The 72,089-nt window shown below is 46.5% G+C and overlaps 1 long non-coding RNA gene across 1 annotated transcript; it reads right to left on the bottom strand.

Annotated features, from left to right (window-relative positions):
- Positions 1–15,723: 15,723 nt before the first annotated feature.
- On the bottom strand, positions 15,724–57,783 carry LOC140216739 (uncharacterized). The gene is made up of 3 exons (XR_011893408.1): positions 57,586–57,783; positions 34,530–34,569; positions 15,724–15,936 (listed from the first exon to the last, which is right to left on the bottom strand). It is a non-coding gene; the product is annotated as an uncharacterized lncRNA (long non-coding RNA).
- Between the last annotated feature and the right edge of the window lie 14,306 nt (positions 57,784–72,089).

Raw genomic sequence — 72,089 nt, 5'->3', positions numbered from 1 at the left:
CTTTCCGACATTTTAGACATTTATATTCATGAGAAAGCATACCTTACTAAGGATCTAGTTAATCTTCATTAGTGATGGAAAAGTTAACACAAGTGTCCCGAAACTTTCATAAAAACATTGTCCTCAGACAGTAGATCTCCAATGTCCAGAGAGGATAATTTCTCTGATCAGAGTACGTGCATTTATTTTCCCAACGAAGTACCCTACTGTTTAAATGTTTAGCGTGCGAAAGATATTGTAACGAACAGTGTTCCGTACAAAAATATATGGAATTTTTCTATCGCTCATATTAGTGCCAAGCACTAACGTTCCACGGCTGAGTACCGTGTCTCACGTGGGAGAAGTAGCTGACTAGCATAGGAAACTGGGTGAAGCATGCCATCGTATTGTTGCAGCAAAACTGCGCCTAAAGTTGTGTTGCATGCGTCCGTCCGGAGTAAGAATGCTTTGCCGAGATCTGCTGCCCATAACGTGGGTAGTCACGACAAAGCGACCTTAATTCTGGACAATGCGGCCTTGCGTGCAGGTGTCCAAACCACTTTGTTTGCCTCCGCTTTCCGCGTCATTTCCATGAGAGACTGTGCTGTCTCGGTGTAACGTGGAATCAGGTCACGATAGTATCCCGCCAAGCCTAGAAACGACCGTACTTGCTTCTTTATCTGCGGCTTCAGTGCATTGAGTATCTTAGTGATTCTAGTGTCTACAAGTTGGACTTGTCCACCTCCCAATCGATGGCCTAAAAACCTGATTGACGACTCACCGATATCACACTTTTGTGGTTTTAGCGTAAGACCGGCCGTTCATATTCGATGAAAGAGCTGCTGCAGAGTTTCGAGATGTTCTGGCCATGTCGAGGTTGCCACCAGTACATCGTCAATATAACGACGACGTTTTTCACGCCCTGAAGTAGGGTCCTCATTAAGCGAGTGAAAATAGCGGATGGCCTTTTGATCCCAAATGGCATGAACAGAAAACGATAGTGACCGGACTGAGTGGAGAAACCTGTTTGGGCCCTAGAATACACCGCTAGTCGCACCTGCCAATAGGCTTTCATTAGGTCAAACTTTGAAAAATATGTCTTAGTACCAACTTATGCAAACATTACATCAGTTCTCGGGTTGGGCTCTGCATTGGCGGCGAGTACATTGTTGATACGGCGAAAGTGAATGCATGCACGGTAGCTTCGGCCAGGTTTTCGTACGATGTGCATTTTACCGGTGCTAAAATATGGGACAGAGACTTGGAAACTGACAAAAGAGCTCGAGAACAAGTTAAGGACCACGCAAAGAGCGATGGAACGAAGAATGCTAGGCATAACGTTAAGAGACAGAAAGAGAGTGGTTTGGATCAGAGATCAAACGGGTATAGCCGATATTCTAATTGACATTAACAGAAAACATGGAGCTGGGCAAGTCATGTAATGCGCAGGTTAGATAACCGTTGGACCATTAGGGTTACAGAATGGGTACCAAGAGAAGGACGGCTGAAGACTAGGTGTGGCGATGAAATTAGGAAATTCGCGGGCGCTAGTTGGAATCAGTTGGCGCAGGACAGGGGTAATTTGAGATCGCAGGGAGAGACCTTCGTCCTGCAATGGACATTAAATGGACTGATGATGATGATGATGATGATGTTTCTCGCTGCAAAAGCGCACCAAATTGTCTTTGAAGTTTGAAATATGGCAGCCTGTGGAAACGATCGGAAAGTGGAAGTGGTATTGAGGGGAGAAAAGTAATTTTCGAAGATGCTAGGTCGGGTAGACTATTTCATAGGCCTTGCAAATTTCAGGCATTTCGCTTCAAGCGCATCGTACAAAATCACCAACAAAGAATCACATTAGCGTTTATTTCTGTACAAGATAGAGGCAGCTATAAAGGTATTTGGAAAGGTCTGCGAATATTCCTTCGTCACCATAATAGACATCAAGCAGTTGCGGTGACACAGTATGCAGTGATGTCGCATTTGCATTTACATACATAAATACTTCCGTTCGCTAACAGAATACATGTTTATATTGAAAATTTGGTCTGTAGAAGTTTACCGGGTGCCTTTCGTTGTTCCACCTCGATGTGTCGTAATCAAGTTCAAGGCTTCACTCATCACTATATCTACGGGAGGCGAACTCGCCGCTTACTGCGCTGCTGTGGTATACGTTGTAGAATAACGAACTTGAATATATACAGTATTCTGTGCCTCAAAGGCAACCCTTCAGAGCGTGGGAACTATTGCGACGCGAAAATTGTAATTAGTTGGTGTCCCAAACTAGTGAAATATGCCATTGCGCGGTTGATAAAGGACATGATATAATCTTTCAGTGGCTTCCGGCACACTATATATGGCATCTCTGGCGACTACCTCGCCGGTGACGCTGACTGGCGTACCCACAATATTACCCACAAGTGCTTCGCCAACTTGTGCGTAATATCGCTTTGGATCACTGCGGTACTCCGCAGAAACCCAACTGTCGCATATTTCTATCCCGTTTTTTTGGGTACCAATTGATCTATATAGTTTGGAAACTTGCTATCAGGAATACCACTAACAAAAGGTTCGGGGTAATAAGGCCTATGTACTCCAGAACCAGCGTATTTACAGAACTTGTGATACAGCGCCCACTGGCACAACGCTGATGCGGTTGAGCGCTGGTCCCATACTAGAAAGACTTTGGCTGCTGCATTGATCAGATGTTCACTCAATATTCGCTCTAACTCTCGGCCATCAGATTGGGTTGCACTTTTCCCAAACGCCAGCATTGGGCAAGGGCAGGTACCAATTTCTTCCATAACGGGGTAACGTGTTTGGTCAAGTGCTAGTGAGCATCGAGTTTTTTGGGTAGTTTCAACATGGCCATATTCAAGATCACTGGGAATATCACCGCTCTTAGGGGCGTCTGCGTGCTTCTTTTTTTGCGTTCTGCGTTGTTCTAAGGCCCCCATTTCCGTCTGGTCCTTAAGAAACAAGTCACGTAGTCGTGAATACGTTTGTCACGGTGTCTTCTGGCGAGGTTATTTAATATGCCATCGTGATACACGTTATCATGGGCCCTTTTGACGTCTAAAGCCAATATTGTGCGGGCTCTGCTGGGTGGGACGTCGCCAGGAGGTCTTTGAGCTGTAAGAGGACGTGTTTTGCTGACAGATGCGCCCAGAGAACGCACAGCTGTCCAGCGTCGACTCGCAAAGCCAGCCCGACGTGGTCTGGAGAGCGCACTGGGCGAACGTGGCTCCTGGGTTCCTGGACTGAGCCATCTACTTCCACTCAGAGCCCCTGCGTCTGTGTACAACTTATACGCAATAAGCGTTTTATATCTCTCTTTGACTCTCCCAACCCCTTCCTACATGTAGGGAAGCAAACTGAACAAAATCTAGTTAACCTCAAAGCCTTTCCTTTTTCCCTCCCTCTCTGTCGCTCCATATCAGCAGCTGGGCATTCAGGGCTGATAACATCACAAGCCTGCACTACGATAACGAAGTGTTGCAGGTGGGGCTTCCCAGGCAATACTATGTTTCAGTTCACCTGCGTCTACAGTAGCCACATTACATTTCCTTCGCTTGTACCTGGCTTAGGAGCGATTGTAAAGTAAATGGGTTCACTTTGTTTCAAGTAATAAAAAAAAAACTATATGTAGGTATACATAAATAAAAAAATTTGCCTCCTTGAAGGGATTGAGATTTCACAAATTTTTTTTTCACCACGACAACCTTAATAGATTCTGTAATTTTGTACAGATTTGAGGCACAGCTTCAAGTTTCAGCGTACCTCATTTCATAAACAAATGACTGGATAAGCCTTCAGATTGGTAGTAGAGTATTACTTTCAAACGGACCGTGAGAAAAGCAGGCCTCTACTGTCTGCATGCAAAAAATAAAAAATATTGCACCCCCTTCTCGTGTCCTATAACAGGTAAACTTCTCGATTTTGATGTTTTAAGGCCATGAAACATAAAGAAATCCCGCAAAATTTGTTGCTGGACGAGTTGGCTGAAGACTGCAGGATGCATATTATCGTCCATAATTATCTACTTATTTCGATTCTCGTCTCGAAACAGCGCCCGTCCTGTCTACTTCCTGCTCTCTTCTCAAATAAGTATTTCGTTCTCGTAGGCTTCTTCTGTGATGCTTCCCGTAACATATATATATATATATATATATATATATATATTAGATAATCTCTAATCTGCGCACCCGCACCCGTACCCGTACAGCGCACCTCCACCACTTTATAATACCGAGACCGATCAAGTTGTCCAGCGCTGTTTATTCCAAAAAAGGCAACGCCCGCAGCTCACGCGCGAAGAAGTCGAAGAAGAGGGAAGATGATGATGGCTATGTACAAATGAAAACGACGAAGTACGTTAATAGTGCTTACAATATATATATATATATATATATATATATATATATATATATATATATAGTTACACATGACGAAAACGAAGACCAGTGAACGTGCTTGCGGTCCCGAGTGGAAGAAGGAAGAAGAGAACGACGCTCAGTTGATAAACCAGCTGACCGCTCTTGCGCTCACCTTCGCGACTTAAAGTAAACGGTCCCCTTCATCCGTAAGGGTTACAAACGGTCTCCTTCGCGCGCAACAAAGTGGTGGAGGTGCGGGGTACCGCTCACAACAACGGAACCATCACTGCCGCAGCTTCGTCGAAGCCGTCGACTTGCCGGCCTCCCGCCATCAGCCGTGACCATCTTCGACATGCCAGAAGAAGGAGCCACTCCGAGGGCAGCGCCTAGCAGTCCACTGCCATACTACCGAGTTCCACCCACCTTCGGAGGCAAAGCGGGGGAAGATGCCGACGAGTGGCTCGTCCACTACAAACGAGTGAGGAAATCCAACGGGTGGGATGCAACCGCTCAGCTCACCAATGTGGTGTTCTCCCTGACCGATACCGCCCTCGTATGGTATGAGAACCACGAGGACGCGCTTATGACGTGGGAACATTTTGTTGACGAGTTAAAGGCGTGTTTTGGGGACTCAGTCGCCAAAAAGAAGCGTGCGGAGCAGACACTGTCGCAACGGGCGCAGCTACCAGGGGAGACATGCACAACATACATCGAAGAAGTGTTAAAGCTGTGCAAGGTGGTCAATGCTCGCATGTCGGAAGAAGATAAAGTTGGACATTTGCTGAAAGGAGTGGCTGAGGATGTCTACAATTTTCTAATTGGAAAGGAGAGCCTCAGTTCTGTGTCCGACGTCATTCGGCACTGCTGAACTTTTGAAACGCTCAAGATGCGTCGGATTGCGCCAAAGTTTGGTCGGTTGGCAAACGTTACGACGGTTGCTAGTGTGGACACGAGTCCTTGCCTCGACCTTCCTTCGACCATCCGACAGATTGTCCGCGAGGAACTTTCCCGCCGCGAAGGGTTGTTGCATTCAACTGTTGACCACCATGGCGTGTACACGTCACGAGAGGCTATGACTGCGCCACATTCGGCCCCTTGGCAACCGATGGTCACCGCAGCGGCCGTGGAGTACAGCGCAGCCCCACAGTCGAGGATGACAACACGCCCGCCGACTCCGCGCTATGACCAACGCAATCAGCGCCCGCCTTCTCGACGCCCGATGTATCGTCGTGACACACGCCACGAACCAACCCACTACACGCGGGAAAATGATAATATCCGCTTCATCGACGAACGACCAAGGTTTCGACCTCTCCCGGTGTGTTATTCCTGTGGTGTCCCGGGTCATGTATCGCGGTTTTGCAACCAGCGTATGACCACGTGGTATGGCCAGCCGTCAGAGTTTTCTCGGCCCTCCGAACGGCCACACGTGCCCCGTGGCCAGCACACGTATCGTCTGGCGACGAGTATTGGCCGAGCAGCTCCCGGAATCGCTCCCCAGCATCTGACAGAAGTTTGACACCCCCACCGCAACGTCGTGCTCCCCGTTCTCCCTCACCGCTGCGTCGCACCGCGTCCCCTTCGTCACCGGAAAACTAGCTAGCGCGGCCGATGGAGGTGAGGTCGCTGGAGACGTGCTACTGACAGAAATACCTCCTGTGTTGATGCTGAAAAACAAAGTGCGCGTGCTTGTAGATAATGTCCCTGTGATGGCTCTGGTGGACACAGGCGCAACAATTTCGGTTATGAGTGTCTCTTTTAAACACGTGTTAGGGCGAAAGGTTTTGTTTAAATGGGACGAAGATTCAAAGTTCTGTGGAGTGAGTGGTGAGCCGTTGCGACCTATTGGTGTGTGTAGTGCTGACGTATTTTTGGGAGGCCATGTTATTACGACAGAGTTTGTAATTATTCCTCGGTCGACCCATGATGTTATTCTCGGCATGGACTTCTTGCGGGAGTGTGGTGCTACTGTCGACTGCCGCACAGGAAAAGTATTCTTAAGTGGTAGGATTCCATCAGGACTCCTGGAGAACCCTGTAGATCGCGAAACTACACTGTGTGTTTGTGGTGATACGGTCATACCTGCATCATCTACCGTTTGCGTTCCCGTTGTCTGTTGCGGCGCCGATTCCGACTGCTTCGAAGCTACCGTAGAACCGATGCACTTTAACTGTATGAAGAAGAATGTGTTGGTGCCACATTGTGTGGTGTCGATCAAAGGCGGACGCACTGGCTTATGGACCGTAAACTGTTCTAAGGAGCCCGTTATACTATCAGATGGCATGAAATTAGCATTCGCCAGGGAACACGCGTCCTTATCAGTGGCTGAACTTACAGATGTGCCGGAAGAACCTGATGGCCACAGTTCGGAAACGGCCCTTTTGTCGATGGTAAATAAATCGCTCAGCACGAGTGAACGCCGAACGTTAGTGGGTGTGCTTTCGAAGCACGTTTCGGTATTCGACTTTGCGCAGAAGGACAATATACCTGCAATCCCTGCGTCTCGAACGCGCCATACCATCAACACGGGTTCGGCAAATCCGATTAGACAAAAGCCATATCGTGTTTCACCATCGGAGCGCCAGATTATCAACGAACAAGTGCACGAAATGATGAAAAAGGGAGTCGTACAAGAGTCGGCAAGCCCGTGGGCAGCTCCAGTGATTCTTGTTAAAAAAAAAGATGGATCTTGGAGATTTTGCGTCGACTATCGCCGTTTGAATGCTGTAACAAAAAGGACGTGTACCCACTCCCACGTATTGATGACGCAATATACTGCCTTCATTCCGCCTCTTACTTTTCCTCAGTAGATTTACGATCCGGCTATTGGCAAATTCCGATGCATCCTGACGACAAGGAGAAGACTGCCTTTGTAACCCCTGACGGGCTCTTCGAATTTAATGTGATGCCATTTGGATTGTGCAACGCTCCGGCAACTTTCGAGAGATTTATGGACACTGTATTGCGTGGCTTGAAGTGGAACATCTGCATGTGCTACCTCGACGACGTCGTCATCTTTGGCCGCACCTTCAGCGAACACAACTCGCGTCTGGATATTGTCCTGAACTCCATCAGAAACGCTGGTCTAGTTTTAAACTCTAAGAAATGCCACTTCGGAGACCGCCAAACCCTTGTGCTTGGGCACCTCGTCGACAAGGATGGCATCCGCCCTAATCCCCAGAAAACAGCAGCCGTTGAAGCGTTCAGTGCACCGCGCTGTGTCAAGGAGCTCCGTAGTTTTCTGGGGCTTTGTTCCTATTTCCGCCGATTTATTCCTAAATTCGCCGACGTTGCGCATCCGCTGACATGCCTGCTACGAAAGGACACCCCCTTTGAGTGGACTCCGGAGTGCGACTCTTCTTTTCGTCAGTTGAAGTTCCTGCTGACGTCACGACCGGTTCTTCAACACTTCAGTCCTTCAGCTCCGACAGAACTCCATACGGATGCCAGTGGCATTGGTATTGGTGCCGTCCTAGTTCAACGCTACGGTGACCGCGAACACGTGATCGCATATGCAAGCCGCTCATTAAGTAGGCGCGAGCAGAATTACACTGTGACGGAACAAGAATGCCTCGCGGTAATATTTGCGGTTCAGCGGTTTCGTTCTTACCTGTATGGACGCCCCTTTACAGTGTTCACCGACCACCACTCATTGTGTTGGCTTGTGAATCTTCGTGACCCTTGTGGCCGCCTTGCGCGCTGGGCGCTCCGACTGCAAGAATACAGCTTCACCGTCTCTTATAAGAGTGGTCGACGACACGCTGATGCGGACTGTCTCTCGCGTATGCCACTTAGTACTACGGACTGCGACGCCGACGACTTCGATCACCTCGTGGCTTCTGTGTCGCCGCGTTTTCCATACGTCGACTGCTTCAAAACCGAACAGCGAAAAGACGATAAATTAACACCGCTCTTCACCGCTACGACCGCCTCGACGACAGCAAACCATTTCTGTGTACGTGATGGACTCCTCTATAAGAAGAACTTTTCCAGCACTGGCGCACGTTTTCTCCTAGTGGTGCCGGAGAGCCTTCGCACAGCGATTCTGAGTGCTATGCACGACGACGCTACGTCTGGCCATCTAGGTTCGGTGAGGACGCTCTACCGGATTCAGGAACGCTTTTATTGGCCTGGAATGCGACAATCTGTTGAGACGTATGTGGCCAGCTGCATGCAGTGTCAGCGCCACAAACGGCCATCTACTGCTCCAGCAGGTCTTCTGCAGCCGATCCCGCCTCCAAGCACGCCTTTCCAACAAGTGGGCATTGACTTCGTAGGCCCATTTCCAAAATCAGCCAAGGGAAACCGTTGGATAGTTGTTTGCGTCGACTACCTCACACGCTACTGCGAGACGGCGGCCGTGCCCTCCGCAACTGCCACTCACGTTTCAACATTCCTGCTGCAATATGTAATCCTGCGACATGGTCCGCCTCGCGTGATCATCAGCGACCGTGGACGACAATTCACAGCAGACGTCGTAGAGGAGCGGCTTCGTTTGTGTGATTTCCACTTGCGTCACTCGACACCATACCATCCACAAACTAATGGGCTTACGGAGCGCACCAACCGAACAATTGTAAACATGCTATCTATGTACGTTTCATCCGACCACAAGAACTGGGATGACGTACTGCCTTTTATCACGTACGCGTTCAACACCGCCAAGCACGAGACCACCGGCTATAGCCCTTTCTTGCTGCTGTACGCACGGCCACCCCGGTACACAATCGACACTGTTTTCCCCTTCTGCAGTCACGAAAATCCCACTGTCGCCGAGACTCTCTGCCTCGCCGAAGAAGCTCGTGGTATTGCTCGTTTGCGCACTTTGGCATCGCAGGACAGATCAAAAGCACGCTACGACATTCGCCACCGACCGGTAACCTATCGCCCTGGTGATTTAGTTTGGCTGTGGACTCCAGTACGGAAACGCGGGTTATGCCAAAAGCTTTTGGCCACCTACGATGGACCGTTTGTGATTATTAACAGACACACGGAAGTCACGTATAACATAGCTCGCCTCACGGCGAGTGGTAGAAGAGCTGCCAAGACACAAGTGGTCCATGTCGCCCGCTTGAAATTGTTCACGTCAAGACACATGGATTGACTCGCCCGGCGGGCTTCGTCTGCGACGAGAGGAATGTTACACATGAAGAAAACGAAGAGCAGTGAACGTGCTTGCGGTCCCGAGTGGAAGAAGGAAGAAGAGAACGACTCTCAGTTGATAAACCAGCTGACCGCTCTTGCGCTCACCTTCGCGACTTAAAGTAAACGGTCCCCTTCATCCGTAAGGGTTACAAACGGTCTCCTTCGCGCGCAACAATATATATATATATATATATATATATATATACATTAGATTCGAACAAATGACTATATATGGACTATAAACAGCAAAGCTTGATTATAATCTGGTCAGTAATTTTTGAGTAATGACATAAATGAGAAGTGCAGAATTCCGAGATAAAATGAAACAGTAGAGGAGTCAAGCCCGTAGCAGCGCTATGAACATGCGGTCCATTTTTCCTCTCGAATGTCCCCACACTTCTTCTTTTCGCTCTCCAAACTATCTTCGTAGAACAGTACACCTACTGCTTCACCCTTCCCAGTTTCTTTTTCAATCCTTCCTGCTGTAATGCTAAAAACCTTTCCTATTGAAGCCCTTTCGAGATAACAGCGTTTGCTGACGTATCGCAGTCGTCAATATTCCTCCGGTTGTAGCTTACGGTGGCGTTAGGGCAAGGAATCCACCAAGCACATCGACGAATACGTCAGGTAGTAGAAAGGACAAAGGGTGTATTGGCTTAGTTACACTGCTCTAGTTACGGAAGCCCACTTTATGCAGGAGCAAGTTAAACGTCCGAGTTCTCACGAGGACCCTCTGTCTACTGCACGAAAAGTATCCACTTTTAATACCGTCGTCTTACCTAAGCGAGTAGAGTAGGGATTCTGAAGAATATCTAGCAGCAAATCTCAATCGTCGAATCCGCTGCGATACCACGCCTATACTATCGCAACTCATCCGTAACCCTGCCTCCGAAACCAGATGGTATAGAATATGCCGCAGGATAGTAACCCGCGAATCCAAGGTCGCCGTCATTGTTTTGCAGCATTTGATGTTGGCCCCCTCGTCATTAGTTCACGCTGCCAGGTAGCGGAGGGGTATGGAGTTTTGTGGACCCGTCAAGAGTCGGCATTCACACTGCGTTGACGTCTGGATAGGCACTGATGGATGGTTTGCCCCGTGGCAACCATCTAATAACGCCTTCGTGGTGCTGAGACGTAGCACTCCCTTGGAGACGCTGCAGTCGATTGGCTACTAGCGTCCGACATGGACGACCTCCAAAGCGGGCGGATGCGTTGGACAAAGACAATTTTCAAATAGAACGCCATCACAAGAGACGACGTAAGAGCAATCCTCCGTCTACGGTCAGCGGCAATAGCATCCTGTAGAGTCAATGTCGTCACTCAGTCCTTTTGTTGTAATAGCGTCCACCAGAAAAAAAAAAACTTAGCTGTCGACATTCGATCCGACTCGTTTGAATGATGAAATAAAAGCGTTGTCACCTTACAGCATCTCCGATGTTCGGTGCAACGTCAGGAAAAATATTGTTGTCATGGAAACAAACCCCCCCCCATCACAAGAGCACTTCCGCGTCAGACGATTATTTGTGACGAAACCACCAATTTATATGAACATTTTGGGCCGACGCCAAGCGTCGGCATTTTCCACGACCTCGACCGCTCCGTACAGGAGTTCCTGATTCGAGGTGTCACCCGCTGTCCTGTACCAGTAATCAGCATTTGTGACATCGGTAGGTATTCAGCGCTGAAGTGTGCATACGATGTCTACTAAAAGGGATACTGTTCAATTAGGTCAGTTACCACTTGAAGAACTGTAAACATCAGTGCAGGCTACAACTGCTTATCCAAGTCTGTTGTCTTTAAAAACAGCAACAGACCCCTCGTCGCCTTCCACTGCTTTGGCTTGTGATGTCGTTATTCAAGATGGTTCCCTCTGTTAAATGTCTTTGGTCAAAGCGCGATATCAAAGCTGCGAGCAATAATCTCTGTAAATTGTCCGGAGTGCCGCAGATCCTTGCGTCCGGAGCGCCGCAGGGATCTATACTGGGACCAATTTTATTCCTGCTATACGTCAACGAGATCGCCAATAATATTAAATCTACAATAAGACTATTTGCATATGATTGCGTAATTTGTAGACGAATAATTAACTCTTTCGACACTGACATTTTGCAATCTGACCTCGCGGAAATTACCGACTGGTGCAAACAGTGGCAAATGGAAATAAATGTTTCAAAAACTAAGGCTATAGCTTTCACTAGATCTAGTAATCCTAGGATTTCCCGTTACGTGACGAACGGCACTAGTATTGCACATGCGCAATCAATGAGATACTTGGGAATTCATTTGTCTTCAAACCTTTCATAGAATCATCACATCGATGCGATTACTAGCAGCGCGTGTAAAACCCTTGGCTACATTAGGCGTAACCTTTACTCGGCAAACAAGTCCACTAAATTATTAGCCTATACGACACTGCTTCGTTCGAAAATGGAGTACGCGTCTTTTATTTGGAATCCGTATCAGTCCTACCTCATAAACAAGCTCGAGTCAGTCCAAAACAAACTTCTAGCATAACTAACATAAAAATATCTCTAAATCTCCCCTCGCTAGAAAATCAAAGGCTGATAGGACTTCTTTCCCATTTTCACAAGCTATATCACTGCGGGTCGTCTTTCAGCGCATGCCACATCAAGCCCGCCCATCGTATCTTCCCGCGCCTTGATCAGTCCTTTAAAGTGCAGCCCGTTCTTGCGCGCACTAACTTCTTGAGCCACTCGCCCCTCTTTCTCGCGATATATCATTGGAATATGTTACCAAGTGAAATAGTGTCAGTTCTAAGTCATGATGATTTCCTATCGAAATTAAAGCACTATTTTAACGTACTAACATAGTACTCTCGTGCTCATTTGTTATAGGCATCACTGTGTTGTCGCGTGCCTTTTTTTTCTCTTTTTTCTTATTTAGCTCTTATTTTACTTTTTTTCCTCACCACATTTTGATGTTCCTTGCGCAAATGGTTTTGTTCTAGGTTAGCACAGAGTCACTTGTGCTGCGTAAAGTTTTTTATGCTATTGCTTTTCATTGTTTGATGCAGTATCTGCTAGTATGTGTACGTTTTCAGCAAGCATTTTTCCTTGTATGAAGTGACCAAGTTAGGTCGATATTGTGTAACACCCATTTTAAATCTATATGTATCTTCAGCGTTTAGGACGTGTCGTTGTATTGCTCTTACCAGTTTATTCTTGCTTGTTCTCCTGTTTTTCCGCTTGTGTTCTTTTTATTGTAGCATGCATTATCTGTTTAAATGCGTATACTGTGTCTATCACTAATTCATTGTAACACCCCTATGTAATCCCCGCATAGGCCTTTAGGGTACTTGAATAATGAAAGAAAGACAGTCACAGAGAAGGTGTTGAAGAGGCTTCTTACTACTCCAGTCAATACACGAGGCGTCGTCAGCCCATGCGATTTGATTTAGAAAAAAAACATTGTAAAGGCCAATCCTAGCGATATTCGACAAAGCAGGATAGCTTCGCGTCGGCAAAGTCCAGCTAGGATGTGATGGGGAGAGAAGAGCCTAGGCGGTGCAGTCGGTTGCTTTGAAAACTTCGTGTGTTCCACACGGAGAACGTGACATCCCGGCTGAGCATTCGAAGTTTTCTAGCGGCATCTGTCCTTGATAACAGTATCGACTGCTTTTTGGGGCATTGAAGAGCCGACCGAGCAGCCTTATAACCGTGCTCGTTACATATGGAGCCACAGTGACTTGTAAGCCACTGAAATGTCACGTGGTGTCCTTTCTCAACGAAGGCGTGGGTTAGTTCTCTAATCTCGAATAACAGTTGCTCCTGTGGTCCGTGCTGCAATTTCGGTGTTGCAACCTCACTTCTCCGTTTCACGATTATTTCGCGGTGTTTCTCGCAGTTATATCACACACAGCAACATGCGACGACGAAACAGCAGGGGATCTAAATAATGCCATCATTTATGCAGCTCCCACAGAAGATATTGCGTGTAATTTTTTTATTTTGTACACTCGTTTTACACAATAATCACGTCGCGCCACCTCCTCCTCATTGGCTGGGCCGTCACGCTTTATTGCTTTAGAGTATTGATGGTAATGGTAATTTTTGGAGCACACCGCCGCTGGTCGCATTGCCATTACTTTTCCTTTTGCCGCTCCTCGTATCCATCCTGCTCCTCTGGAGTCCTAACTATGCGGTGCCTACCCATAGCAGTGCTGCAATAACAATAAAACCAGATGCTAGGCTGGCTTGTTTATATGTAAAAGACTACTGACGTCACTCTTCACCAACTTGCCCAACAGTAATCTTTACCGGGAAACGTATGCGGGAAACGCTACATGCTTCGCTTTGTTATCAGGAGCGCCATATCCCCAATGGTGGTTTGGATGCTTCTTTTGTGCTTGTTCTTCATTGAAACGAATGCTATGCTGCATGTTGTATGCGCTATACCAAAGAATATATAAACTTTCGCTTGAATCACTGCTCGCTTTATTTTTACCGCGAAGGCTGTATATGAGTAACCTTCCGTAGTTTTTTTGGCGGCCGGCATATTGTGATTTCGGGGTGGAGGACAAAAGACGGGCTCTTTTCGCAGACGAAGAAGAAACGAAAAACTTTATACAATATTTACAGATAGTGTATGATAACGTACACGTAGCTGCAAGAGCGCATCAGACCGACTGGGCAGCGACTCTCTCTCCTCACAATCGGCTGGTTCTCCCTTTAGTCCCTTTCGCGGCCCCTCGTCCCCAGGAGCCTGTTTGGCAGGTGCCGACCTCATTCGAGTCGAATTCTTGATTCGTTGAGGAGATGGCTGCGTGCTTCTTGAAGTCCCCTTTGTCGAATTCTTGATTCGCCGCGGAGAAGTGGGAGCTCCCGTCACCTCGATGATAAGCACGGAGTATGGAACAACAGGCAACAGAAACGGACTTAGGGATATTGAACAAACCCATACACAGTGGGTTTCATTGTTTGCTTTGTGTGTGATCACGTGCGGGTGCAGATGTCAAAATGTGGAACAGATTCAAATGCTCACCGGGAAAAATAGCATGACGTCAAGGTCGTCGCAGTATATAAGCATGAGAGGTATCGGCGCTAAAAGCTGCTGCGTTATTGTTGGGGCGGATGCGTACAGTTCGCCCACCCGAAGACTACATGCGTATGAGGTGCGCCGGAGGGAACAGCAACGAGAATATAAACGACGTCGGCGCGAAACAACCACTGACGAAGAACGTTCTATCGATGGTGAACGAACAAATGACAACTATTCCACGCTGTGAAGGAATGGTAGCGAAAACGCTTTGCTTTTCGTTTGAGAGCTTTGACTGTCGTCAGCTTTCGCTGCCATTCCATCTTCACAGAGTGGAACGGTTGTCATTTTTAGTCACTGAAGGTTTTTTTTTTCTCTGCGTACGCGGCGCGAAAAACCCTGATGAACTAGAGGCTAACAGCTTCGCTGTAAAACCCTTTCAATGTTCCTTGACAGCTAGGAAAATGCGAAAATTAGGCAATTTTTGGGGGATTGCTTTTACTACAGAGGCGTAAATATTCAAATGACTTGAAGCAGTAATTACATAAATATTCACGCTGATGAAATGAAACGAGTGAACTAAAATTATTTAATGCAATAGTTTGAATCCGTCACCAAGGTGTTCATATCTGTTTTCAGGCATGCAAAAAGCCGACGTGGCTAATTTCTGCAGCTTGATAAATTCCGGCCAGTTTAGCAGATAGAGCCGAAACTGAACTGCCGAAGTGTGCACGTGACACGTCCTTAAATAGCCGCCGACCGGTGACGTGGTCATTTATGCTCCACCGTCGGGTGAGCAGGGAGTAGGCGTCCTTATCAAGCTGCGATTTCGATCGCTTCATGGCAAAGTGTAAATGTCACTCAACGGCGCCTGCAGATGGTGTGTCAGTTGGGCTCATCAGCAATTTAGTTTCGATGTTTTTGTGTGAAACTGACAGGAATTCATTAGGCTGCAGGAATTAGCAAAATCAAAATATACTATTTCTACAAACTGTTATGAATTCCTAGGGCATCGGGCTTTGCTTGCGTTAGTTGGGATCGAGTGAAAGGTTTCCATTATAAAGCTAATTAGTTTAATTTGAATACTTACTTGTTTAGTTGCTTTTTGTATCATTTTAAAACGTATTCTTCTGAGATAAATCCCATCCCGAGGGTCTTTCTTATATATTGTGGGAATTTATATTTCATTTACTGAAACGCTGTATAGGTAAGAAATGCGAGTATCATGCTCGGTAATGAAAAACTGGTCGCTTGTATATTTATTGCGCAGAGAAGAGCACTTTAATTTTTTCTTCAACTCCCGAGGACCATAGTAACAGTATTTCCGATGAAATCATAACCTCCAGCAATATCCTGGTCCGGTAGATCTTTCGGAGCTTTGGATGGTGCATCGGCATCCCTTAGGACACTCAGTACGGCTGTTATCCTGGTGAATTATACACTGCAGAAAAAAAGCAAGATATGAAAAAAAAAAGAGAAATTACTTACGGCCAACAAAAGAGAATGCCTGGAGAGCACACTGAATTTCCAGCAGCGGAAATAAACACCACGGAGAAAAAGCAATTTCTTTCTGGTTGAGTCATGCTATGCCAAGAAAAAAAACCTACACGTTCTCATTGGCGCTTACTTTAGCTCCTCTTAGGGCCTGTAAACAGTCCTTCAGCATAGGCAACGAACGTTTTAATTGTGAAGCCTGCCCCTGCCAAAGGGTTAAAATACGCGAATACCGTTGGCCAAATTTAAGCAACGTTGCGTAGTTGATTTCAGCACCTGAAGTCTGCTCTAGAGAAAAGTATAAAACATATGGAGGGTGAGTCTCATGCGAACCAAGTTCTTAAAATTAGTCACTCTTCTATGCAAAGCACGTTATTTGAGAAGTAACCTATGGGAACTAAAACAACATAAACATCAAAAATAAACATAGAACTGCACACAGTTTTGATATATAGGGTGTCCCACATAACTTGAGCCAAGAATTTAAAAATGAAAGGCGCGTCGGAAGCGAATTGAACCGAACGCATACTATTTGCAATAGCCTATAGTAACTGAGACAATTTTTTGTTTTCGCCATAACTCACTAATTAGTGAAGTTTACTTAGCCTGCTCTTTAATTATTGGTTGAGGACCCCAAGTAAGATATCTGAGTTTGTAGAGCACCTTAAGAAACCAGCGACCGAGTTGTTTCCTTTAAAATACGTCTCACGTAGTGTATAGAACAAGCCACGTGACGGAACGTCTGGGCAGTGGTATCGTGCTTCTCTCAAGCGCGCGTCCATTGAACAAGGTCGGCTCTTGTCGGATGACGGCGAAAATGCATGCTACTGGCCGAGCGCTGCCAATGAGATAAAGAACGCCCTGCCCTTTCCTCGTCGCCAGTCATGATGCAGCCGAACTTGTTCACCGAACGCACACTTGAGAGCAGCACAATATCATTGCGCAAACGCATATAAACTTAATTAATTAGCGAGTTATGGGAAAAAAAAATTGTGTGAGTTACTGTAGCTTATTTCGAATAGCATGCGTTCCGTTAAATTGACTTCCGACGCGCCTTTTGTTTTTAAATTCTTGGCTCAAATTATGTGAAGTCATGAAGTCATGAAGAGTATGTGCACAACGTACACTGTGGAGACTGTAGATGCGATATCTTCGTACATAAGTGCTGTTAATTTTTCTATATAAAACAGCAAATGGAGTATAACCGAAAGAGTGAACGACTGCTGCATTTTTTATCAAGAGTAAATCATCAGGCCATCATAAAGGAACAAACATTATCATATATATAAGCGCGAGAGGTCACATGAGCCTTGTGTAAAACATAGGAACAAGTTAGAAAAAATAAATTATGGAGTTTTACGCGCCAAAACCACTTTCTGGTTAGGAGGCACGCCGTAGTGAAGGACTACGCAAATTTTGACCTCCTGGGGTTCTTTAACGTGCACCTAAACCTAAGTACACGGGTGTTTTAGCCTTTAGCGCCTTCTCAATGCGGCCGCCGTGGCCGGGATTCGATCGCGCGACCTCGTGCTCAGCAGCCCAACAGCATAGCCACTGAGCAACCATGGCGGGTTTACTTTGTGGAAGGAGAGGATTACATTAAGTGGGCCAGAACTTACATCCTGTGTTTACCGGTCCATATCATGTATTATTGTCGTAGATGCAACAAAAACAATTTAGACGTACGTGCTCAGTTCAGACAACGACAACACAAGTGTTTTGTCGAGTAGTGAAAAGTGCACGCGGTTGCAATACATTTTAAGGAATGAACCAAAAAGAGCTACCATCAAAAATTGAAAGTGTGTGGAACTCAAAGGATAAATTCTAGGCGTCAAATATGCCTCTTAAAAATTGAATAAAGTGAGAGATGGCGCTATTGATGGCAACTCCTATGAGGCGATCTACTTACTCATTCCAGATAAATCCTAAGCATTTCACCATCTAATAATAAAAACCCATCTGGCGATGAATGTCGACGTTATTGCGATTGGCACAGAAGCGATGTAGTCTAAGAGCGTATGCTCGATGCACAATCTGTTCACACTGTGTTCACTTCCCTGTTTTCTCCCCACTCGCGCGATTTTGATGCCGACTTTTTCGTTCCTCTAGCTGACATCTTCCAGTTTCTGCTGCCGACTTGATCACTTCTTGCCTTTTGTTCTGCTTGTCTATCCAGGCACCTACGTAGGGGCACATATCAATTCTGGAGGGCTGCATTGCCAAAGATGTGTTCATACTTTGTGTCACATGCAAAGTTTCACGCGCCCAGTACCCAGTACCGGACACCAAGTTGTCCGGTACGACAAATACCCAGCGGCATATGCCCAGTTGCATATGTCCAGCGGCCCAAATAGCCTGTTCGAGAACGTATCCAGTGGAACATGCTCAGTTGCACATGACCAATAGCCCAAGTTGTGCATATGGAATTTGCCTATTCCGGCCCGTACCCAGTGGACCAAGATGGCGTTAAAGAGGTTATATATGGATGATATGCCGAAAGCGTGCGTGAATTTTAGAGAGAATGCTAACAACAACAATATATTTTGAGTATAGATGTTCCAAAAGAGCATGCAAAATATGCATCGTACAAAGAAGTGCCCTTTGCCAGCAGCAAGTGAAACCACTATCTCGTGTACTTCATCTTCAAAGGCTGAAAAGAAACTAAAGTACGCTTTACACACCGATGATGCACTCCCTGGCAGCATTATCGGAATTAGCGTGCGCACCATGGATAATGCACAATGTAAAGATCATTGGCTCCTTTTAAAATATTAAATAGACATCCTGCAGCTTACAGTGACACATATTGCATACTACAAGAAAGTCGTCAAATTTCTCTCGTATTATTAAATACCCATTGAAAGCTACTAGTTTTTCTATCAGGGTAGTTTTACCGCTAAGGGCAAGTGATATTAGATTTTCTGTTATTTCCTTGTACTAAATCACAGTAGCACTTGTTAGCTCTTTTAAGCATATTTGAAGTAGTGCGCGAACGCTCAATATCTCATGACTGATGTATTCTAATAAGAGAGAGAGAAAGAGAGAGAGAGAGAGAGATGTTGATTATTTGAAGAAAAAGTACATATATTAAAAGGCAACCATAGTGGTTTTCTCGTGATGTACCTAGATTAGGTGAAATGTTTCACTCCTTAATACTTAGATCAGCAAGCTATTGTATTGACTCTTCTCCCTGCCATGTTTCGTTGCCTCTGTATATACAATGAATATACATGCCACCGTTGCGGCTCTGCAAACCTCTGTTTCGGCGGATATCGTAGGCGGTGACTAAGTGGACGGCAATAAAAGCTTTGGCTATAGCTTCAACAAACATGTATGCTATTTCGGAGCTCATTACGCTTTGTCTAAACGGCGCGAGCAGCCTATACAGTACTCGTAAGAAAAGCGGCGCTAAAAATGCATCCCAAGCTTTAAAACTGATTCGCTTAATATGTGGAAGGTTAGTAGTGTGTTTAGCTCTTCGTAATTTATTTAGCAAATACTTTTAAGCAGCGCCTTCTTAGGTTTCTGACTCAGTAAAGTTCCCCGGGTTGTTACCGTCTTATTGTTTATCTCCTGCCTGATCGCTTGCCGGTGTGCGCAGTTGCGACAGGTTTGTTCTTGCTAGAATGAACGAAATAAGGTTGTAATAGCTTGCAGTAAATACGTATTATCGCTAGTCACTCACTGTGCAGACCGTTACGAGACGTTCAGCTTCAAACATTAGTGGGCTGTCGGTGTCGTCGCCGTCATCCATGCTTCGACGCATTGATTCAAATGTGCGCCCGTTGACTTATTATTGATACATTGGCGATAGAGGGGGTGTAAGCTTGCGTGTGAGGTCGGGTGTATGTGTGTAGATAATGTTCGAGAAACTTACTTATGCTAAGAAGCGCTGCTATTTCTTTGTCACCGTATAACGAGTGGTACTCACTCGTGCAGATGTTCCGGGGTTGAAGTAATTTCCTTGGAGGTTAGCGCGACAGCGCTGGTGGGTGAGTGAATTCTGCTTGTGCCCGAGGGAAGCCGTGCATAGCGAAGACCCGGAAACGAGGGCAGGCCTTATGTAGCAATGGTTTGGGAACTTGGACACACAGATTCATTCCATTCCTTAATGTGCCAGTCACAACTGTTGCAGCCAACTACTGCACACGTCTTCCCTCCACTCCTCCATAATTTTCGGCATTAAGGGAACAGAGCGCAACTGATCACACAGAAGCAGGACAGAAGAGGTAATGGTTTTGTACTCGTGCGCTTTCGCTGAGGCAACGTGCAGCGCACCACCGAAAGCGCCATCTCATTTCGCAATAGCAGGCTGTTTCGTGAAAAGGGTCAATATTGCTTTGCGGTGTGCAGGTGTCCCTTTTGGAAGAATCCAGTCGTTTTGTGTAACGACTGAGTATTGTAGCCCAGCAAGGCAGATTCTTAGCAGTGAGGATAGGCCAGGCCATAGCCATAGCAGATGGTGTGCTGTGGCTTGCTCACCCGTGTCACAAGTTCCACAGGTTGGATCAAGCAACTTGTCACAGTATTGGGCTTTGAATGCAGGCTTGACTGCCATGCCGGTAGGCAGACAGCGGAGTGCCACGCGCTCCCGGCGTGGGTGCACACCCGGCGTGGACGTCATGACGTTCGGGGAGAAGTGCTCGTAGAGCAAGCTTCCTATGCTGTCGGAGTTACAGGTGAGCATCGAGAGCGTCTACATCTTGTGCGGATCGGGCTGCAGCGGAAACGGGGCAAGGATACTGGGGGGTGGATAAATGTGCTCCCCGCGTTAGCGCGTCCGCTCGCTCATTACGTCCTGCGCCCTTACGACTCGGTGTCGAATGAATGCGCAGCTAAGTTCCCTTGTGCCGCAGAACTACTGCTTTTTCCTAGTTGGCGGTTGCCAGTGGGTGTGCGTCAATCTTGCCTACTGCACCTGTGGCGTCTTTCGCATCTTTGTATATGTGTAGAGGGCTGCGATGCTCCAGGGACCAATTTCTGGCCACTTGGACAACCTCCAGAATCACTTGTAGCTCTGCACCAGTCGAACTTAACAGTTTGCTATGAGTAGTCCTTGCCACATTTCCGTGTTGCAACCGTTGCTGTTCGTCCAGGCAGTGCTGACGCTGCTCTGTGAAACGGCAGCATACGTATGAATGCAGTGAACGTATTATCGCTAAGAATGGCTCTGCGGTGATGGTAAGGCCTCCAATTTTGTTCATTTCCTCTCACGTTGGCTGGAAGAGAGTGAACAATGACCGCCATCACGGGCAGCCATGGCACCGAAGGTGTTGGAAGAAAAGAAGCTTGTGGATTCCGATCAACCTGGGCGAGTAATCTTCGTTCTAAAGACGTAGCGGCTAGCCGCAGAAGCTGGACGCGTCCTGATGCTCCTCACCCAGTTCTTCAAGCGTGTTAATTTGTGCCTCCTAGCTAAGCACGTGGTTTGGAATATGCTTCGGCAAACCATACGCCATACGTATATGTTGACGATGAGCTTCTGCCAGGTGACGACACATCGTTACCGTGGTTCTTGTGTAAACGAAGCCGCACATAATTTTTTATGTATAATTTTTCATCATAATGAGGGTGTCTTCTCTGACGCCCCATTTACGAGAGGTGAGTCTTTGGAGGAGCCCTTGTGTTGCTCGGTGGCGGCTCACTGTGTCTTGAAGCGATGCAGTGTGGTTACTTCTGTCCGACATAGTGACTCCTCAGATTCAGAGGTTGCGTACTTTTCTGATCGGGCTTCCTTGCATTTCCTGCACATTCATTATGGCTGCTGCATCTTTCCTCATCTTTCTTGTACCAAGCACAATATTATGGCACGCTGACGAAGAAGACTTTTTAAGTTTAATTGGAAGAAGACCACGCTCTGGACTTCGCGCGCTGTCTACCATCTTGCCAGCTGCTATAATTATTGTAAATATCGTGTAAATATACTTCTGACTACTTCAACCCCGTAACAATTTTGGTAGAGGTTGCGGGATCATTATCAAGACGAATTTACACAGCGGGCGCTCCTTGGCTGCATTTACAATGCCAACTCAAGGCGAGGATGCTTCGGACACGTCGGCACCCATGCCCACCGTCCTTCTAGCAGAACCCCGCGATCCAGGAACCTTTTCTGGCACCAACGACTGGCTTCAAATATACGAGCGGGTGAGCGCCAGCAACCACTGGGATCAGACCATCGTGCTCGATAATTTGATATTTTACCTCGCGGGCATGGCACGCGTCTCGCTTCAAACCCACGAGGAAGAACTTACTAGCTGGGACATTTGTAAACAGGAGCTCAAGAATTTGTTTGGCAAGCCAGTTGGACGTCAGTTCACCGCCCAAGAAGACCTCGCTTCGCATGTCCAGACGTTGTAGCATTCGCGGTGCTGGTCGCATAATACGTTGGAATCTCCAGATAACATTGCCTCGCTTGCCGCGATATCTTTTCTTTATTTTTGCCGCCCCCTGGTTGGCTGATTTGGTGTCCGGTTTGGTTAGAGCACTGCTTACTTGAGTTCCTTAGGAGCATTAGCGACATTTACTTAGTAGTCGAGGCACTTTGACCTTGCTAAATATTAGCACGTGTAATAGTGGCACTTGTTATCAGCAGTCATGAAATCACATCGTTAACGAAACTCAACCTAGTGTTGCTAGCAGAGGAGTTAGGCATCCCTGTACAGAAGTCGATGCGCAAACATGCAATTATTGAAGGAATATCCAAATTCGGAGTGAACGACGACGAAGTCGAGGAATGTTGGAAGACAATTCCCCAACAGCTAAAAGAACGAGAGAGAGAACTGAAACTAGAAGAGATGCAGCTGCGTAGCCTTGAACGAACTGACAGTTTCGACATGCGCGGATACATGCAACCGTTCAGGGCTGGTAGCGACATCACTTTGTACCTCGTCAACTTTGAGAGGACGGGTACTAGAGCAGCACTTGCAGAAGAGACCTGGTCGCAACGTCTCTTGAAATTGTTTCCAAGCGAAGCAGCGGACGTAATTGCGAGAATGCGAGATGAAGATGCGCGTGACTTCAATAAAGTAAAGCTTCAGCTGAGGCGAAGGTACAGCTTGTCTAGAGAAGCCTTAAGGATGAAGTTTCGTAACACTAGGCGCAGTCAAGGTGAGTCACTCTCGGAATTCGCCTATAAATCCATGAGCTTGTTGGAAGAATGACTTAAAGGTGCCAACGCATACGAGAACAAGCAACGTCTAATTGAAGCGATTGCGCTAGAGCAATTCTATGCCTCTATTTCGGAGCAAATGCGCCTATGGATTCAGCACAAGTCAAACGCGAGACCAGTATCGTTCACTGTAAAAGACGGCCTCTTGTACAGAACATTCAAACACAAGGCCGTTCTTTCGAACAGCTGGTACTTCCCCAAAAGTATCGTGCTGCATTCCTCGGTCTGGTTCATAGCAATAGCTGGGCTGGCCATTTAGGAATAAACAAAACTAAGAGCAGATTCTTGAACTACTACTAGTGGCCGATGCGCTTCAAGGAATCTGAGGAATGGGTACGTTCTTGGAATGTTTGCCAAAGGTCCGGACGGCCAAACGAAAAACTCAAGGCATCTTTGGTCCGAGTGCCTTTAATTGGCGAACCTTTTCGCAGATTGGTAGTCGACATTGTTGGCCCATTACCAGTAACAGTGGCGGGCAACAAATACTTGCTAAAACTCATTTGCCCTGCCACTATGTTCCCGGAAGCAGTGGTGTTACCGAAATTAAGCCCCACAGCTGTTGTAAACGCGCTACTCGGCGTCTTTGGCAGAATCCGATTTCCCAGTGAAATCTATTGCGACCAAGGTTCTGTGTTTACAAGCGCGCTTACCACAACATTCTTGCAGAAATGTAGCATATCCATTCATCACAGCTCTGTCTACCACACGCGAAGCAATTCGAAAAACTTCACTCAGTACCGAAGCGCATTCTGCGTGTGCTCTGTTTCGAGAAGGCCACCGACTGGGATGCAGCTGTTCCCGCAATGCTCTTTGCTCTGCGCTCCGTCACTCACGAAGCAACTGGATTCACTCCAGGGGAACTTGTGTATGGTCCAGTGCTTCACTCCCCGCTCACGTTGCTAAAAGAAAAGTGGGAAGACAAATTTCTAGACGATTCCGTTGTCGAGTTCGTACTGACCTTGTTGAAACGCGTTCGGGCATCGAAATAATTAGCGCAGATCAGCATGGCAGAAACGCAGCAACGCGCAATGATGTACTACGACAGATCTGCATGCACTCGAGCCTTCAAGGAAGGCGACAAAGTGCTTATTTGGAAGTCGTCGAAGGCAAACAAACTGGACCCAGCATGCGATGGCCTGGTCACGCTTAAGCAAAAGCTTTCCGACACCAATTACCTGGTAGCGACGCCCGGTTAATGCAACGACGTGACAATCTACCACTGCAATCTAATGAAGCCATTTATCGAACGCATGAAGACGCTGAGGATCGTCCTAAACGAAGAAGAGGAAATAAATGTTCCAGTCCCTGAAGTACACACCCCTTGCTCTACCCCGTCAAAAGAAGAAATACTGGAATCTGTCGCTAAACAAGCTTCTTTAACAATCAAGCAAAAAAAGGAGTTAAAGTACTTGTACACAACTTCAACTATTTGTTCAGTCCCTATGCCGGTAAGACAAACCTTGTGGAACACGACTTTGAGTTGACATCTGACCAACCCTTCCGTACAAGGATGCACACATTTCCGCCCCGTCATGAGAAACTGTTGAGCGATTCCGTTCAGAGCATGTTGACACTGGTCTACTTGTGCCAGGGGAAAGCGAATACGTGTCCCCGATGTTTATCGTAGAAAATCCTAGCAAGGAACCCAGACGTTGCATTGACTATCGTAAGCAGAATGCGATAACAAAAACGAAGACGTTTCCCATTCCTAATGTTGAGGCCTTGATTGAGAAAGTTTCCGCGGCATAGTACATTTCTACGTTAGACATGACACACGGCTTCTGGCAAGTGCCACTCACGGAGAACGCCAGTAAGCTCGCCTCTTTCTGACTTCGACAGGCACATACCGCCCTCTCGTGCTCACTTTTGGGCTTAAGAATGCACCGTTCGTATTTTCAAGACTAATGAATCAAGTGCTCACAGGCACCGAGTCTTTCGCTGTGCCCTACCTCGATGACATCGCTGTTTTCTCGAGCATTTGGAGACAGCATATGGAACATCTGCAGCAGGTATTCCTTCAAGTCCGTCAAGCAGGCTTGACTCTCAAACTGAGCAAATGCTGTTTTGCAAGCACTGAAGTCCACTACTTGAGCACGTTGTTGGCCAAGGGAAGCGAAGCCCCTCCGAACTAAAAGTTGAGGCAATCACTAGCTTTACTTTGCCAAAATCAGGCTAACTTGAGTTCCTGTTTGGGTTTAGCTGACTATTATAGAAGCTACATTCCAAACTTCGCACATATCGCTAGTCCTCTTACAAATGCTCTGCGCAACACTGAGCCTACTATTGTGCGTTGGAATACGGCGCGTAAGTAGGCATTTGCTGCGATTAAAAAGATTCTTGTCAGCGAACCGGTTCCCGCAGCACCATATTACTCTGTCCTTTTCTTAGTTCAATGTGACGCCAGTGACCACGGAATGGGCGTTGTTTTAAGTCAGGTGAACGAAAAAGGCAAGAGCACCCTGTTGTTTACGCCAGTCGACAGCTAACGTCACGCGAGGAAGCATACAGCACATCAGAAAAAGTAGGCGCTTGCTTGGTGTGGGCTCTCGAAAAGCTATCGTGCTATCTGAAAGGTTCTTCCTTTGTTTCTGAAACCAATCCATCCCCCTTAGTGTGGTTGAACGAAATGTCAAACAAAAATGGTCGCCTGATGAGGTGGAGTCTAGCACTTCAACCGGTTGACTTCCTAGTGCGGCACAAGAAAGGCAAACACCATGCAAATGCTGACTGCCTTAGCCGCATTTCCTAGTTTTTTCTTTTTTTTTCCTTTTTGGTCATGTGCATGCCAGTCAATGCAAGTGCTTTTCATTCTCGTGTTCAGTTTTCACGTGTTCTGCTCCCAGTGAATTCAACTGCCGGGCTTTCCTAAACTTGGGCGAAAGGTTGCTTCTGACCTAGATACTGCGTTTCTTCCGCCCTTTCAAAATGCCACTTCATATCCTGTCGTGCCGGCTGACGGGATGAGCCCTGCGCCAGAGGTCTGCGGCCGGCTCCCTGTCGCTACGTGCTCGGCAGCCTTTCGGCACTCGACGAGCAGTGCTAATTATGAGCGTCACCTTCTCCTGGGCGTGCCAGCCCCTCTCCACGAGCCTGTTCTTCAAGCCTGAAAACGCTCAGTGCCTTCTCCACTCTTTCTGCGATGTCTTGCCCAACTTGCCCGCCTGTGCCACCATGCACCTCAACGTCTTTTCCAAGCACAAGGACAATGTGATCTTGCAAAACGCTTCAGTGCTGTGCTTGGACAATCTTGGTGCTATCGTTGCCTACCTGTTCCCGCCTCCAGTTGTTCAAGAAGCGTCATCCTCTTGAACGCCTTCCGAAACGAGTAGCTTTGGCCGAGCTGTAACATTTGCGGTGCTGGTCAAATTCTACGTTGGAATCTGCAGAAACGATTGCTCCGCTTGCCGCGATATCGTTTCTTTATTTTTGCCACCCCCTGATTGGCTGCTTAGCGCTCAAAAAACGCGTCCCTGAAAGAATAAACATCATTGTCTTCCTGGCGCTGCGTTGGTCATCTGTTCCTTGGGCCGGTCGTCCTGCCGCCCTTGGCGTCTAGCCGTCGAACACGTCACAACGTGACTGGATCCTACCTCTAGTACATTCAGGACGTGCTCGCTCTGTGCCGCAGAGTGGATCCGAAGATGTCCGAACCTGATAAATTCGCACATGTCATTAAGGGCATAGCAGATGATGCCTTCAACCTCCTTGTGCTCAAGAATTCTTCCACTGTGCAAGCTGGTATTATCAAATGCCGGCGGTTTGAAGTCAAGAGTCGCCGCATTACCAAGTCATTTCCCCGACTTCCTAACACGGCTGCTACGTCTACCTGCGAAGACATCCGCAGTCCGCCCACGCGCAACCGCTCTGACTTAGTACGTGTCATCCGTCGTGAAATAGAAGCCGCATCTCCTGTAACGACCCCAACCTATGGCTCCGATAATTGCCAGGCCACCGTCTCATTGATCGAGTTCGTCGTGCGCCAGGAATAGGCCGACGTTGGCTTGATCAAGGTCGGCTCAATTAATCGGCCTGACTACTCTCCGTCCAGTACTGTCATACGTAACCGCAGCCTGAATGTTCCTACGCGGTATCGCCACCAGGACGAATGGCGCACTCAAGACGACTGGCCTGTATGCTTCACTTCGGACCGTATCGGCCATATTTCACATCAGTGCCGCTCTTTGTGGAATTAACACCCTGGCCCTACCTCGCATCCCACCGCCCCCATGCTGCTCCTCGCTTCCCTCTGCAAACGCAGCTACTAAATTCTGGCGGCACCTCTCTGCCTACCCGCTCTAGCCGCTCTTCTTTGCTCCGTCGCCGCTTCTCCCGATCGCCTCCATGTCGTCGATCACCGTCCTCTAGCTCCTTCCGGCGCACCCTTCCGGAAAACTAACGGGTGCAGCACCTGGTTGTGATGCTGCCAAACCGACCTGACGCAAAAATCCTGTTCTGACCTTGCCCACACATCGGGATCATATCAAAGTGAGCGTGGATGGTGCATCTGTTACAGCTCTGATTGACACTGGCGCGTACGCATCTGTGATGAATGCTAAGCTTCTGAATCGTCTCAAGAAAATTTTCACTCCTGCCCCGTCGCCTGTAGTACGAGTCACCGATGGTGGAACACCAGCCGTCATTGGCATGTGCATGGCTTACGTGAGTGTCACCGGATATCATACTTGTTTTTATTTTATGTCCTAGAGCACTGGCCTTCGTGACCTAATCCAGGGACTTGACTTTCTGTCCACAAACTGCGCTTTGACAGACTGTTCTGCTGGTGTTGTGCAACTCGCTCTTCCTGTTGCTATCGACTCTCCCGATAGTGCTCCGACACGGCTATGTTCCGCAGAGCATATTCGCCTCCCTTACCGTGCCGTTACCTACATAGGTGTTTCACCCGTTCCACCTGTACCAGACGGGCACTACATTGTATTCCCTAATCCGGATGTCCTGCTCTCGCATAACGTCGCTTTTCCTGACACCGTCATTACTATTTCAGACAACACGTCCTGCCTGCCACTTGTGAGCTTTGGACTTTGTACACAAGTGCTTCCGCGCGGTATATCCCTGGCGGAAATAAACTGCCACATTTCGGCTTTAAGTTGTGACAGCTCCTCGTGTTGAACTCTTGCTTCGCTTCCTGTTCCTTCGGACTTGAAAGACCTAACGAAAATGGTTGCTCTCGACCTTCCGCCCCCGCGTGCTCAAAAACTACATTGCCTCCTTGCCTCGTACTGGGACATATTCGACCTTGGAGAGTGCGCTATAGGACAAAGATCTGTCGTCCAACACCGAATAAACACGGGTGATGCGAGCTCGATCCATCGGCGACCCTACCGCGTCACGCCTACTGAGCGACACATCATCCAACATGAAGTTGACAAGATGCTTTCTCATAACATCATTGAACCTTCTTGCAGCCCATGGGCATCCCCTGTTGCACTAGTTAAAAAAAAGGACAACAGTTGGCCGTTTTGCGTGGATTATCGACACCTCCACAAGGTAACAAGGAGGGACGTCTATCCGCTACCGCGCATTGACGATGCCCTGGATTGCCTACATGGAACACAATGTTTTCCGTCCACCGACCTTCGCTCCGGCTACTGGCAAATTGCCGTCGATGATATGGACCGCGAGAAGACGGCCTTTATTACTCTCAGTGGTCTTTATCAGTTCAAAGTGATGCCGTTCGGTATATGTATTGCCCCGACAACATTTGAACGAATGATGGACGCCCTCCTACACGGTTTCAAGTGGTCCATCTTCCTCTGTTACCTGGATGACGTGATCGTTTTTTCTCCGACTTTTGCGACGCACCTCGAATGCCTATCGATGATCCTATCTCTTTTCCGCCAGGTGGAGCTACAAATAAATTTGTCTAATTGCCACTTCAGTCGTCGGGAAATTTTTGTGCGCGGGATTCTTCTGGTGTACGCCCTGATCACGACAAAATACTGGCAGTGAAGGACTTCCCGTGAGAACATGTACCAAGGATGTTTGCAGCTTCTTGGGCCTTTGCTCCTACTTCCGTCGGCTTGTCCGAAACTTTGCGGACGTTGGGCGCCCTCTTAATCAGCTCCTCAAGATAGACGCTGCCTTCATTTGGGGCCCTGAGCAAGCTGGTGCTATCACCTAGCTGATTGGGCTGCTTACCTCCCCGCCCATTCTCGCTGACTTTGATGCATCAGCCCCCCAAAAAACCCATACCGATGCCAGTGGCCACGATTTTGGAGCTATCTTGGTACAGAAACAACAAGGGCGAGAACGTGTTACTGCCTAAGCCAGCCGCCTTCTTTCCTCTACTAAACGCTAGTATCCTATCCCCGAACGCGAGTGTCTGGCTCTCGTTTGGGCCGTGGGCGAATTCCGCCCTTATTTGTACGGCCGGCAATTTATTTATTTATTTATTTGTAAAATACCTTACAAGGCCCCTACATGGGGATTGGGTAAGGGGGGCATACAATCAAGTACATACAGTCTAGTAACAACAATAATAAAAGAAAACAGCAGCCAAGTGCACAGCCTAAGAGTCAGAGAAACATTAGCTACATAAAGCTGCATATGAGTACAATAAAAAGGAACTATGTAAGTCTGTAACAAACGTATAACAGTGCAAGAAAAAGGTAGAAAAAATAACACAGAACAGTGAGTGTGATAGTAATGGTTAACGAGGATTAAGCGAGTTCAATGAGTGCTTGAATTTTTCGCGGTCAGTTTCCGCAACTATGTTGTCGGGAAGGTTATTCCAGAGCCGAATGGCACGTGGGATTGCAGACCAGTTAAATGCTTCGGTTTTATCATAGATGCGCGTGAAGCTATGATGATTGTATAATCTGTGCGACATGTGCGATGATGTTTCTAGGTGTAGGTAACGTTTGTTAGTGTGGTGGGCGTACTTATGAAATAATGACAAAAGGGCTATGTTGCGACGATTACTTAGCAGCTGAAGTGAAAGGTGAATCTTTATTTGAGTTACGCTAGAATGGTAGTCATAATTTCGGGAAATGAAACGTGCGGCTCTATGTTGGATTGATTCCAGCATGGTAATTCAGTAATTTTGGTGGGTAGACCAGACTGGAGCGACGAACTCAAGTCCAGGGCGAACAAATGTTTGAAATGCCAGCTTGCGGATAAGTGGAAGTGAGTTCCGAAGGTTACGTCGCAGTAACCCAGTGATCGAGAAACACTGGCACAGATGGTGGTAATGTGAGAAGTCCAGGAGAGGTTTGGTAAATGATTTACGCCTAGATATTTAAATGATGACGTCCGAGATAATGGGACATCTTTAATAGAGTAGGATTAATCCAAATTAGTGCGTTTGCGGGTGAAGGACATCACTTTGCATTTTGATGAATGTAAAGTCATTAGCCAGGTGTCACACCAATTAATAATTTGGTTAAAATTATTTTGGAGGATCAGGTGGTCATCGGAGGTGTTAATAGAACGATAGATAATGCAGTCGTCAGCGAAAATGCACATGCATGATGATAAGTTATTGGGTATGTCATTAATGTATATCAGAAAGAGTAAGGGACCAAGAACGCTACCTTGTGGTACACCGGATGAAACATCTGAAAGGGGCGAGGAGAAGCTGTTAGCGAAAGTAAACTGCTGTCTGTTAGAAAGAAAATTTCGAAGCCAGGATAGAGTTAGTGAATCAAGTTTTAATGATGATAACTTTAAAAACAGAGACAGTCATCACTGATCACCACGCTCTGTGTTGCCTTTCGTCCCTGAAAGATCCTTCAGGACGGCTTGGGCGCTGGGCTTTGCGCCTTCAAGAATAAAACTATTCAATTGTATACAACACAGGGCGGTTACATCAAGATGCGGACTGCTTGTCGCGCCATCCTGTCGACCCGGCTGACGTTTCTGCGACCGGCATCCCTGTCACCGTTCTCTCTGGCTGCTTTTCGCGATATTGGAGCGGAACAATGCCGGGACGCTTCGTTATTTTCACCTATAATTCGTATAGCCATGACAGCGAAGGCTTCTCTCCATTCTTCCTCTCGTTTTGCCCCGCGACGCTACGCTACCTTTCGACATCGTTCTGCCAGCTAGTCTGAATTTTACATCTGAGTACGTCCGTGAAGCCATTCTCAAAGCACAAGAAGCGCACGTGATTGCCTGCCGTTGACTTGTGGAGTCGCAGGACAATCAGCGTCGCTTATACGATGCCCGCCATCGTAACGTCCATTACACACCGGGCGCCCTGGTTCTCCTTTGGTCACCGTCGCGACGCGTTGGCGTGTCGATGAAGTTACTTTCACGCTACTCTGGCCTTTATCGTGTCTCGCGTCAAGTAACTGACGTCAAGTACGAAATCACGCCTCTTGAGCCAACCGTCGCTCAGCATTGCTCCGACGTGGTCCACGTATCGCGTCTTAAGTCGTATCACTCGTCCGCCTCCTAACCAGCACCGAGCCGGTGCTTCAGCCGCCGGGGGTCATGTGGCACACTGACGAAGAAGACGTCTTAAGCTTGGTCGGAAGAAGACCACGCTCTGGACTTCGCGCGCTGTCTGCCATCTTGCCAGCCACTACAACTATTTTAAATATCCTGTAAATATACTTAAGACTACTTCTAACCCCGTAACAATATGCTGTCAGAGAAGTACTGTAATTTTGTCAGGGAAGGAGAGAGCCTGTGTGGTGAAAGGTGACACTATATTACATCTAGAGGTGGTTGGATGACATCTCGCTGCTCACCAAGTGGCCCTCTCGGAGTCTATACCATGATGTCGTCTGCGTATGTTGAATGATGGAACCTTTATATCAGTGTTAGATGATACTGGAGACGGTGCTTGGCTATGTTAGAAAGAGACAACACCTAGCCTTGCGGTAGGCCATATGTGGTGTAATGAAGCGGCGAAAATCGATCGCCTATCTTGACTCGAAGAGTGCGGTTTATGTATTCTAATAAGGTAACGTAGTGTAGGACCTTCCTGCTGCCGTCAAAGATATACACGGAGACGAACGATCCCCGATGGATGAAAATAACTAACGTGAAGAAGAATGCACCGGCGCACACGTGGCCGTAGGCCAGAAATAGGGGGAACTTTATATTCGTTCGTTCTTCGGTGGAACCCACCACAACTTGTCAGAGGATCAGTGACGCAATCAGCCGTTTCCGTGTCATTCACAACTTCATCGTTAAGCGCACTAAGCCTTTGTGACTGACTCTTCGCAACTAATTTGAACTCTATCTGTACTTCAATGGTACTCGTATCTGTGGTAGAGCGAACGCTAGTTCACGGTCACTCCAAAAACATATTTTGCGTTTACGTTATGCAAAATCTTACTTCATTCTGGGAAAAAAAACGAAACTTTAAGGCCACGCTGCTCTGAACAATTTGGCAAACGCCGTGCTCTAACCTAGCACTCCTTGCTCTTCCATACTTTGCATCCTTCCAGGCTCTTTTTTAAAATCTGCTTCTTTGCCCTTTTTTAATACCGCAAAATTAAGACAGCAGTTTGGTTGGCGTGCCTAATTTCTAAAAAAAGAAGTATTCATGTTGCGCACAAGAATGTGAAAGTTATAAGCACATGAATAGATGAACTCTTGATGGTCAGTAGTAGTTACGCAGTAAGACCTTGCTAGCTACCTATGTAGCGGACAGAAGACTTAGTGTGATGCTCGACTTGTTTTACCACCAACTGCGGTAGCTCAGCGTCTATAACACTGTGCTGGTGATCACCGGTCGCGAGTTAAAATCCCGGCCATGGCGGCAGCATTACAGCATACGGACGCAATAAAACAATGCTCGTGTATTTCAATATAGGTGCATGTTCTAGTCTGAACTAATCAGGAGACACCTAAGACGGTGTCCCTCATAGGCATGCTCATAGGCTATAGCCCATACTGCCCGCGCGCTCCATAGTGCTATTTCGCCTGTTTTCCAGCAAAGCGATCAATGGCTAGGATTCCGGTATTTGTTCGTGGCGTAACGTCAACAGAAAGAAAAGGTGGGCTGATTCCAGCGGGTAGCAGGGCAGTACGATGGCTGATACCCCCGTATGGCAGAGGCTACAACTAGTGACTCATCAGCGGCTCATACCCCCGTAAGCAAGTGGACATGCAATGATTGTACCCCCGTAAGACACAGGCTACAAGCACTCATCAAAGGGAACAGTGCATACATTCTTTGACATTACGGATGCAACATACAGAACCGCATGCGTTCTAGTAAAGAACAAGCTAGAAACAAACATCCGAAGTACAGTATTGATGACAAGGCACTCCTTGTAACAGTGCGAAGCACATAGCGCTCCCCCAATGCACTTCCCGATAATGATTGTGGTTGCGCAAGCTGCCGAGGCGACTGCAGCTTGCGTCGCCACGGCAGCTTGCTGGGAGTGACATTCCTAGGCCCAAACAATGAAATGTTCCTTTCCTTCGAGCGCTTCCTAACCTTACGTGAGGCCTTACAGCGAGGGACCGATGGAGGAAGCAAGCGTACTTTGAAAGCTCCCTTCACCCGTCCTCACGTAAGGAGCGGTTGCCGCATGCCTGAGTTCGAGATTATTTCTTAAAAGCTTTACGCGAACACCATTATTCAATAAAAAATGTTGTATCGTCGCACAATCTTTAAATTGAAGAGCTAATATAGAGAAGCGTGGACGCTTTCTTCTAGTTTTGTTTACTAAACTTAAATCAAGTAGCGCATTACAGTGCAAAACTTGATGTGCTCCATCAACACTGGCACGCCGGCGTCGTGCAACGCCTAGTAACGCCAGTAACGCCTAGCAACGCTTTCATGCCGCACGCGTGACTGAAACGAACATGCCTGGCAAGACGTGCCGTGCTCGCGCTTCTCCGCAGGTGGGCGACAGCGCGCATGCGCAAGCAAAGGTCACGTTGTTAAGCAGTGAGGTGAAGCGTTCGTTCAGGGCCAGGAGTGGCGTAAGGACGCATGAAGGTAGCTTTGGAGCTACTTTATGCTGAGGAAGCACTAACGAAGCCCTCACCGAGGGCCCCTCAGTGAAGAAGCTTTCAGAGGGACATAAGGTAGCCTCACCGCAATGAAGGCTTCCTTACTGAGGTAAGGAAGATTTCATTGTTTGGCCCCTAGCGTTTCGTATATAACATTACCAGCCTAGCAATTGATTTCAGTGTTGTTGAAGCCCTGCTTTGGGTGGCGGCGTGCTGCCAAAATTACTATCACTCCCATTTCTACAATTGCTCTTAAAATGCATTACTACCATTACTCTAAAGCCATCAAGCATTGCATAACTCCCTAAGTGGTGCTTTTCAGTAGCTTGGCTGGACATACTTTCGCAGCGCCGGGATGGCAGGTCAGTTTTTTCCTTTCGGTACGACTTTTTAATACAAGGCGCTTCGAAGTAACAGAAGATATAAAAAATGCTCACCGTCTGGTTGCAGTACTCAATAGCCTGGATATGGCTGTGCCTGTTGGTAAGAGAATACGCAGTGGACTCTCGTTAGGAGGAACCTGGTTAAGCGAAATTTTCCACTATGTGATACAATGCGTGAAGATTTGGTTGGTTTGCTATCGAGCTATTTCGAAAAAGTCTGCTTAACATGTACCACTCATTCGGTTAAGCGGAACCACTGCTGTCTTTACTGACGGTTGCTAGTCGTCTCAGTGAGAGACACGGGTCGGTAAAGTTTTAGGGAAGCGACTCTGCTAACTACAAAAAAAGCAAATGGTAGATGCTTCCGTGAACTTGCACCAAGAACATTTGTCTGTGAGCATGTACCGTAGCTTTGAACAGCTACGCCAGTGTCAGCGATGACGTGGAAACCTGCAGGACTATCAACGGGGAAATCATAATTGAAGGGATACTGAAGCGAAACGGCCAATCGGTTAAGATTGATAAGTGTTGATGAACTCCCCTTTCGTTGATTTCCATGTCGGTTGGTTATTTGAAGAAAGAATGAAGGTGAAATTTTCATTTCTTCAATGTCATGCCGAAACCCCAGCATCGGTACGTTAGTCCTACGTCGCCGATTGCAATGTATTCTTTCGCATCTCGGCTGTTGTAGTCAAGCTTTGGTTTTTGAAACTTTCGGTATTCAGTCTTTGACTTCTTTAGAAAACAACGTACAGTCTATCTTCTCCGATAAAAGCTGACTAGGCCAGGCTATACGGCATCAATATATGTGACGTCACGGAAGGTTTGTGCATGAATTTCTAGGCGGCGTCGGCACCTGTAGTTCATTCTTACGTCTTTTGTTGTGATAGCAATTGCAAGGGCACTTAAGGCGAAGGCGCATTTCTGCCGTCGCCATCGGTGCCGCTATGGTTTTCGGTACTAAGTCCAAGGGAGATAACATCCTCGTCACGCGCCGTACGCTGTATGTGCGAGTGTCTGCGCTTATCGAATGACATGTGTTTATGTATTCCTGTGCGCTCGTGACACCATAGTTGGTAATTTAGTGAATAAACGGATGCTTAGGGATTGATACGGCCAATAAAGCTACTATCCTTACTTTGTATAGCTCTCTACAAATTTCCTATCGCAATCGCTGCTTAGACTTTCAGGCGACACTGCGACTTTCAGGCCGCACAGCGCCGGCAAGCATCAATAGCTCAACTGCTTAATATGACAATAAATAGAAGAATAGCTTCAACTGTATTAGTAAATTGCCATTCACCAATGTCATAAAATTCGCTCATACCGTGGGGCTTGGTAAGCCACATGAGGCTCAAAAACGAAAGACGGGTGGCGACACCACCTTGTGGTTACTGCGCCAGCTTTCTATTACGTCATGAGTTTTGAAAATGTTTGTGCCGACCCAGTCATTTCTTTATTAGTAAATGTGAAAGACGCTTTGATGTAAAAGAGATAATGAGAGAAGTTGCCAAGTGATAAAAACTATTGCCAAGCTGCTACAAACCAAATATGAAAAAAAAAAAAGATACTTCGAAGATAACGACGTCATGTTGACGTAGCGGCGTTAGGTGTTCGGGGCGAAATTAAGAAGAAATCTGTCTGAGTATGTTTCTGTTTCCATAATGCAGCCATTAGAACAATGTTAACAAAAATATAGTTGCGACGGAATATTTCGTCAATACCGAGATATTCAGTGTTCATATTGACACGTGTACTTATCTTTATCGGGCGACCACGTTTCGCCGCCTAACAAATGTTATCGCACAGCGCGGTACGCGCCTGCATGCATCCGAAGTTTCTGGAAAGTTATCGATGCTTCTATCCGGCTGTCTGTTGTCACCGAACCTTGTGTTATCAGATTTCATCGCGTGACGCGAATGGCGTAGAACTTTGTGGAAGGCACGCGGGTCCCAACGATTAGTCTGGAACATTCGACGACTGCTGTATAAAAGCCGATGCGCTTGGCCCGCTGATCAGATTTTCGACGATCGCCGACTGTGTTCGCCGCTCTCGTTGTGCTATAAGTGTAGCCTGTTTTGTGGGCACAGGTTCGCCCAATAAAATCTAGCTTTGCCTTTCACAGTATTGCTACTGTGGTCTTTGACGTCACGACCACGTGACATCTGGTGCAGGTGCTTTACGTTCATGTACCGGACGCCCCCGACAAGCCGTAATTCAAGCCCGGACCGCAAAGACAACACCAGCGCCGTCCCGGAACATCGAGCAAGCCGCCGTCTTCAACAGCTGCCGGCGGAGCACGGACTTCTACCTGAGACCAAGAAGATTGTGTCCAAGGCAACTCCAATGGCAGCCCCAGCGTCCCCCATCGTGCTGCAGCAGCCCAGGGAACCACCGACGTTCCGCGGTTCCATATTTGAGGACCCGGAAAGCTGGCTGGAAACGTATGAGAGGGTCGCTACGTTTAACAGCTGGGCAAGCGACGGCAAGCTTCGACATGTTTATTTCGCATTGGAGGACGCCGCCAGGACGTGGTTCGAGAATCGAGAAGCCACCTTGACGACGTGGGACCTGTTCCGAAGCGGCTTTCTGCAAACATTTACAAGCGTCGTGCGAAAAGAGCGAGCCCAAGCTCTACTGGAGACCAGAGCGCAGCTGCCGAATGAGACAATCGCGATCTTCACTGAGGAAATGAACCGTCTGTTCCGCCACGCCGACCCGGAAATGTCCGAGGAGAAGAAAGTCCGCCTGCTGATGCGTGGTGTAAAGGAGGAACTTTTCGGCGCAATGATACGAAGCCCACCGACGACCGTCGAAGAGTTCCTTCGCGAGGCCACCAGCATTGAGAAGACACTCTAAATGCGGAACCGGCAATTCAACCGCCGCACGAGCTCGACAAACTACGCCGGAGTTCAGTCACTGGCCACCGACGACCTGCGCGAGACCATCAGGGCCATTGTGCGCGAAGAACTGCGCAAGGTCTTGCCTTCGTCGCAGCCTCAAGTGGCCTAGATCACCGAGATCGTGAAAGAAGAGGTGCACCGATCGCTTGGAGTTCCTGAGGTGCAACCAGAATCACCACAGCCCAAGCCGGAAGCAATGACCTACGCCGCCGTCGCACGCCGTCAAGGCACCCCTCCGCGACCGCGCCAGGGCCCTGTAACGCCGCAATTCCGTCGTCCGCCGCCGCGGCCACCAGCACGCCCAACCATCGCCCACCGCACCTACGCGAGGAAGACGGGCATTTGGCGAGCCCCCGACCACCACCCGCTCTGCTATCACTGCGGAGACGCCGGCCATGTGTACCGCCGATGCCCATACCGCGACTTGGGACTGAGAGGGTTCGCCGTCAACGCGCCGCGTCCACAGCTTGGCGAGTGCCCACGTGACATCTCCGATTACCTCGCCGCTACTCAGTGGAGGCCTCGACGGCCGTCCCGTTCGCCGTCACCAGGCCGCTACCTGTCACCGCAGCGCCGACCATACACCGGCCCAGCCCGGGGCCGCTCTACGAGCCCATATCCGGAAAACTAAAAGCAGCAACCGATGGAGGTGTGGTTGCTGTTCGTCGAACTGACGAAGATCCTCCGCCGCCGACGAAGACGACGAAGAGACCACCTCGACGACATAATAACGAGCCGCCGCCGTCCCGACGAAGTCAGGAAGCCAAGACTACACCGACGAAAGACGACTTGACGACGCGACGTTCCAGCTTCAGTTCAACACGACGCAGCCGTGATCCGATGCCAAGACCTAACTGCAACGCCAGAAAAAGAACCAGCGACCTCGACGTGCTTCTCGACGGCCACGCAGTTACCGCCTTAGTGGACACAGGTGCTGATTACTCCGAAATGAGTGGACACAGCGCCGCCCAGTTGAAGAAGGTTGAGACTGCATGGGAGGGTCCCCAAATTCGGACCGCTGGAGGACACCTGATTACGCCGATTTGAATCTGCACGGCAAGAATAACCATTCATGACCGGACTTAACCTGCCACCTTCGTTATCCTCCAACAGTGTTCACGAGACGTCATTCTCGGTATGGACTTCCTGAACCAACACGGCGCAATCATCGACCTGAAGTCGAAGTCAATAACGCTGTCGGAAGATAAAGCGATACCGCCGGACAGCCCTCGTAGTCACCACGCCTTGAGTGTGCTCGAAGATCAAGTAAGCATCCCGCCTCGCTCCAGCATTGTTATTTCGGTCGGCACCGAAATACCCGCTGACGTAGAAGGTGTCATCGAAGGCGACCAACGTCTACTGCTAGACCGTGAAATTTGCGTCGCAAGAGCGATCGCTCGACTGCATCGAGGGAAAACTGAAGTGTTGCTGACAAACTTCAGCCAGGAGTTCAAGCACATCAACAAGGGCACGACGATCGCGTACATCGAGGAAATTCTGGAAACAAGTAATGCGTTTGTCCTCTCGGATTCCGCCGCATCTACCCCGACGACCATGGTTCCCGAACCAGACTACGACATTATTCCAGATCTCCCTATGATTAAGCAACAGCAGCTCAGAAGTCTGCTCCGACGATACAAAGGCTGCTTTTCGACGTCATCGAGGATTCGACAAACACCAGTCGCCAAGCATCGCATAATCACCGAGGAGTACGCTCGACCACTTCGCCAGAGCTCTTACCGAGTTTCGCCGCGAGAACGCGAAGTTATAAGAGAACAAGTCGACGAAATGCTGCGCGACGACATCATCCAGCCGTCGAAAAGCCCGTGGGCATCCCCTGTTGTCCTGGTGAAGAAAAAGGACGGAACCCTACGTTTCTGCGTCGATTATCGTCGTCTGAACAAGATCACGAAGAAGGACGTATACCCCCTCCCACGGATAGACGACGCATTGGATCGGCTGTGCAACGCTAAATACTTCTCCTCGATGGACCTCAAGTCTGGCTATTGGCAAATAGAAGTCGACGAAAGAGATCGCGAAAAGACCGCCTTCATCCCCCCAGACGGCCTCTACGAGTTCAAGGCTATGCCATTTGGACTGTGCTCGGTGCCTGCAACGTTACAGCGCGTGATGGACACGGTTTTAGCAGGATTGAAGTGGCAGACCTGTCTCGTTTACTTGGATGACGTCGTTGTATTCGCCGGAAATTTCGACGATCACCTTAGGCGGCTTGCCACAGTACTAGAGGCCATCAAGTCATCAGGGCTCACTCTGAAACCAGAAAAGTGCCGCTTCGCTCACGATGAGCTTCTGTTCCTAGGCCACGTCATCAGCAAGTCTGGAGTCCGCCCTGACTCGCAGAAGACAGCTGCCATCGCGAAGTTCCTGCAGCCCACCGACAAGAAGGCAGTGCGTAGATTTCTTGGCAAGTGTGCCTACTACAGGCGATTTGTCAAGGACTTTTCTCGCATCGCTGAGTCGCTGACACAGCTAACTAAATGTGACGTCGAGTTCAAATGGGAAACGCTGCAGGCCGACGCATTTCAAGAACTACAATGACGCATGCAGTCGCCGCCCGTACTTGCGCACTTCGACGAGCACGCCGATACCGAAATCCACACTGACGCCAGTAGCCTAGGCCTCGGTGCCGTCCTAGTCCAGAGAAAAGATGGACATGAACATGTGATAGCTTATGCTAGCCGGTCGTTATCAAAAGCGGAAGGCAATTATTCTACAACCGAAAAGGAATACCTCGCCATCGTTTGGGCTACAGCGAAATTTCGCCCTTACCTATATGGCAGGCTATTCAAAGTGGTCAGCCACCATCATGCGTTGTGTTGGCTAGCTAACCTAAAGGACCCTTCAGGACGGCTGGCACGGTGCAGCCTCAGACTACAAGAATACGACATCACTGTAACATACAAGTGTGGACGAAAACACTCAGATGCTGATTGCCTTCTGTTACATGAACTTCTGATAACACGAACATAGTTTTACAGTCTCTTTGAGTTAGCCTTAAAGGTATACCGCAATGTGTGCTGACAAACAGTTAAACTTTATCTTTCATATATATACTTTGTTTATGATGCATATGATTACGGTACGCCAGTATATATTGCGCAGAAAACCATCACAGTTACCTTAGAACCAGTACTGTCGGGTGGCCTCTTCCAATGAGAACATAGGTGGGGCATTTTGAGTTTTAAAAGCGCGAGGAGGAGAAAAAGGAAGGAAGAAAAGGTAGGGAGGTAAACCAGACGCATGTCCAGTTTGCTACTCTACAGAAGGGAAGAGGTTTAAAGGAAGAAAAGAAAGGAGAGGGAGGGAAGAAGATACTGTGGGTGTGAATAAGTGCAGATGTCCAGAGCTTCCCGGTTGTAATCGGTCACTGAGGCCAGTCGCTCCCATGAAACGTAGCAGCGGCCGCGTCGCTTTGTAAGCCTGTAACGCGTGGGGCCATGGCCCGAAGATCTCAATCTCTGAAAATGGTCTATTGTCTAATCGGTATAACACCCACCGAAAAACGTGCTCGTTGTCATAGAGATTACAAAAACACTGCACGTGCACGATCGTCTCTTCACAGTTGCACGACTCACAGATTGGTGTGTCAGACATTCCAATATGGAATGAGTTGGCTTTCGTGATAGCCACCCTTCACCAGGGCGGCAAAGTAAGTTTGCATAACGGCGGCAGAACTTCCATGGAATCTGCAGCTTTAATGTACCAAAACAACGCATCTAACGCGGAAAGTAGATCAAAATTTTGACGCTTATTATTGGCTCACTCCAAGCGGCATATTTTATGCAGCCCGCGGATTTAAACGGCCCCATTAGTTGCAGAGAAGGGCCGCTTGGGAAACGCCACGCGTAACACCAAAGCTATATGTGGTACTTCAGATCAAATCTGTTCAGCTTACTAGGCGGCATTTTCATGAAAAAATGCTTTTTTTTGTGGTAAGGTGCGCCCAGAGCCATTTTGCAGGAGATTTCATACATATATCTCAAAGCTACTGCACAGTAAATTTGTAACACTTATCATACAAACATCGAAATACCGAATATACAAACACAGACACTGGAAATCGAACCCGGGTACACCGCGTAACAACCGAACACTGTAACCACTACACCACATCGCCATGGTGACCCGGAGGATTCGCATAGCTATTTGTACATGTATGTGCTTCCGAGGCTGCCGTTCTATGTCGATTGGGCACCGTCGGCAATCGTGTGTGGTACACATATTTCGTGTAACTGCTGCTGATGCTTATGTGGTTCGTGATATTAAAGATGTATGTAAATAAGAAGTTGTATACGAATGCCACTTTCCACAGCTGTCATGTGCAGTGGAAAGGCTAAAAGGGGTAAGATGACCGAGCATGGGAGCTGCGCGAAAACAAACTGCTTCGCCAGGCGAATGCTGTTCTTTAATGTTTTGTCTTTATTCGCTATGGTGCGGATTGTTCACTGCAGTCGCTGTTTAACCGGGAACATGGCTCTGTCTGAGAAACTATCAAATTCCTTCACAAGGTTCACTCAAATATGATCCGCCGCCAACATGCACACCTGCAAAAACAGGTAAGTGCACTTCATTCAACATTGCGCTGTTTCGACGGCATTACGGTAACAAAGCTCGATTATTCTGAGACTTGGAATAAGTGGGCCATATTTTGCCGGCACGTCTGCAAGTTTGTTCAACCGGCGAATATTTCTATTCACTTCCGCTGTCCACAGCACGATGCCCCGTCCGTAAGACTGACAGATATAGCTTTTGTAAGCCCGAGAATAATGCTCTCCTACCGTGCCTTTTATGCCACTTTGTTGTAGTTATTGATTCAGTGTTTATTTTGAAACAGCAAGACCCGTCACTATCTCCGTTCGTGAGCCTACCGTAACTGTATTGCAAATATCGGAAGCTTCACTGCTTTGCACACGCTAGCTTGTTTTCTCCTATTTATCTGCCGGGCGCACGTGACGTTGCCACTAGCTACCGTGGCCATACCTGCAGTGCCGTCGAGGTTAGAAGAATAGAGGGAGGAAAGAAATCAAGGCATGGTTAAAGAATTTATATTGTGGGACTTAGCATTGCAGGACTACTGTGGATTACGAGGGACGCAGTAATCGAGAGCTCCGCATTAATCGTGGCCGCCTAGGGTTAACTAACGCGCACCCAAAAGGTGACAAGCGTTTTTGCATTTCCGTCCCGATGCGACAGGTGGGGCCGAAGCGCTATAGAGCCATCAGGTTACCACGGGAACTGTCATCAAAATAACGATTCAGCTGTTTTGAAAATGTATAACGAGGCCTGATTTTGCCTGCGTATCGAAGCTGACAACGGTTCCATGTCTAGCCTTCCAAGTCGGTGGCTCCGACGCAGAATGAACCTGGAATAAGCACGATTTGCTCACTTTCTTGTGCGACATTTCTATGATCAGCACCGCCGTAATGAGCGCTTTCTGTTGTCTGGAATGCATGCAATTCTCCGTGCGAACGACGAACCGGATTCATGCACAACTGCACTCTCTCACCAGAGCAGGATTGGCCACCCTGGTGCAGTAGTTGGCCACAACCTCCTATATGAACACAACAACAAAACCCCGGCCCTCAGTCCCCAGCAGCTGCGAAGCAACTGACCACGGCGGCGGTCAGACCTGCGACGCTGCAGAGGGTGCTAAGAATCCCTGGCTCCGGACAGGCCGCCATTGGAATATGAACCTGGCAACGTTTAACGCTAGAACGTTATCTAGTGAGGCGAGTCTAGCAGTGCTATTGGAGGAATTAGAGGGCAGTAAATGGGATATAGTAGGGCTCAGTGAAGTTAGGAGGCCAAAAGAAGCATATACAGTGCTAAAAAGCGGGCACGTCCTGTGCTACCGGGGCTTAGCAGAGAGACGAGAACTAGGAGTCGGATTCCTGATTAATCAGAACATAGCTGGTAACATACAGGAATTCTATAGCATTAACGAGAGGGTGGCATGTCTTGTTGTGAAACTTAATAAGAGGTACAAAATGAAGGTTGTATAGGTCTACGCCCCTACATCTAGTCATGATGACCAGGAAGTCGAAAGCTTTTATGAAGACGTGGAATCGGCGATGGGTAAAGTCAAAACAAAGTACAGTATACTGATGGGCGATTTCAATGCCAGGGTAGGCAAGAAGCAGGCCGGAGACAAGTCAGTGGGGGAATATGGCATAGGCTCTAGGAATAGCAGAGGAGAGTTATTAGTAGAGTTTGCAGAACAGAATAATATGCGGATAATGAATACCTTTTCCCGCAAGCGGGTTAGCCGTAAGTGGACGTGGAGGAGCCCGAATGGTGAGACTAGAAATAAAATCGACTTCATACTCTGCGCGAACCCTGGCATCATACAAGATGTAGACGTGCTCGGCAAGATACGCTGCAGTGACCATAGGATGGTAAGAACTCGAATTAGCCTTGACTTGAGGAGGGAACGGAAGAAACTGGCACATAAGAAACCAATCAATGAGTTAGCGGTAAGAGTGAAACTAGAGGAATTCCGGATCAAGCTGCAGAACAGGTATTCGGCTTTAACCCAGGAAGAGGACCATAGTGTTGAAGCAATGAACGACAATCTTATGGGCATCATTAAGGAGTGCGCAAAGAAGTCGGTGGTAACGCCGTTAAACAGGAAACCAGTAAGCTTTCGCAGGAGACGAAAGATCTGATCAAGAAATGCCAATGTATGAAAGCCTCTAACCCTACAGCTAGAATAGAACTGGCAGAACTTTCGAAGTTAATCAACAAGCGTAAGACAGCGGACATAAGGAACTATAATATGGATAGAATTGAACAGGCTCTCAGGAACGGAGGAAGCCTAAAAGCAGTAAAGAAGAAACTAGGAATAGGCAAGAATCAGATGTGTGCGTTAAGAGACAAAGCCGGCAATATCGTTACGAATATGGATGAGATAGTTCAAGTGGCTGAAGAGTTTTATAGAGATTTGTACAGTACCAGTAACACCCACGACGATAAGGTGAGAGAGAATAGTCTAGAGGAACTTGAAATTGCCCAAGTAACACCGGAAGAGGTAAAGAACGCATTGGGAGCTATGCAAAGGGGGAAGGCAGCTGGGGAGGATCAGGTAACAGATTTGCTGAAGGATGGTGGGAACACTGTCCTAGAAAGATTGGCCGCCCTATATACACAATGCCTCATGACCTCGAACGTACCGGAATCTTGGAAGAACGCTAACATGATCCTAATCCATAAGAAAGAGGACGCCAAAGACTTGAAAAATTATAGACCAATCAGCTTACTGTCCGTTGCCTACAAAGTATTTACTAAGGTAATCGCAAATAGAATCAGGAATACCTTAGACTTCTGTCAACCAAAGGACCAGGCAGGATTCCGTAAAGGCTACTCAACAATAGACCATATTCACACTATCAATCAGGTGATAGAGAAATGTGCGGAATATAACCAACCCTTATATATAGCCTTCATTGATTACGAAAAAGCATTTGATTCAGTCGAAACCTCAGCAGTTATGAAGGCACTACGGAATCAGGGTGTAGATGAGCCATATGTAAAGATACTGGAAGCTATCTATAGCGGTTCCACAGCCACCGTAATCCTCCACAAGGAAAGCAACAAAATCCCAATAAAGAAAGGCGTCAGACAGGGAGATACGATATCTCCAATGCTATTCACAGCATGTTTACAGGAGGTATTCAGAGACCAGGAGTGGGAAGAATTGGGGATAAAAGTTGATGGAGAATACCTTAGCAACTTGCGATTCGCTGATGATATTGCCTTGCTTAGTAACTCAGGAGACCAATTGCAATGCATGCTCACTGTCCTGGAGAGGCAAAGCAGAAGGGTGGGTCTGAAAATGAATCTACAGAAAACTAAAGTAATGTTTAACAGTCTCGGAAGAGAACAGCAGTTTACGATAGGTAGCGAGGCACTGGAAGTGGTAAGGGAATACATCTTCTTAGGGCAGGTAGTGACCACGGATCCGGATCATGAGACTGAAATAACCAGAAGAATAAGAATGGGCTGGGGGGCGTTTGGCAGGCATTCTCAAGTCATGAACAGCAGGTTGCCACTATCCCTCAAGAGGAAAGTGTATAACAGCTGTGTCTTACCAGTACTCACCTACGGGGCAGAAACCTGGAGGCTTACGAAAAGGGTTCTGCTGAAATTGAGGACGACGCAACGAGCCATGGAAAGAAGAATGATAGGTGTAACGTTAAGGGATAAGAAAAGAGCAGATTGGGTGAGGGAACAAACGCGGGTAAATGACATCTTAGTTGAAATCAAGAAAAAGAAATGGGCATGGGCTGGACATGTAATGAGGAGGGAAGATAACCGATGGTCATTAAGGGTTACGGACTGGATTCCAAGGGAAGGGAAGCGTAGCAGGGGAGAAGTATGGGAGAGGCCTTTGCCCTGCAGTGGGCATAACTAGGCTGATGATGATGATGATGATCTTTACACACACGCACACGCACGCACGCACGCACGCACGCACGCACGCACGCACGCACGCACACACACACACACACACACGCACACACGCACACACGCACACACGCACACACACACACACACACACACGCACGCGCACACACACACACACACACACACACACACACACACACACACACACACGCACACACACACACACACACACACACACACACACACACACACACACACACACACACACACACACACACACACACACACACACACACACACACACACACACACACACACACACACACACACGATGCCGCACCCGCTTAAAACACCTCGTCCAATTTAAAACAGTTGACTTATATATATATATATATATATATATATATATATATATATAGTCGACTTATACATGTGTAAGTCCACTGTATTAAATTGGAGGTTCTGTATTAAGCGGCCGCGACACCATTGTGGTGTGTGTGTCATGCAAAGTAAGGTGTGCCAGGCAGTGGTTGTAAGGAGGTGAGATGTACTGCATGCTTGCATACCCAATTATCTCGAAGGACAGATTGAATCAGGATTGAGGTATCGTGTACAATAGTTTAGCGCCTCTGACTTCGCTATATTTGTTATATCAGCTGCACCCATAAACACAGTTAATGAAAACATGTTTTTCTTTTACCACCTGAAGTATGCTCTAGGGGAATGTCCACTCCATCTTTGTACGCAATCTGAAAGCTTGCTGTACATTCATGCAGATATATTTATGCAGACCTAGACACAGAACATATTTTTCAAAGGAGAATGATTTATTTACAGTACTACAATGTATGCAGCATAGTTTCACTGCAGGTTCTCAACATAGAATCAGCACATATATACGAAGCACTGACAGTAAAAAGTAAAAGACAAACTGCAACAGGAAATACAAAAGCAGATAGGCAGTGTTCAAGACTGTACCTTTTAAAATGTGAAAACAGCATAACGCATGAACTTGCATGAGCTTGATACGGTTGTGACCAACAGAAGTTTGGCCTCTTAGTTCGTTACTTTCTCGTTTATTAAAAATTTTTTGTTTAGAACCAAAATTATGTAAAATAATAGTCAAACAGAATATCAGGAACTGAACACACATGCATCCCAAACTTAGTGTGAGGTCGCATTCTCAGCAGACAGATTACGCAATCAGGAACTTAGACAGCGAAGTGCTGGCAGCGAATAAAAGATAGCTATCCATGACTAACACGAAAAATGAAATGATGAAAGTGCTGCAAGAAAATGTGCGCATTTGAATTGACGAACTCCCGTGGAAGACAATATAATTCTTTTTTTTGTCCATTGGAGCCCACTTCGCATACATGTCGCAGCATTTGGGTGAATGCAGGGACATGTAAATGAAGTTCTTTACGTGTACATTTCCAATGGCAGAAAAAAGAAGCCTTTTCAAATGTATATTTCATATCGACCTCATTGCTTCATCATAAAAAACTCATTAGATATCCTTCGTATATGTTCAGACCTGGACCTCTAATCGATAGTCCTACCTGGAAGGAAAAAGCAATTCATCTCAATGTTAGACAATTCCAGAAACTGTTTCACCTTGGCCATGTTAAGGCTATGTTTCGTTCAATACCAGTTAAAGGCGAATTACTAGTTAATAGTTAAATACAAGTTAAAGGCTGTGAAACAAAGATCTGCGATCTCTTATGTGACGGCCCACATTGTGGTGTGGTGCGGCTAGAAAGCCAAACTCGACTGCACTTATTTGCACTTTGTTGGGGGGAGAACCAGTGTTGAGACTGGGCTCAACACCCTTGCGTTGCCTTGTTGCTTGACATGCGGGCTGTTGCTATGGTGCGCTGCATCGTATTGATGTGCACACATTCTTTTCCTTTTTATTTTAAATCTCGGCTCTCCTGCGTCCTTTCATTCCCTTTATACCCTCTCCCCAGCACAGAGTAGGTCACTTGTATTTGCACTGGCTAACCTGTTTGTCTTTCCACCTTTATTCCTCCTTCCTCCAAGCGCACGTGTCAGCATTATAAAGCTAATCTGATGCGAAAGACGTGAAGACGACGACGGCAAATATGGTCAAGCCAGTCTAATAATCTAGTCAAATGTAACATGGCTAACATATACCTGCTGAACGTTTTCAAGTCCTGCCCACATCAAGCTGCGGAGAGTTTTCTTAAGCAGATTGAACGACTAGTAGGGGCAAGCTACCCCGAACTTGTGCCAGTTTTCGTAGCAGAAAAACTCCTGAAGAAGTTTTGAACTTGCCAACTGGGATGTTGGCAAGTTCATTGAATTTATGAGTGAGCTAATTGCCGAGTGAGCTAATGTAAAGGTGGTGTTTTCTGCCCCGTGCAAGCTTTCAAGGAACTGCAAAATGACCAATCCTTTTTTTCTTGCTAGGCACTGGCCTGTGTAACAAATCACGAAAATAAATACATCGATTGTCACGCGGGCACCATTTATGAAATTCCTTTGACCTGTGGGGGAATATACGTGGGAAAAACTGAGCAATGGGCGTATATGATGGGCCGAGGCAACATAAAAAAATGAGAGAGAGGGCTACCTGGCAATTCACTGTAGATATTGCAAACGTAAGCCAAATTTTCACGCCTGCCAGGAGCCGTGATAAATCGTTTATATGAGTAATCGAAGCCAAAAGGATCATTAAGGCCGGTGATAGGTGCATGAGTGTGAGATAGGTGCATCAATCTCATTATCGCAAAAAGAACTACTTTACCTGAACGCGAATGTGCACAGATGAACTGTGATAGTGTTCCTTTTATAAAATAGTGAATTTTTTTTTCTGATTGAACACTCTAGGAAATAAAAGGCGCCCGGTGCATGTTTATCTTTTTGTTTGTCATTTTGCGCCTTTCACATCAGATCATGCCTAACCAACACGCCTAGTTTTCCATCTTAGCATTATAAAACTAGGTGGCGATGATTTGCTACAGAAAGCAGAGCATTGTGTATCACACACTTTAGATGTGCATAACTCATAAAAAGATTGTGAACAACATGCGTATGTGTCCGACCTTTCAAGTTACAGCACGTTGTTTGAAATTTCACTGGCATTATTAGCACCAAAGTCCAGCCTACTTAATGAGTGCATGCATAGTGTAAACAAAGTATTAAAGCTCTGGCAATAGACGAACACACGTAATACTTTGAGGAAGCAGCTAAAGCGAGCAAAATGCACTCAGTTGCGTTCTCCACATTCTGCACAAAGACATTTCCCATAGACTTATCCTCTAAGAAATCAATTCAATGCGTTTGGGCTTACGGTTTATTTCTCAGTCACATTTCTTCACACTTGCAGGTAATAATTTGTCCACATTGTGAGATGGTGCTCAGGGGCGCTCATTTATGTTCCATATCCTTACTGGCATTCAGCCACACTTTCGTTCATTTACTCACTTAAATTCAGTGACTACACACTCTTGTGAAATCAGCAGAAATGAGTGAGAGGGCTCGTGAATGTGTGTAGTGATAGTACAGCACGTGCGATTGCTTGAATGTCATTCATGTGTGAGCAATCCAGCAAACACTTGTCGCTTTCTGCCCCCCACCACACTTTTATGCTGGCGAAATATCAGGTTTTTCTTCGTGTGCTTCATTATGAGCATATAATCTTTTAGCAGTGCAGTGAACAGCTATTCTGGGACTGATTTTCGCTTACCAGTGCTGTGGTCCACTCTATATTTGCACTGGGGGGCAGGGAGTTCTGCCTCTTTGGTGGCGTTGTTATTAGCGTTGACCTCTCCCGCTTGAATCCTGTATAGAAAAAAAATGAGTTAGGCGAGAATAGAAGAAATTGCAGAAATTTGATAATCCGAGAAACAAAAGCTCATAAGAAAAGTCTTATTAAGGCCTATTTTCGGGCTAGTGGGTACCTCATAGCTGAAAATCAACACCATATAGCAGTTAATAGACCTAAGGAAAATGTACAACTTGCTGATATGTTTGTTTGGTTCCTTCATAATTTTGAGCAATGCAGCGTTGCTTTCTGACGTTATGAAACGATGAAAGTACAAAAATCCACAGATTTCTCAGTCTGAAATAATAATTGAAACTGCCTGCTCGACGCGGGATGTCTCGGCGCTGAAATTTTGCCAGTGGCATAGAACTTCACTCCTTCTAGAAGTAACGAGTGTACTGTTCCTCTCCAAGCGATATCGTGGCAAATTCTGTTTCTAGCGCAAACCGACACTACTTTTCTGCTGCTGCGTCGTAGGCGTTAAATGATTATTTTTGTGTCAATGAAGCTTCGAGCTAAACTAGGCTTTGAATTCCAGTGAACTCGACGCTTTGAACAGGAAAGCCAGAAACCACGCAAATCAACACACTACACCGAGGAAAGTGCATAACACACCAGAAAACTGTTCAAAATAAACCCGTCATTCGACAAACTTAAAGTACGAAATGCAATGAATTCATTTCGCTATGTCCACGAAAGGTATAAAAAAAAAACGAAAAATTTCATGGTTAGAAGGCTACACGCGATTACTAGCGGCGCGATAAAACGCAAGCCCTTGTGAATATCCGCGCATGACATTTCAACGAAAGGACACCTGACCTGGCTATGCAAGAAAAAAAAAATATCGCCAGCAGCAATGCAACTTGAGGAAACTGAAACCCAACGACGCCTGCAGTTATAGGTAGTTCACATGCCGAAACTTCAATGCACGTGTCCGCATTAGTACTACACGTTAAAACGTTTAATCACAGAGATTCGTTATCTGCTGGCTTATAATATTGCAATGGCAGAAATTAAACATTTAGTATTATGGTAAGCAAAAATCAACTTACCGAATCAACACTGGTTCGCAGCTCTAGGGCCCGACGATGCAGCGCATATGTAGGTCCGCCGCCGCTGACCATCGCCCTGTGGTCGCACTCCCACGAGTTGTCGAAGTTTCACTGGCCTTTTACAATTTCCGGGGACATTGGCGGAATGGAACATCACTGACATCACCGAGAGCGTTCATCGACGCGGCCAGATGCCTTCACAGCGCGAACACAGTCGCATAACGTCGCTGGTAGAAAAAAATCACGACAATTGCCACCGAAAGGAATCGCTTCGTCCTTCCGATTCAAGCCATGTTTTTGCTCTTTCCCGGCCGGTGCAGTCTTTCCTCCTTCGCCATCAAAGCTACGCATAGAGGCAACGACTTCTTTCTTAGTAACTTTTTGACTTCATTGTTATCTATTTATGTAAGCATTTGTTCTAAGGTTGTTTGCTTTACTGTATACTGAAAAGCTAACTACTGTTCGTTTACCTTCCTTGCTTTTTATCTTTGTTTAATTCGCGTTCTTTGTTTATTATTTCAACAAAAACTATGTATTTGCTCCACAATTGTTATCTGTACCGCGCCCTTCACGCAATACTCCTTCTGGAGGCTGTGAGGTATATGAAATAAATAAATAAATAAAAGAGGCGACGACTTTTTTCTTAGTATATTCGCTCTCTCCTTTTGCCTTCCGCTTTTCTTTCTCCCTCACAGCTGCTCCCTCATCACTGCTTGCACCTTTCGCTTAGCGACGTTCTCTCAACACTTGTGCGAGCTTTTTGGGCGCCAAATGGTAGGGCTTCATATAAATGTTGCGCTTGCTCATTGGCCGCATACAGCCATAAGGAGCGGGTGACGCATGATCTCACTTGAAAGAACACTTATATGCGGTAGTCTGCAATGAACCGAGAACGTACCAACTATGCGGAAGACGCTATTCAGGACTTAACTAAGAGTGTAGCATCCAGCCGGTTGAGACGGCAGTTGGAGAAAATGAGGGTGTTCCACAAAATTGCAGTTTTGGTTTGAGAAAGTAAAGGAAGACCCCTCGTAGCATCTGTCCTTGAATAGGGTATATGAAATTTCAGGGTTTCCTTATGTTCTCCACGGGCGGCATCATCAGCACGGTCATTTCTGACGATGCCACAGTGCTCCGGAAGAAATTGGAAGATGGCTTTATGGGTGCTTGATGGAGAATTTCTCTGGTCTCAAACACCATTTGTTCATGAGTCTTGCGTCGTAAGGCTCACTGCAGACTCTGAAGGGCTGCCTTGGTTTGACTTCTGCGATGTAATTAACATCGGGACGTAGAGAGGCAAGTTCTGTTGCACTAGAGGTCGTTATATGGGACACTCTGAAAGTAATTGCAACTTGTAAGGCCGGTGTGATTACAGCGCCTGTGGAGCTGGTGGCTGAGACAGATCAATCGGTATAAATGGTATACAGTAGTCTTGCTGCTACAGAGGTAGCCTTGATGTGTCGAAACAAGTTTGGAAAGAGTAGCTTGAGGTCTTTGTGCTGGGAAAACAGCAATACAGTGACTGGGCACGCGACACAGATGTTGAATGTGGGCTCTAAGGTGGCCAATCGGTATATACGTTGGAACCAAGTAGTCTCTCGCAGTCATGATGGTTGCGTGAGTCGAGGCGCATCGTGGTAGTACATGACATGTCCGTAGAGCCTGGCCTCGTAAACTTTCTAGGGTAGGAATGTTTGCTTTACTTGTGTTCGCCAAAATCGGCAAGCTGTACCGTAAAATGCCCAGAAGCAGTGCTCTGTACAGCTGCAGCATGGACCATACCAGCGTGTTCTAGGTTTTTTCCGCACAGGAACCTCACTATATGTACAATCGAAAATAGTCGCCGCTTGAGGTAAATGCAGTGGGGGCTCCATGAAAGGTCCTTGCCAATTATCACATGGAAAAAGCGGTGATACTTTTGGTATTTAATAGCCTGGCCATTGAGAGAAACAGGGTACACTGCATGGGTTTGCGCGTAAACGCGATTAACGCGCATTTTTTCGATGGACATATTGACGTCTTGCTTGTGGAGATACAAAGAGGTTAGGGTGGCTTCCCGCTTAATTCGTGCGCGCACTTGAAGAGGAGTCACCGCAGAAGTCCGAAGACAAATACAATCAGCGTACATGGATAGGTAAATTGTCTTGGAGTTGGTGGCTGAGACAGATCCATCAGTATAAATGGGCGTTCTTTGTTCATATGGCTTGTTCAGTAATGGCAGTGTGAACTAACGAGCCGCTGTTGAATAACGGATATTTTCGTAATTCTTGGAATCGTGAGGCGTTCTTGTGGCTGTCATAGGAACCACGGGGGTAACAGTGGTCTTGCTGCATTTATATGAAGCCCTACAATTTTATCTTAGCAAGGCCAATCATGGCTAGGTAAAAGACTATAGGGCTCAGTACCTCGCCCTGTGGGACGCCACCGTGTGTAAAATAATTGGCAGTCGCGCCATCTTCGGTCACCGACCATCTATGATCATCTTCGGCCATCTTTGGAAATATTCGGCAACCCATTCCAACAGCCTCCAATGACTCGACAATTGCTTCATTTGTAACATTCTCGTACGCCCCTTTCACATCAAGAAAGAGCGCCGCTGATATGCGCTTCAGTCATTTTTGTTGTTGTATGAGTGTTGCGAGGTCAATACCATTGTCTATTGATGAACTGCCTCGCCGAAAACCTGTCATGGAGTGAGAGTACAAATTGTGGCGATCAAGATGCCATTCCAGGCGTGTAGGAATAATTTTTTCCCATTACTTTCCTTATGCAGCTTGCCAGGACAATAGGGTTATAAGACGTCAGGGAATCCAATTTGTGAAAATATATTGACGGAAGAATAGGATGCGGGACCTCAATCCTCTGGTGTTCCTCCGTAAAATCGAAGCTTGTCTGACTTCAGTGCAAAATGACTGTATTGCATGAGCTGCGGTATCTACTCAAGGCTTGCAGGTACTGGACTTGGAGCATCCAGTACCTGAAGTGCACTCTGCGCTGGTGGCGTTTTTAGCTTGCTGAGGAGCATGCGAATGGCATTCATCAGTGATCTAAGCGTTGCGACAACTTGTTTGTCCTCTTCCGGTAGTTTATCGGCGGGAAGTTCTGAAATGAAAGTTGCCGATGTGCATTGTGGATTTGAAGCTGCCTGTTGCTTCGACAACCATGGCGAAGCTGCATTAGCAGCAGCAGGTTAATAGGAAAAATAAGGCTCAACAAGAAGCTTTTTCTGTCAGGTTGATTCCAAACGAGGAAGTTAAAATAATGGTGCAACAGTATTGCCAGAAAAAGCCAAGCATAACACCGCAATCGCACTTATCAAACTCATTGTCGCTTCAAGTCTCAAGTCCAGCGCCTATCTGGTGCACTGTCTCTTTGTCTTCGTTTTTTTAGCACTATTATTTTTTTACTTCGTTCGGAAAAATAATCGCTACCTACAAATACGCAGGACCCATTTCAAGATAAACGTCGGCGTTAATGATGATTAGCATTGAAGAAATGTAGCGACACATTGTATTTCTAAGGCGAAAACGTGTGTACAGCCAGGCTCACTCGCGCTTCTTACGGCACACGCTTAGCTACCCAGCGGTGCCACCGCAAAGTCCACGGGTAACGCGGGAGCGATTGCGCCGATCATCTACATCATTCTTGCCATCGTAGAGCTGCACATACCCAGTGGCACATACCAATTACCCAAGTTAACGTTAAATGGGGTCATTAAGAACCGGTACATCCCTACTTAAACTTACCCACTGACCCAAGCTTCTGTCATTGACGTTTCTTGAAATGCGACACAGAACGAGTGGCGCATACTCAGTGCTCCAAGTCGCCGACAAAGTTTATTGGAGAACAGTAATACCTCTGTTAGACGGGTGACCTTAACCGCGGTTAACGTAACGGCGGTTATCGCTAAACGCAGTTAGCGCGGTTGCATGGCAAGCGAAACTGCAGTTAGGCCGCTAACCGCGGTTGACCTCCAACCGAGCTTGGCAACGTTGGTTTAGTGTAACCGACGTTTCCGAAACGGGCAAAATAGCGGATGGTACTTCTCCCGAGTGCAGCGCTGGCGCTTCCCAGATATCTTCCCGAAAGCGTATCATTTGGGCTGACGGGACAACTGAGGCACTGATACCCATTTGGGAAGATAATCTGGCCGCTCTGCGCTCAAGTAGTGGAAGCGCACGCCTCTACAGAGAGATGACGGCTACGCACAAATTTCAAAATTTAAGAACAGCGCAATCAAACTGGACAAGTGACTTCAAGGCGAGTACGGTAGCGCGATTAAAAGACGGGACAAAAGAAGACACATAGGGACACACACAGCGCTAACTTCCTACAGTTAGCGCTGTGTGTGTCCCTATGTGTCTTCTTTTGTCCCGTCTTTTAATCGTGATACCGTACTCCCCTTGAAGAAGCATTACCAACAAGCCCACATTGCAACCCTCGTGGACAAGTGAGACACACACAAACGGTGTGTGTTTGCGTGGGTCTCACTTTCTTGTCCAGTTTGATGGCGCTGCTTTTAAACTTATACTTCAGTACTTTTAACATGCACCTTTTTGTGATAATTTGTGCAATGTGAAATCGCAGCGCACATACAATAACATTTGAACGCACTGCCTTTTCTTTCTTTATTATTCTTTTTTTTTTTGTAAATGCAAGCGTATAGTTCCAAAGTGCATTCGCGTAAAGTTGTACTCCCTTTAATTATGCAACCAATGCTTGTTAGTTCAAACGTTCATTTGTTCATTAAGAATTTTTTGTACCTTTTCGTTCAGTGGACTTAATTTTATATTATAGTTACCCATTTGTGACCCTCAATTCTGACTTTTTATATAGTTGTAAGCCCACCAGGCATGCTCACAACTGAGAGCAGGAGTATCGAAAATAAATAACCTACACGTACAAAATGCCATATTACACTTTAAAACTCTCAAATATAACAATTATCTTGCTGAAAAATAACATCTTTATATCACTGTAATCAAATTTCGAAGAAAAAATATTCAGAATGAAGCCTGTACGCAAGAGATCACGCGACGCATCATCGTACCATTAACCGTGATCGGGATAGTGCGTGTAACTCTGGAGGACTGCGGCTCGCGTTAACCACGGTTGAGCGAGCTAACCACGGTTAAGTTTAACCGCGGTTAAGCTGCCCGTATAACTAGGGCATAATACGTGGTGCCACATTCCCAATGCAGCTTTCTCAGTGGCCTGTGTTGACGTCAAAGAGATTTGAAGTTTCATTTTTCAAAATTTGAAATTTGAGATTTCATCGTCACAATTTGAAGTTTCATGCTAAGCATTGATAGCGTAGCACTGCATTAGACAACTACACGAAGGTTCATTACATTTATCGGCTGTACAAATTCCTGTACACTTTGGATTACTAATTAAAGTAACAAGCATGATTTCATGCGCGCATATGCAAGCCTGAACAGATCTCACTGGGTGATCGCGAACAGTCGCAGTTACAACGCTGGCGTGAGGGAGATGCGCAAACAGAGAGGAGCGAACGCTTCTTGATACCCCTCTCTTCAACGCGTCCCTGAAACTTGAGATTACGTAACCTTCAGTACTAGGCGGACGAGGAGATAGCGCATATTAAGCCATTATCCATCTCGGGCGATGCGAGATGGATATCTCACGTCGTGTATTACCTACAAGATAGGGCGCAGGGGCAGCAAATTAGCTCAGCCGAGAGAGTAGTGCCATGTGCAGCCATGGCTGGTCTAGGGACGGACGCCCCGGGGCCTACGCTCATCTTACACAGGATGGCATGATGATCGGCAGTAGGGTAACGTGAGAAAGATATCGCTGGCTTTAAAAAAATTAATACAGGAAGGTTTCTGTTCAATTTCTCCTTAGCGTAGTGTGCCACGCAGCCAAGGTCAAGATTTTTGTGGAAGTACTAAACCTTTTTGCAATATTAGGGACCATGGCTGAGCAATTAATACCGTTGGAAGTGTGTATATTAGCACATTCTCAAAAGTCAAGCAATCGTGAGCCTTCAAGCTACATGTAAGCTGTAAAACTGTGAACAAAGTGTTATTACGGCAGCAGTTGCTGATCTTAAACCATTAAGTGAATCATTGTTATTTCTGCCAATCAAGGCCACTGCTTATAAGTTGGCTAAATGAAAATGATAAAATTAAGACGGAAATGTGTGACAAAGCAAAATCACGCAGCCGATCAAATCCTTTGGGCCATCGGGTTTTTAAAATGAAGTCATAATTTAATAAACAATGATGCAGAGTTTACACGCAACATCGATGTGGAAGCGGAGAAAACAACAACAAAGATTTAAGTTCGGTGCGGAAGAAAACAAGGAAGATTTAATAAAATGTAAGAAAGCATTTTTTCAAGCTCACCCTAAAGCAAAAGGTAAATAATAAGGGGAAAAGCATCGAAACTAACAAATCATTAAGCTACAATATGTCGTAATAGCTCAAAAACGCGGAGGCATGCTCAGTAAAGCAACGAGATTAGGCGGAGATGCATAACAAAGTCGGAGTCGCTACATGAACGTTTAAGATGTGAACGTGCGTCTTGCTGTAAACTGTTGTGCATTGACAGCAACACTTGCATATGTGCAATAAGGAGAGTAATGAAAGTCGACAACTGAAATCTTTTTTTGTTGCTATTGTTTGGCCAGCACTTATATAGCAACGCAAAAGAGCCGGTAATTACCGGCTTTCAGGTATGGATGTTATCCACGCGAAAAGCAAACCAGGTAAATGTGGCTAAACTCCTCACAGAAACCCCAAGAAACGCACGTTGCTTAAGGCCTCACTTAGTGCTGTGGTCTACACGTGCACGATGAAGGAACGGAAAAACTTTAGAGCGAAAGGAGAATCCCGCAGATAGTTACGATTGAGCAAGTGCATGCCGTCTGTTATTTTCAGGTCTAACCACGCAAAATTAGTTGCATGTTGACTTACATAATCACCAGTATTACTATAAAGAAGACGAAGGGGAAAGCCGTAAACGCCGACATTGTACGGCCAATAGAGGTGAGTCTTCTGTGGTGCTGAGGTAGAGCTCCACGTGTAAATTCAATCGTCAATAAGGCAAATATGGCATCATAGTCCGGCGTGTCTGCGATGGGGATTTTATACAGCGCCGTACCAACAATATAATGTCATAGCAACCAGTTATTATCCTCGCTTGCTTTTGACAATAGGTGCCTACCTGAAACTAAGAATAGGCAGTGGCGCGACATATCTTAAAATTTCTGCATTGTTCAAGCAGCAGACTTTCAGGGCTTGTCGTAGGAAAGCAGCCGTTAGGTATCATGCTATACCTACGGTAGGAATGAATCGTGGGCATAAGTGAAGCCATTTTCTTAACATAGGTACAGCTACGGTGTAGATGTGAACACAGCCGCCGTTTATTTTCACTGTAAATGGCAAAACAAAATTGGACTGTGGAGCTAAACTAAGAATAGGCAGTGGCGCGACATATCTTAAAATTTCTGCATTGTTCAAGCAGCAGACTTTCAGGGCTTGTCGTAGGAAAGCAGCCGTAAGGTATCATGCTACACTTACGGTATGAATGAATCGTGGGCATAAGTGAAGCCATTTTCTTAACATAGGTACAGCTACGGTGTAGATGTGAACACAGCCACCGTTTATTTTCCCTGTAAATGGTAATAACAAAATTAGACTGTGGAGCAAAGCCCGAATAAGTTCTGACTGCTAGGTATAATGGAGGAAAGCTTTCACATGGAGGGATATGGTACAATGATAAGGGAAGGAAAACGAGGTGTTCCTAGTGAGATATTTGTTTGCATCACATAGAACACTGTGATTCAGTGAAGTTATTTTAGCGCTAATTGCCACAATTGTGGGACTGTTAGCAATCTAGAACACATGCTCTGGTGATGCCCTTCGCTACAGGCGCCCAATCGCATCACAAAAGAAGAATGGAGCTCTGCCATCCAGAGCTCGAAACTTTCGCCACAAACTTGGGCTGTCCGGAGAGCCCACGATGCGGCAGTTAGGCACAACCTACCAGTCCCTACGTGGGGACAGGCCGCAGATGTGCCCTAGGGCAGAGCTTCTCAGGACCTTGTGAGTAAAGCTCTTTGTCTGCCTGTATGCCCCTTAAGAACTCTGCGACCCATCGAAGTGTTCGACCTGTTATGGTAATTGCAATCAATCTGTATTGTGTCAAGTTCTCATTTAATGTTCAAAAACACAACTGCCGTGATTATACCACGTCTTCTTTCCCTATTATTTATGCTGTGAGCACAACACATGCCTTACTTTCAATTTCATCATCTCTGCATATCACCATTCATGGTACATCTTTTTCATGTGTATATGTCATCAGCAGCCGCACAGCTTGATCCTCGTTGTGGCATCACAAGCTCGGCTCGAATAAAGCGTTTCGTTGTAAGTAGTGGACGGTGCTTTTCGTTCCCCAAGACTTCCCGCACGTTCTCACTGGTCCGGGCGACACACACTCATGCTCCTCAGGTACGACAACCACACATTGCCCATTTTGCCCAACAAAACGCCACCGTGGGAAATCACGGCTCTCACCGATGGCAAGCCACTTCTTCTCGATATAGACCATAATCAGCGAACGCGTCACCTTGCATATTTATTTATTTATTTATTTACATGTACTTTACAGGCCTTCAAGAAGGCATTGTGTAAGGGGGGAAATACGGTAACATATTACAATGGTATCGGGAAAAAGAAACACCAGTGCAATGACAGGAATATACACGCAACATGGAAAATGAATACGACATTAGCAAACACTACATGTAAAGCAATAACAATTACCGGTAAACGCAATAACATAATAGCATAATAACATTATAAACGTGATTGCATGTATGCAGCAGTAATTATAGTAAAAAATCCGGAATACTGAATTTTTTTATTAACATGTATAAAGATGTAGAAAAGAAACTAAAAATAAGGCAGGACATGTTAGACGGTTTAAACGGCACATTGATCGATGTGCCAAGAGGCATGCTAAAAACTACAAGTTAACTTCCCTTGACTGAGCGTATCCTATACACGGACGCTCCACTTTCTGCAGACGGCACTAGTAACACTTGTTATGGCACTGCGTGGTACGACCAGACAAATGAAAATCAGAACCGATGCCATCATATATCAGCAGAAGCAATGTATAGCAACCGCGCAGAGCGAATGGCCATTCTAGATTATTTGGAGTGGGCCCTGGCAACTTCGTCTGAAGCTTACCCTGTTCACCATCATGTGTACACAGACTCCCAGCCTGCCCATCGGGCATGCGCTAATGTTGTTTACACAGATCCCGTACTGCAGAAGATCCGGCACCAGGCACGCCTGCTCCGCTAATGCGGTCACGACGCAACCATCCACTGGGTCCCTGCGCACTGCTGTATTCACGCAAACGAGAAGGCTCTTAGATTGGCGCGCGCCCATCTCTACACTGCGCTAGCAAGAGCCTCCGATACTCCTTATCCTCTCCTAGCTACCACACCTGAGATAACAGATCCAATGGCAGAGAAGCATGCGATCAAAGAACGTCGTGCCACTTACCTCACAGCAGTGGGAAATCCACTCTCTATACCATCGCTTCCCTCGAAGGTACTCACACGGCGAGACTCAGTCTTGCTTCGGAGAAATCAGAGAGGCACCCTCCTTAGTCCTCACTTGCTGAACCGTTTCCACAGGGGTGGCACACCACCACCAATAAGTGGGTTCTCTTCCACATGCAAATGTAATGCTGATCTCAACTACCTGTGTTGGGAGTGCCCCCTCTACATTCCACCTAGGCTTCGTGCCCTGGCCACCATACAGCGGGGACCCCAGCCTTCTTTTCTCGGGACTCGGGCCTGCCCGGATACCACGCCTCCGGACCGTGCCATCGAGGTCTGGCGAGCACTGCTGTTTTCTCCAGGACCCGCTGGCACCACCGGTCGGCGATCGGCTCCGCAATAACCACAAGAGTCATGCGGCCGACACTTAGCTGCCTCGAGGACGTACGTTAATAAAACGGAGGGAGCCTTACTCTTCCCCTTTTGCAATAATACCCCCTCCCTTTCCACCGCAGCGTCCTCGGCGCATTCTAATGGGGAATAAACGTGGTTTCATTCATTCATTCGTTCTCACTGGAGCTCCACTCAAGTGGCTGCATAACACGACGTAATTTCACTGTGGCCTACAGGGCTGGAAAGAAGCATCAAGATCCCGATGCTCTATCTCGCTACTTTCTGCCGAACCATGACAATTCACCACGCCTCTCTGTACTAGCGTCCATCCCAAGACTTCTGCATCCGGTTTACCCATCGCAAGGCTCGATTGGCTAAGACCCGACAGCCCATCTGTTCTTGTGTCCCACCAGCGAGTCAACCCGTATTGGCGAACTATTCTCCAACGCATGGAAGGTTCTTCGTCACCTCCGAACGACCAGCTTTCTCGACAACCTAATTCAGACTGCAAAGGGGCTTTACACCACTGCATTTATCAGGCCGGTGGCAGCAAATAGGTCCCGGTCATACCACGTTCTCTGCAACGTGAGGTTCTCGAATCCTTTCACGATCATCCGACGTCGGGTCATTTAGGCTACCACAAGACTTACGACCGAATACGGAGTCGCTGCTGCTGGTCTGGGCTGTCTTCAGACGTCGCAAAGTACGCCGCATCCTGGGTTCATCTTCAAAGCCGCAGATGACCGATAACAGCTTCTTCTGGCCTTTTACAACCTCTGCCTTGTCCTGCTTCGCCTTTCGAAGTCGTCGGAATAGATTTACGGTCCTCTTCGCAAGACCTCAAATGGAAATCGCTGGATTGTGACGGCCGTTGACCATCTAACGTGCTACGCGAGGACATCCTCTCTACCATCGGCGACTTCTGCTGAAATCGCCGTCTTCTTTCTACGCAACATTTTTTGACGCCATGGTGGTTCGCGCGTTCTCCTCAGTGACCACGGCAAAGTCTTCCTCTCTTCAGTCCTCATCGAAGTTCTGCGCACCTCAAACAGTTACCATTCGCAGACGAACGGCTTGACGGAGCGTTTCCATCGTAGCCTCTCCGACATGATTGCAATGTACATCCGCCCCGACCACAGGAACTGCGATGCAATCCAGCGTCCGTCCGCGTCTAACACGTTTCCTTGTGTGCGCGTCCTCTGTGTTTCGCTGGTACCCCCTTTTTCAATTTCATGATGCAATCCTGCCGTTCGTGACATTCGCCTATAACGCGGCTATGAAATCTACCATCAGACTTTCAACTTTTTCCTCGACTATGGCCGCTCATCAAGTTTTGTTTTTGATGTATCATTGATTTTGACTCCTCTACTCCCAGCAGCTCCTTTTTTAGAACAGTTTCTGTACGGTCTCGCGAACTGCTGTCACCTCTCCCATCTTAATACCGGCATCTCTCACGACGATCGCAAGTCTCGTTAGGACTCGACTCACCGAGCTGTGACCTTTTCTCATGGCGACGATGTTCTTCTTTGGTCTCCTGTGTGCGTTCCCGGCTTATGCACAAAAATTTCTCAGACGTTTTATTAGACCTAACATAATTACTGAACAGATATCGCCTGTAAATTACCGCGTCTCGCCCCTTAGAACGCCGTCCAATTCCATTTTCCGTAGGACAGAGATAGTGCATGTCTCTCGCTTAAAACCATATATTTGACGCATTTCATAATACTTCCGCGCGGCCAGGCAGCCGCTTCCACAGCGAGAGGGAATTATTGTTAGCGTAACACATTCCTGAATTTCAGCACCATCATCTCCACATATCATCAACCATTGTACATCTTATTCATCTCTATATATCATCAGCAGCAGAACAGCTTGATCCTCGTGGTAGTAGCTCGAGCTCGGCTCGAACAAAGCGGTGCCTTATAGAATAATCAAGATCTTTTCACTGGCAGATGCAGAACCCCGCCATGCTTTCAGGCAATACTCCGGTTTATTATGACCACCACTGTTATCTCGCATCTATCATTTACTCCATTAGTTTACACCGTAAAATTACACAGGTAGGAATGAAGTTGGATATAGAGCATGCTTTCCAGGTTTAAGCCCAGGAACCACTCGTGCGATTTTCCAAGGTGGAGGAAGCCATTCGGCGTCCCAGAGGTGATTAAGTATGTTCAATCACAGTTTTCTGAAGATAGAAGTGCGTTCTTCAGTTTACCTAGTGAAAGTGATTGACCGAATTTGGGATCTTACAGACGGATGAAAGAGTTTACAGATGTTTTAACTTGCTCTACAGAATTTACGAATTGGCGTATTTTCAATGTTTTACCAGGACGTCTATTTAACTACAAAACTGTTCCACGATGTCTGTTTCAGACGGTGGTATTGCGTAGTGTGCTATGTAGGAAAAATCAGAGAGAAAAGCAAATAGCGCTAACTTCCAACCGCAGCAAAAGGAAAAAAAAAAACAGAGAAAAGTTAATACCCAGAGCCAGTGCATCGTTGATTAGTTAGCGCTCTTTACTCTTCTCTGTCCATTTTCCTACATCCGCGCCCGACGCAATACCGAATTTATGAACAATGACCAAATCAACCGAGCTTCTACCGTAATACTGTTTCGGAAGCTTTCTAATTAAATCTAGGGCCCTGAATGGCGGTGGCTGCGTTGCAGGCCCACTAGTGCCGGAAGTTCAATTTTGGTTCAGGTGTTATTGTTGTAAGTGAAGTGCAGGATTGCTATCTAGTTCTTGTAGTTGCCGACTCATGCGACCATGTGCATTCTTGCAAATCTCTGTAATCCTCAGCAAGACCTGCGCGTCTATATTTTCTTTCAGCCTTTTGTCGCATGACTCTAAGCCGATATTATTCAGAATCTATACCAGCATATCCTTCAGAAATATCAGCAAGCTTTGAACAGTGGTTTATGCGCTCTTGAATGAGCAATAAAAAGTTATCTGCGTCAGTGAACATTTAAAATTGGCTAGTATACTGAACCAAAATGCCTGCCGATACCTTTGTAGTCTGGGTTTGAGACGAAACATGGAAGCGAGAATTTCGTATTGGGACAGGATCTCTTATTAGGACAAAAAAGGGACCCCTTCTTCGTGTTTCTATATTGGTTGTCCAATCTTCTCTACCTACAAGGTAATTAGAGCACTGCGTGAGGTCTAAGCAGTTGCAGTAAACAAAAATCCCGTAGGGAATTCCACTGACCCATCATTAAACAGTTTTAAGCCGCTCTTCTCAATTCCTTTTTTCTCCACATTATCACGACGGTTGGGCTATGAAAAGGAATTTGATTTGGTAGAGACACCAGCAGTCATGGACCCACTGCGCAAGCAAGCAGTGCTGGAGAAATGTCTGGATGTCTTGGGAAATATCTTCAAACATTCCACAGCTGCCTTAATTCTCCACAAGAAAAATGAAAACATACCTATAAAGAATGGAGTCAGGCAAGAAAACACCATTTCTCCAGTGCTTTTCACTGCATGCCTAGAAGTATTCAAGCTATTAGACTGGGAACAATTGGGAGGGATGATTAACCGTAAATATCTCAACAACCTTCGGTTTGGAAATGACACTGTTCTGTTCAGCAACATTGAGGTGAACTGAAACAAATGATTGAGGACCTTAATCGAGGAAGTGTAAGCGTAGGGATGAAAATTAGTGTGAGAAGACAAGGGTAATGTTCAATAGCCTGGCAAGGTAACAAGAATTTATGATCGCCAGTCAGCCTCTAGAGTCTGTGCATGAGTATGCTAAGTCAGTTACTCACAGGGGGCCCCTGATCATGAGAAAGAAATTAACAGAAGTAAAGCAATGAAGGGGGCTAGGTGGTGAACGTTCATGGTTATAGTACGCTTAGTTTTACACTGGCGATATTAGGTGAAGGACAGGACGTGGACGTACGTTGCGCTACGTACGTCCACATCCTGTCCTTCACCTAATATCGTCAGTGTAAAACTAAGCGCAATATAACCATAAACCATGAAATTTACAGAAGAATAAAAATGAGCTGAAGTGCATATGGCAGGCATTACGAAACCCTGACTAGATAGATAGATAGATAGATAGATAGATAGATAGATAGATAGATAGATAGATAGATAGATAGATAGATAGATAGATAGATAGATAGATAGATAGATAGATAGATAGATAGATAGATAGATAGATAGATAGATAGATAGATAGATAGATAGATAGATAGATAGATAGATAGATAGATAGATAGATAGATAGATAGATAGATAGATAGATAGATAGATAGATAGATAGATAGATAGATAGATAGATAGATAGATAAACTTTATTAAAGTAATAATCACAATAATCGCGATTGCTCGGTGCCCCTAGTGCGGGGCTGCGCTGGCTCTTGCCATCTTCTCAGCTCTATGGATCAGCTTGAGCTGGTTGTCGAGGGCCGATCTGGACAGCAGCGCCTCTCATTGCTCCCTCTTGGTGTTCGTGTCGTGGTGCTCTATGTTGTGTAGCGTGCACACCCACGTAATGTGGTATACTGTTGGTGTGGCTCTGCACCCCGGGCATTAGTCCCTGTAGGCTCTCAGGTGTATGCGATGTAATATGTGTAAGTTCGTGTAAGTGCCTATCTGGAGCCTACGCCAGGCAGCGGCATCCTCTTTCTTTAGATTTAGACGGGGTGGGGAATATCGCTAGCGACTTCCTCCGTGGTAGTTACGATGGCTGAATACTCGAGGTCGACAAGGTCCAAGTCTTCTGCAGCTGGCGTGATGAGTGCTTGGTTGTGCACGAATGCTCGAGCTGCTCTGTCGGGCTGCAGGTTACCCGTGATGCAAGTGTGGCCCGCTATGTAGATGATGGTTTGGTTGGTGATGTCTTCATGATCCTCCTTAAGTATTTTGGCTAGGACTTCTGCAGCAGGTCTTCTGATTATTCCCTGTAGGAAGTTGCGGCACGCCTGTTGGGAATCTGTGAGGATCGTCAGTGTTTTGTTTGCGTGTTGGCCTTCGCAGATGGCTAACGCGATGGCCAGCTCTTCAGCTTCCGTGGTCGTACAGGGGCGGGTCGATGCAGCGGCGATGACGTGACCTGCACGGTCGCATACCATTGCCACTGCGTCCTTGTTCTTCACCCCATACAAGGCGGCGTTCGTAAAGCGGGCCGTGGTATGGAACCTGAATGTTTTCTTCATACACTGGGCCCTGCAAGTTTGTGCCTCGTATGTTAGCACCGGCATTGTGCGATGATTGTGCAATTTTTTTTTACAGGAGACAATGGCAAGCCTCCTGACTGAATGCTTACCACTGTACACTGTAAAGAAAAATATGCACAATCATTGCAGGCTACCGGTACTAAGATACGGGGTAGAAACTTTGTGGTTAACAAAGAAGCTCGAGACACGTTAAGGACCGCACAAAGAGCGATGGAACGAAAAGTGTTAGGCCTAACATTAAGAGAGAGGAAGCGAGCGGTGTGAATTAGAGAGCAAACGGGGATAGCTGATATCAGATTCTGGCGCGCTGAGGAGGTCTAAGCTTCGCACGGCGCCGATGACACAAAGCTGACGAACGATCTAAGAAATCTTAATGCTTTAAATAAAGTCCTCGTAGACGATAAGCCGGTGCTTCGTAATGATGCAAACCTGCGATCGCATTCCTGCGCTTTCAATTGCAGCCACGTATTTTTGAAGCCATGAATATGAAATGTCTTACCCAGGTTACGCAATATGGCAAACTTCCAATGCCATAGCTGGAGCTGCATCTGTTGTTAAGAATACATGGGCTCAGGGTAAGCGCAACATTATTGCATGTTTTCCGAGATTTGAGTGGCAGTATCGCTGCGATTTCTCAGGAAAACATTAAAATGCAGTTTTCGCGCTATTATTTCTAAACTCATAACCGATGACACCCGAGAAAGGCCTCCTGTTTGTATACAACTGAAGCAGTTGCCCTTGTGGTTATTATGTAGAAGCGATGAGAAATATCCATGGAAATAAGTACTCATACGCCGCCTGTGTAATGTCTTTTGCATATATTGGGACATTTGCGCATGAATGTAAGATATTTCGAAAATCAAATGAATTTGTAATATCCCGGCATGGTGGAGGTAGCAAAATATTGCTTCTGGCATGAGCGACGTAACAGGGTTGGCCTTCTCTACAATGACCATATCGAGCTTTCCTGTACACGTACTAAGAAGCGCTCAAAGTGGCTGCAGCGCGAAGCAAGCGCGTTTCAATAGGTTTTCGCGAATAAACTAAAGCATAAGCCAAATATAGCAAAAGGCAAATGACAGAGAAAGTCTAAAATACAAGCCACACTAGGCAAATGTAGTGATTATGCTGTGGAATGGCAGGATGTTGTTCCCAGAGCAGTTAAAGGTTCAGCAATGGAAGCCGACGGAAATGACGAAAATATATACTCGATGTTCGAAGCACAAATGGTCGCTGTGATAAAACTGCGTCCGCTATTGTTATAGCCGGTGCTTTTTATGTAGTCCGAAGAATCACGTTTCGATTAATGCCTATCTTGACTCTCCACGCATGGCGTAACACTGTTCACAACAGCAATTCTTCGAAACAGTCGAGCTAGTGCACGTGCTTTCTTGATAAACAGAAGTGCATCATCGCAGAACCGTCGGGAGCAATGGCGGTGAGCTCTAATCGGACGCAACTACCGTCCTACGTCATGGTGGCAACGTTTCAGTACCGTGCTACGTGATATTTTTTGTTAGAGTCACGTAGAGCTCAGTTCCACAGACTCCAACCAGAGTGCAGGAATAGAAAACTCAAACTTTGGTTTTGCCTTTTCAAAGTTCCGTTTCAAATATTATGTGAGGTGTTCTTTTTTACCTTCACCAAAATAGAAAAAAATATCACCTGTGGCAAGTTGCCTAATTCTAACCGTTCGATAAGACAGGCATCACTTCCACGAGGAATCAAATGTGCAATTGACTACTTAACAAAGTTTATCCAGTTACGGCTTTTACGAATTATTTTCAGCACACATCGTAGTTTACGAATTGCGGCTGGTGAGCTTGCAAGGCATATCAGCTTGGAACGAATTATAAGGATGGCACCGGTTTTCATATATGCGCCGTCTAACTTACGGTAAAAATACACTGTTGTTGCATTATGCTTTTTGTAAAACACTGTTTCATGCATTGAAGCACGAATGCAAGTGGAACGCCTATGTATTTCATCGCACACTTGAAAAAGTGGTATTTGGAATCTGGTGTTATTGTGAGGATTCGTTACAAGTGGATACGCCTTGCAAGTTTACCGGCCACAAGTCATAAATTTTTATGTATGCCGTAAATTATTTAATGAAAAGGGAATTACTGCAATTATATTCATTATTCAATCCGGTATTCTGATTGCTCACAGAAGTACAACGCCCCCCTCATCGAGTAACTTAGTTCAAGCTTTACAACTGTACTCTCTGCCACATGGAATATTTATGAATTTTGTGTGGCTAAAAAAGTGTACGTAGCATTATGTAATTTTCCTTCCCAAAACGTAATGCAGTATTGCTCATTTGTGAAGTCTTAGCTTTGATAATAACATTATATTTCTTGGACTTGGGCAACATTAATACAAGCATCCGCGACTCTTTGGGCTACGTAAAACAACAAAAACAATAAGAAAAAGAAAAAGAACTTGTGTGTGCCATCTAGCATGGCATGTACATATAATGAACAGTTTTCGCTGTCATTCAAAGCAAGCAACATATAATGATCTAAGGCTGCGTGTATATGCCTCTATAATTGCGGCAGATAAATGAAATACCAAACCTAACTATTTTCTTGAGTAGGAAAGGACGAATGGTGCGAAGGTAAGCAACGTGCAAAGAAGACAAATCAGTGCCAGGCTTTCCTTTCCCTACAGAACTCACTGAAGTTCAATGAGGGATCATTGCCTTACAGACGAGCAAAACATTCTGCTCTACCGCTGAAATTATTTGAATTTTTTTAAAGAGCAACTCCATCAAAATTTTGGACAGCAAGAATGGCCTAGTTTTATAAGGTGTAGGCAAAAGAACCTTCCTGCAAATAATTACGTTTGAAACACAAGAAGCTGCGTTAGGATAAGCTGAAAAAACAGGCGTTATCGACACCGCAACTGATAAAAACGCTACTGACTCGCTGAAATGTCCCAAAATTCAAAACACTGAGAATGCGTTTGGGGCCTCCGTCGTACCCGCAAACTATCTCGCACACCCACCGTCACCTCAAGTGATACTTGCGAGCAGTAATAAAATACACAATCAGACAATTTACAGTCCCGTATGTGTGCTAATAATGCTATGATAGCATACATATACATGTGCGCTACGCATTTATAACCAACTTAGTCAAAGTGAAGTTTCATTGGTGTGGGGCTTCAAAAGGAATATCAAATGACATTTGGTTTGGAATACTTTACTTCGAAGCGGTATCGATGCTTCAGACAACGGAGAGCGAGTCACAGCTGTCTATAGCCGCGCACGCCCTCGCGGAAGTCTTCCGTAGGCACCTGGATGTAGACAGCCTCAGGCTGGCACTAAACCCTGGCCTGTGTTTCATGGTTATTCTCACGAATAATGAGCTTGACAATCAGCTGCAAAAATTTAAGTATGTCCCCTAGATGAATAAAATGACTATTTGCATTGCGGTCTTCTGGCCGGCGCGTTTTCTTCGACTTTCGACTGTATTCACTGCGCGCATAGGATACACTGTACCCGGAGCCGTTGACACGAGGAAATATAGCCCAAGACGGAGTAACCGAATGAGGGTGGCACTAAGACGTGAATGATTTAGTCTTAATTAAAAATGGCGATCACCTGCAGAAACGGGCAGGTGGAGTATTCGGATTGTAATCTTGAGGTGGCGCCTTTTCTGGTCACGTGTCTTCTCGCGCATTTCTCGAGAGAGCGACGTTCCGCCCGTGTTATCATCCGGACCAGTTGGCCGGGAACGCTGAAGCATAAGAGTGGGTAGAATTGAGCGGAAGGCATTGCTATAAAAAAATGCGTGGCACTGAGTGTTGTTCTGCGTGGAGCTGACGAGGGGTATTGAATAGGTACCCCGATGCTCGCGGGCGCTCTCAATCTTCGCTCTAACACCACCATATTTCTTGTTGGTTGTGCTAACACGGATCAGTGGTGGGGCGATGGCAGGCGTGTGCGTTATAATGCAGCACATTCTTTGTCCATTTGCAAAACACTGCAGTAGCAAGGTGGAGACGAGAACTTAGCTGCTGCATTGCTTTGCCGTCCTATTTCATTGAACAGGCCCCAAACCAGGTGAGACTCCGGCCTGGTTCGGGATCTCTTCAATAAAAGCAACAAAATATACAGTGGTGAGATTAAAACCAGCATCTTTTAGCTCATAGCCGGATGCTGTACCGATAAGGTATTATAGGCAGTCTTATATAGCGACAATGATTGTAAATGTGCTGCTTTGCTCAGTACTGATCGCCCCTGTGAAAGGATCTGCACAATTTTCTGTGTCGCATAAACGATAACGCCTATTATTAAATTGGTAGTAATTGTGATACATAGAAGGGCTCACTAAAAACGCTGCCCGTCAGCCCTTATGCAATTATCAAGCCAATATTATTTCAGTTATTACGAGCACTGTCGGCGCTGTTTGCTCGCAGCAAAAGTTCTACTGTATCCCAGACATTGCAGCGAAACGTGCCTATGGAAGCGCCGCGAGAAATTGCTTATTACTGGCCCCTTAACTGAGACGAGCGGACCGAAGAAGAATGGTTGCGATGTACAGTCCAGCATTCGCATTCGTAGTTTCATTCCTTGTGCCTTTCCCTTTGGATTTTCAGTATAGGTGCGCGCTTACACGCGTTCATTACATCTAATAGCGTATTCAACGCAGTTCATGTTTTGATAACGCTTCTTTTATTTAGAAGCGCGTTCCTTTTTATTTATTAATCTCGTACCCCCATTTGCCAAAACACTGAGCAGTTGAGATAAAGCAGTCAGGCGTTGAAGCAACCACGCCTCTAGCGTTCACGGAGCGTCATCGCATATCTGGGGAAACACGTTGCCGATGTCGTTTTCTCCACAACTTCTACCATCCAGCTCAAACAAAGCAGAAATGTGTAGGTCTCCATTGAAATTGTGTGAAGTATTTAGGATTCCACTGGTGTTCAGTACCACTTACGTCTTTTTGAGGGCATGGCTGCATGAATGCACTTATCAGCGTCTGAGTTTCACTATATCGCACGAATATAGATATTGGTGGCGCTAACAAGGCTAGGGAATCGCAATTTTTGTAATCTAAAGGCTGCTGAAGCATGTACAGACAGGTCACTTGAGTTTTCTTACTGCGATATGCGGCTTAAGTGCATTAGTTAAATAGTGCATCAAGGGACTTTAGTTTATGAGCCGTATAATTAAGACGCGCCTTATCCTAGAGTTGATGTCCGCCGCCACGCCCAAAGAAAGAATTCCCAAGAAACCATCCTCATAGCTTGCGGAGAAAGAGGTGGGGGGGGGGGGGGCGGAGGAACTTCGGTGAATTAAATTATGGGGTTTTACGTGCCAAAACCACTTTCTGATTATGACGCACGGCGTAGAAGAGGACTCCGAAATCTTTGACCACCTGGGGCTCTTTAACGTGCACCTAAATCTAAGCACACGGGTATTTTCGCATTTCGCCCCCATCGAAATGCGGCCGCCGTGGCCGGGATTCAATCACGCGACCTCGTGCTCAGCAGCCCAACACCATAGCCATTGAGCAACCGCGGCGGGTGAACTTCGGTGAATGACGGTTAATATTTCCTAGTAGGAAAATTTATTTGTGCGAAATCTAATACGGTTGAAGCTGGTATAATGTATCATCAGTTAATTTCCCTATCAGTGCAAAGTGAGAAAGACTAACCTAAAGCTGAATACTGTGGTGTGAGTAAAGCTGAAAGCGCCACATTTATTTGTATGTAAAAAAAAGCAAGCGTTTAACGTAAGCTTGCAAGAGCATATTTTGCCTGACTACATGAAAACAGAACACGTCGTTCAGACGTGCAATATCAAAGTTTAGAAGAGCGCTCCCGCACCACTATGGTGAATTGTGTTATATTGTAAAGCTTCGTTAAAGCACCTGACAACATTACACGCATGAGCATGATTTCTCGGCGTTCTGGGGAAAGCAAATGTAGCAGCAAGTTTGAATTTGTCTAAAATGTGGGCCATGTTGTAGGGATGCGTGCGGACATTCTTTAAACTGCATCATTTAATTGCAGTGGATTAGGCATTATATCGCTACTAGGCACTATACAAGCGTAACACGCATATGTTGCCGCTGTTATTAAGCATCAAATGCTTTTAGCTTTCGTTGTCGGCGACCTTCAAGCGACCTCGAGCCAAAAGCCAGAGCTGTTCTCCGGAAAAGCTGCTAGAACAAATTGAGTTCCTCGGGACAACTAGTCAAAACTTACGGTGCGGTCTCCTTCCTCCAAGCTTTTGTACATGACCACATTCCATACGCTACTTACTGCCCAAACACGTTGCAAAAATATTGCTTCCGAGCTCT

The sequence above is a fragment of the Dermacentor andersoni genome, chromosome 3, assembly GCF_023375885.2.
Source record: "Dermacentor andersoni chromosome 3, qqDerAnde1_hic_scaffold, whole genome shotgun sequence".
Taxonomy (NCBI): domain Eukaryota; kingdom Metazoa; phylum Arthropoda; class Arachnida; order Ixodida; family Ixodidae; genus Dermacentor; species Dermacentor andersoni.
Note: the sequence above shows the minus strand (reverse complement) of the source record. Positions and strands in the feature narration are given on the sequence as shown.